The sequence below is a fragment of the Taudactylus pleione genome, unplaced genomic scaffold (assembly GCF_031769625.1).
Source record: "Taudactylus pleione unplaced genomic scaffold, aTauple2 ptg000201l, whole genome shotgun sequence".
In the NCBI taxonomy this organism is placed as follows: Eukaryota; Metazoa; Chordata; class Amphibia; order Anura; family Myobatrachidae; genus Taudactylus; species Taudactylus pleione.
Genome location: NW_028284603.1, coordinates 13,677,372 through 13,738,319, shown reverse-complemented (window position 1 = coordinate 13,738,319; position 60,948 = coordinate 13,677,372). Strand labels below are relative to the sequence as shown.

General features: G+C 45.4%; 1 protein-coding gene across 1 annotated transcript; it reads right to left on the bottom strand.

Moving 5' to 3' along the window:
• Positions 1–4,085: 4,085 nt before the first annotated feature.
• On the bottom strand, positions 4,086–45,868 carry CNRIP1 (cannabinoid receptor interacting protein 1). The gene is made up of 3 exons (XM_088477260.1): positions 45,388–45,868; positions 43,397–43,541; positions 4,086–7,526 (listed from the first exon to the last, which is right to left on the bottom strand). The coding sequence occupies exons 1-3, from the start codon at positions 45,564–45,566 to the stop codon at positions 7,362–7,364; spliced, it is 489 nt and encodes a 162-aa protein (XP_088333386.1). The 5' UTR covers positions 45,567–45,868; the 3' UTR covers positions 4,086–7,361.
• Between the last annotated feature and the right edge of the window lie 15,080 nt (positions 45,869–60,948).

Here is a 60,948-nt window from a genome sequence, read left to right as displayed (position 1 = left end):
ACCAGTGGTACAGTTCATCTTGTATTGCTGTGAGAACATATTCTGGTACTGCTGGTATTCATCGATACTTACCTACACGGTGATAATCAATGGTATCTTCCTGCTTGGCAATATCCTCTTCTCAGTTACTAATAGCTAATATCAAATGTGCACACGGGGTATAGGTGCTGAGTATAGGTAACTCCATTCTATCATTTATCTATCATGAATGCTACCTCAAAGCTGATTGGTTGCTATTGGCAACTTCTACACTGGTTCACCTCCACTCTTTTCACTGCTTTATACATCAACCCCATAATCTTAATGGCATCAATCATTGTTGAGTGAGTAATATACAGTGGACTCGCCTGGAAAGAAGTGGGGGAAGAGAAAGAGGGGAGAAAGGATTTGTTGTTGGAAATGATGTGTGCTAGGTGTTGGTATTGCAGAGTGATGTAGGCACACACAAGCGGATGACTCAAACCATGAACAGCCCAGTTACTTAACCTGTGGTGTTGGTTTATTAAGAGATAGCAGGTACAGCCATACTCACTGTTACAGTACACTGGTAATGTGTTGAGCTTGTGCGGGACGGAGTTCTATACAGCTCACCAGCTGGTGAATGTATACTGCATACGGGTAATGGTGCAGGATGCTGGAACATTGGGTTGGGTACAGGATCACGACGGTCGGGATGCCGGTGGCCATAATACCGACAGCAGCATCCCGACAGTCAGAATCCCGATGGCCAAAGGTAAGTACCCCTATACTAGCCCCTAAACCTCCTCCTTACCCTCCCTTCCCGCAGCCTTACCCTAACCCTTTCCCGAGTGCCTAATCCTAAATTGTAAACCTAACCCTCATACTTACCCGCTGGGATCGCAGGTGCCGGGATGCTGGTGCTGCCATTCTCACCCGTCGTGATTCCGCCGCCGAGATGCTGAGCGCCAGCATTCTGTGCACAAGGATCCCAACTACATCCCGGAACAGCTTCTATAGGCAGGTATTAACCAGATCTCTCATATGAGCTAAGCAGGAGAACACCGTCTCCCACCATGCAACTCTATCACAGTAAAGAAAAGATGGCTGCAGTCACATGTGCAGTAGCATATAAGGTTGTAGGTTGGACCTCCCTGCAGACTCTGGGTCCTAGTGCCCAGCGTATATGTACAGTAAGGAGACAGTATTTTCTAACATTTGTGACAGCCATACTTACTTCCAAATTTTCAGGTAGCCCCCTGCAGCCCTGGAAGTGAATTCTTCACTGGTTCCAGGTATTGCGTCAGAGCTGTACCAGAGTTGCAACTTTTGCAATTTGTACTCATAAGACTGCATAAGACTCTGATTCCTGGCTTGAGTTCTGAGTTCCTATCTACCAGTTCTATACTATTCTGAGTTCCGGGCTCATCCTTATCTCTGGAGTATATTCCTGGTCTTACTGGCCTTCACAGGTCACTAGACAAGGGGTTGCCCAATTCCTCTGACGAAATGACCTAAGGGTGAAGAAACGCGTTAGAAAGGACAATCTGTTACTATTTTTACAGCAGGGATCCAGCAACCATCTACAACATCACAGTAAACCAACCACTATTGCCACTTTATTTACGTGACTGTGAATACAGTCTCTCATCTCTCCTTTGGATAGTTTTAAACTGCAGGCTTGTTTCTCTCTGCACCTGCAGCTTCTCACACGTCAGAGACGCCGGCCTCGCTGTGTGGACACAGGCCCTTATTCAGAGCCGGACGCTCTGACAGAGCGCTCGCTCTGAATCAGGGCCGTCCCTCTGAATTTAAGAGCGACCTCCTGGCCGCTGGCTTAGATGTGGGTGACCACCCACAGCTATAGCGAGCGGCCAAAATGATGGTCATGATGGTCAAGACCATCGCGACCATCGGACTTGCGACGAGACCCTTGCGGTAGGGTCTCGTTGCCGCAAGCCCTGGAGTGCTTTTGACATCACTAGTGATATCAGTGGGGCCGGCCCCAGACGGTAGGCGTTCCCATGGGAACGCCTCCGTATGGGCAGCCACACCCCTGGCACGCCCCCCAAAGGGGGCATGCTGTCAATCACCATCGACAGCACGCCCCCTTTGGTGCGAGACCCATAGCAACGGCTTGGCCGTCGTTATTCGGGTCTCGAGTATGCGCACGACGGAGCCGGCTCCGTCGTGCGCATGCACACTTGGCCAACATCGACCCGCTTGCGAGCGCTCAGCGCTTGCGAGCGGGTCTGATAAAGGCCCACAGTGTGAATGTGGTTACCGCTGCTGGAAGCCGACGGTCTGAGGACCTAATACTGGACATTGCTGGATTTTCTTATTGATCAGCTAGAGGCTGCCAAACCCCCCCTGCACCCGCAGTCTCACACACGGTAGAGAAGTTGGTCTCACTGTGCGGACACAGCGTGAGCGCGGGGTTTGCTGTTGGAAGCCGAGGGTCCGGTGACCTACATCAGACACTGCCATCCAGATAAGGTGCCTTGTCTTTATGTCCCATCAACATTGGCCTACCAAACGAATATACCGGAATTATTGTACAGACATCAAGGTGAGAAACTGTATCTCTTTTTCTAACTTACAAAATGGGCATTGCTACAATTCATCAGCAGACATTTAATTCATTATAAGTTGGAATAAGAGCGGTGTTTTGCAGCAGAGATTTGGATATTTAAAGGCTATATTTTAATATTGCTGTCATTGCAGAATATTTACTTAACTTTTATTATACTGTGCAAAATATTTTATTTGTTTTTGCTGGGTCCCATACAATATGTGTATATTTTAATAAATTATCATTATTTAAATTCGATTGTGTATGGGATGATTTAAATATTCACTATTAGGTAAAGCGCAGTTCCTCTATAAATCTTTTTACGGTTGCCCAGTGGACCTGGGGCCTCATTCAGACCCACTCACAAGCGGGTCGACGGTTGGGCCCTGCGCTCGCGTGGGCGAGCCCTGGAGCGAGTGAGAGATTCACTCGCTCCGGGGCTCGCTACAAAAGGGGCAGTTGTCGATGTTGATCGACAACTCGCCCCATTTTGTAGGCGGGTCGGGGGGGGGGGGGGGGGCTGGCCAAACAGAGGCCGCTTGAGGGCGGCCCTACTGACATCACTCTATTAGAGCAGGAAGCGCACTGGGGCTTGCGGCAGACGAGACCCTACCACAAGGGTCTCGTTGCAAGCCCGATGCTCGCGACCATCGCCTGGCCGCTCGCAAAAGCTGTGGGTGATCACTCACAGCTTAGCGAGCGGCCAGGAGGCAGCCCTTTTTTAAGAAAAGCGGCCGCCCTGATTCAGAGCGAGCGGCTCTGAATCAGGGCCCTGGTCTGTTCACCCTGGTTCCAATCCAGTATCCTTACATATCACAAGTCTGTGATTCCTGCACTGGCACTAGTGTACTTAGCTCCTGTTCATACCCATGAGCCAGAGATTCATAAAGCCACCTCGTTTCCTATGCATGTCGGTCAGACCTAAGGGTCCCGGGCCGGTTCTACCCAATAACCAGACATTGATACAATCTCTACGATGGCTGCCAACGTCTGTTGGATGTTTCTATGTTGATGACAAGTGAAAAGTGCTATACTTTTTACAGCATAAATTGACTATACAAATTATATTTCAGAGTATAATGTAGACCATTCTTCATGGGTACACTTATGGAAAAAGCACTGATGGTATATTTACTAATCTGCAGTTGGACTTGATGATAGTCTATGGCTTTGACTGATAGTTTAGAAGGCAATAGGAATAATCAGTGTCTTTGACAAACTGTGGCATAGTACAGTAAATCTACCCTCTAGTGCAGGGCTGGGCAATAAGAGGCTGCCAACTGTAGTTGAACTACACATCCTAGTATGCCTTGCAACAGTTTTAGCATGGTCAAATTGCAAAACTCAAAGCTGCCGCTTAGTAAGTTTAGCCCTAGATCCTTGGTAGATCCCAACACAATTTACCTACTCATATCAATATAGGAATATTGTAGGAATATATTTTGATGCAGTTGTGCAATTTCCACAGATCATATTACTGAGTTGCTACCGGCCGTAACAGAAAGAAAACACGCCACTGGTATGTGAATACGAAATTATATTCTTTATTCTTTGTGCACAGCATGGTATGTTATTAACCTTAACAAAGTAAACCTTTCACTACACATTTTTTTGTATGTGTTTGCAGAACAGAACGCTTTCTTCACTACACACACTCTCTAGTCCGACCACCCCTAAGAAACATACACAGTGGAAGTAATGAATGAAGTTTACCTACCTGATTATTAACTCCGCCCATTTCCTGATTCACACCTTCTCCACCTGATCGGCAGATGTTTTAGCAAACAAGTAATGTGCCTCGATGTGCAGAGATGCATAAAAGATCTTTAGAGGTCCATCCTCCTACTGTATGCCTTTAGCATAACCCCTTTAAAATCAAATAAACCTTTCACTTTTCTCCTAAGTTAATGCTCAGTTTATCCCCATATATGGCTTATATTGTTATCATGAGTTTGTGGGGTATGGGATTTACTGGACTGCTCAGAATGGAAGTGCGCTTGCCTGAAATGGAACTTAGGTGGTGTCTCTGAAGTGGTGTAAAATTCAGATCCTATTGTTGAGTGGAAATGGTGGTGTGGCCCCCTGTACATCAAGATGTGCCCTCTCTACCCCCTTTATGTCATTTCAATAATTTCACTCAATAAACTAAAGTCTCTGGACCTCTCTAGGAGCACCCATACTAGCCATTTTTTCTTCTCAGGGTGGGTAACGCGCTGCTTCTTCATATAGGCGGCCATCTTGCTCTGTAAACCCATGTGACCTGGAGGAGATCGAGATGAACTTAAACAAATCGAGTTGCTTTTGTTCTGTGAAGCAGCCATTTTGCCCTTCGTCAATATCCTCTGGTGACAATATGTCAGATTGGAGATTTTACAAACTGGCTTGGTTTAAACAGTTGCTTAGGTTTCTGAGCTACCCACCCCCTTGAAGAAAGTCTTGTGCAAATTAATCAGTTTGTTGATTTTCAACCCAGTATGGTCTGCAAGTTTGAAAAGCATATATTAAACTGAGTACTGTATTTCTAATTGCTGTGGATACACTGTATCCATGGCCAACTTTTAGAAATATAATCCTACTTTGGAACCTCGGGAGGAGACACAGGCAGGTGCATGCTCTCTCTATGTATAGTGGATTTTCAGAAGCAATATTTTGCATATATGAAGACTCATTCTAATTAATTTTCTCAATCCTCAGGGAATGAAACTGGCTGTAACAACTGATAATAATGTGAGAGCTTGCAAAAAATTTAGAGCAGCATGACAAACTGTAGCTATGTGTAGGAGCTGACCTAATCCTTCAACAGATAATATCAAATGCCCTAGTAAAGAATACTGCACCTGTATGCAAGACATTCCAAAATAATTTGCCATCATGGAAACACAGCTCTAGCTCATAAAAATTAGAGTAACACTCCAATCACAAAACCACCATTAACCCAGTTGCACTCATATAGGAATACTGCTTGATCTAGTTAAATATGTTGCAAAATGTAACTCACAGTAGTAGCATAAGTTCTTAACGAAGTAGTTATCTCTTTTATTATTTTACATCAGTAGGTGGTAAAGGAAAAATAGAAATATGCTCCTGAAAAGCAACAAATTTCAAGACAAATATTCAACTTAAACTTCCGAAGAGAGACAAAATGGACGTGCTTATTTGTTGCCCCGTGACACCTGCGTTAGACTTGCAGGGTGCCCGATCTGCGCTCTTGCACAATATTACATTATTGTTTCATCCCAGTGTTCAATATCGTCCAAGGAGAATGATTGATTAAATAATTACATTTCATTTTTATATTTTATTTTTTTTACTTTATGATTTAAGATTATTTTTTTTTTTTTGGGGAGGGGACTGTGAAGAAAAATATGTGACTCACGAATTAAATAATTTAGGCTGCGAGACTCTTATGGGTGAATAAAGCATCGGGTGCTGATTACTTTGATGTGTTTGTGCAATGTTAAATGTTACAAAAACAAAATTCACATTTTTAACGGGAAACTATCATTAACAGTTTTGTATTTATTTACCTTGAAACTATGATTGAGCAGTCTACCGTTTGTATAATATTTAATATCTTAGTGTAGATCATTTCAAAATGCTACAGCTTTCATTTTCAGCAGAGAATTCAATGTAAAATTGACAGAAATACAGACAAACTGCAGAACTACAAGAATTTAGAACAAATAGTGAAAAAAATAAAAATAAGAAAAGATATATGTATGAACAAGATTCTCTACACAGACACATACAATATATATATATTTCAACTCTACAAAATGTAAAAGGCACAAAGAAAAACACATTAATGACAGTTTCCCAGTCACTACTTTCTAACAATCTTCTCATTTTACTAAAATTATTTAAATACTAATATTCTAAAGTCAATCAGCAATTACATTATACACACAATATTATTTACAAAAATAATACATATCCAAAAACACTACTGTAAACATAAATAGCAGATATATAGTCAGAAGTAAGAATCATTAATGAAAATTGTAAAACAATGGAAGCAACCATTTGTTGGGCTGACCTTATATTCATGATGAAGCAGCCCTAGCAATCTCAGTGGTGCCTACTGGGTAAAAGGCGGCATTTTCACCAATATTGGTTTGGCCCATAAAATGTCTGTCTCCACTGTGAGTATGTGACAGATTTGCTTTAAGTAAACAGTAACAGAGGGCCTGATTCAGCTTGGATCGCAGTTGCTAATACGCAAGTAATTGGCCGATTGTTGCGTTCTGCGCATGCATCGCTGTGAATGTGCGCAAGTTGGCCACTGCGGTCGGGACTGCGCAGACCCATTACAGAGTGATTGACAGGAAGTGCCATTTGTGGGTGGTGACGGAGGGGTGGTTGGCAAAATGCAGGAGTGCCACTGCGTTTGACCACCGTTGCATGGGCGCGCATAAATTATCCACTTCGATGCCATACGCAGGCTGAGGCCTCATAGCATGTGCTGAAGTTAGTAATTTCTGAGTAAGTTCTGTCCTTGTGCAAGTGTGCGTGAGACTGCGATGGTACTCAATTGTACCGATATTTTCGCAGACTTGGTAAACATTACGGATATGTGTAAGGTAAAGTGGGCGTCCTTATTTAGTGCTGCGGTGGCATAGCGATCGCAATGAATTAGCACACTATCGCAGTTCAACTTTGCGCGTAAATCGCAGCTTTGATCGCAGTAGCGATCCTTGCTGAATCAGGCCCAGAGTCGTCAAGTTTTTTTTCTTCTTAGCATGATATGTTATTTACACTTTGTGGCTTTAATAGGCTCGTTGTGCTGGTCAAGTTGAGTTTCCCATCGGATGATTGTCCAGCTTTGGTGGCTTCAGTGGAACAGCTCCTTGTTGATCCACAGCAGGCTACGTGTCTCATTGGGCTTACACTCATATTCAATGCTGCTGAAGCTGTTTCCCCACTGGCAATGATCTCTTTTATGGTAGTTGTAAAATTTTACTTGCCACACCGTCTCAAAGCTACCGATGTCATCAAACTGTGTGATAAATCAGAAGAAAAATATTCAGTTATTTATTTATTTATTAAACACATATTATGCAGCGCTTTACAGAGAATAGTCCAAATCAGTACCTGCCCCAGTGGAGCTTACAATCTATATTTCCTGTTGCATAGACACACATACACTCTAGGGATAATTTTTTTTTTTTTTTTTGTCAAAAGCCAATTAAACAAATCTGTATGATTTTGGAATGTGGAAGGAAACTGGATCAGCTGGTGGAAACCCAATGCAAACACGGAAAGGACGTACAAAATCTGCAAAGATAGGGCCTTAGTCAGGCAATGAACTTATGAACTTAGGACTGTGAGACAGTACTGCTAACCACTACACCAACCGTGCTTATTTTTTTGTAATTATGATGAATTTGCAAATATGTTCCAGGTTGTCATTATTATGTAGAAGGGAAAAATGGGCCACAATATTGATGTACATTGCAACATTCTGAAATAGAACTTTGGGCTACTAAAAGAGAAAGTAAATACAATCCTCTTCATTTCCCATTGCCACCTTATTACAGAACAGTGGACCTCATTCAGAGTCGGTCGTTGCGGCCGCTCGGTCGTACGCCACCGATGTTCGCTAAACTGCGCATGCGTAAAATTCGCAATGCGCGTGTGCAAACTAGCTATTACGATCAGAAATTGCTCTCTCCTTGAACACAGTCAGGTTCTTAGTTTGAGTGACAGGATGAGGCGTTTGTGGGTGGTAACAGGGGAAGGTGCTTGTGAACGGGGGTGTGGAGATCCGAACGCAGGCGTGCCTGACTATGCAAATGGCGTTTTATGGGAGTGCATAATTAACTAAGTAGTGTCATGGCACATGTGACATGGGAGGTTTTTACACTGACTTGATCGTAGTGCTTAAGAGAGGGCATGGTCAACCTTAAGCTCTACGACCAGCTCCGATGGTTCCCGATGGTCTCGATTAATCCTTATATGCCCGGAGAGGACGTGTAATGCGAACGAGAAGGGGGCGTATTTTTAGTCTTACGGCTCCATCCTCCCCTCGCTCGTCCAGCTAACGATCCCATCTGAACGACGCAACTTGCGAGCGCTTCATTTGCATATCCGGCCCCTTTTACCATACGACCGAGCGGCCGCAACGACCGACTCTGAATGAGGTCCCGTGTGCCCAGGCTCATGGATAACTTCAGTTATACTTGGTGACTGTTATAACTATATAACTATTTTATAAAATGCTTTAATGGAAAATCAATATTCTTAAAATTACATATAAGAAGGAAAATATAATGATTATAATCCAAGTGGTACATATAATTATTATAATCCAAGTGTTTACTGTCTATTCATTTGGGCACTGCCATAAAGAGATACTGTGCTCGCCATGTCCTACAGCTGAACTTTGCTCTGCAGCATATAATTATTTTCCAGTCAAATGCTAGAAACAAATGTTACAATAAGGGACAATAAATTAGTTAAATGTTATTTAAATATAACGTATCCGTGTACCTGTAACATTACAGAATGGTTTCATTAGGATTTTAATTAAATACATCCTATCTACACTAATAATTACGGAAAGAGAAATGTTGTAAAAGCAAGATGGAAGAATGAGCTAGATTTTATAAATAATCAGTCCTGAGTCTGTTTGCCAGGAGCTTCTCATTGCTATTTTGTGTTGTGGGAAAACGGGGCTCCTCCACTCCCTCTCAGTCTGTGGGGTAAATTTACTAAAGTGAGACTTTTTAGAAGTGAGTTTTAAAAGTGATGTTGCCCATAGCAACCAATCGGATTCTAGCTATCATCTTCTAGAAGGTGCTATTTAAATGCTAAGTAGAATCTGATTGGTTGCTATTGGCAACATCACTTTTAAAACTCACTTCTAAAAACTCACTTTAGTTAATTTACCCCTGTGACTTGTCACTTCCCCTCCTCACATTATTACACCGCCTCTGTCCCCGCAGAGGAGAGAAGGAGATCCTGGGGTTCTTCGGTGTCCTAAATTCTTGGAGAGGGGGGAGTCATCTCCAATTATGAAATGAAGGGGAAATACCACACAAAGCTGGGGCAAAGAGCCCCTATATGAAGAAGGAGGCATTGCCCATGAAAAGGGGACATGCGCCAAGTTATGGCGAGAAGTAATGAGTCCCACATCATGAAAAGAGTCAGAGGGGGGGTTCAGTTACTAGGTGGCTATTTTTTTTGGGGCGCCTGACGGAGCAATTCAATTGTTCCTCTGTCTGAGCGTGATAGCCGCGATAAACCCGTGTTTAGGGCACTCTAACCAACACTTTAGATGGGTTTAGCCGTTTCACACGACTAAACCCAGTCTAATAGGGCTTGAAGACGGCGATAATTAATGGGCGCCCAGAACAATTGAATTGCAACACTGGGCACCCATTAATTATCGCCGCCCACACAACAACCAAATCGCCCTCAGTGAGTCTGCACATAAAAAAAGCAGTCAGTAAAGGGGGAGGGGTCACTGCTGAGGGAGCGTGGTGGAACTGAAGCTCCATAATACAAGAAAAGAGGGTGTGAAGCCCTTCCCGGGAAAGTCCAGGCCAAGGTGCAGGGTCATGGCTCTGCTATCCAGTTTGTGGCTCTGCCCCCTGCTGTTCAAATGCACAATTTGTGGTGTTTTACAGTGGGGGTGGGACCTCAAAGATGCAACTCAATGAGAGTCCTACAGTATCATCAAACACCCTGGCTGCCCACTTTACTTGGGAAGTGAGAGGCATGCAGAGACTGACCCAGTTACTCTCCCGGACATTCATTCCAGGAGAGTTGCTGAGTATCGAGTGAAGCCCTAACTGAGTGTCACGCTGAGGCTAAAGCCCGGGCCTCTTCCCCGCACTCCTGGGCTGTGGGTACGGGGGTAATAGTATTGTAAAAATAGTTGACAGATCAACTGGTAGCAGGTAAGTATGTGAGTGAGGTAGGTGAATGTAATAAAGTTGTACTTTAGACGGTGTGTGTATGGTTTTTTAAACTATTTATTTTACAGTGGGGGTATGGGTGCCGGCCGCCTGCTGGCACGTAGTTCCACAAGTGCCAAAGGGCAGGCATGCTGGCACCTGTAGTTCGACTGTAAAATACAATAGTTTCTATATTTTTATACCTTTATTACACCCGTACCCACCGCTCCATGGGTGCGGGGAAGAGCCTCGGGCTTCAGGCTTCAGCCTAAGCCTGGGGATTCGGGAGAGGGTGGACCCCTTCTTGGGGGGGCTTGGGGTATTATTTTTGTTTTATTTGTTTTATTTTGTGTTCAGTGCAGACAAATAGAACACAAATGTGAGCATAAATGATCCTACACAGAAGCATGTGTGCACGTGTGTACTTTTCTGAGTGAAACCTTTGTATGATTTTCTATACATAATATAAAGTAAAGTCCCTGGTAGGCATCTGTCTGTTTGTTTGGGCTAATCTCGAGAACCACTGGACGTATTTTGATGCAGTTTTCACTATTCTATAGGAAGGTTTCGGTGTATGGAACATTAATGTATGACAAACGAGAGCTTAGCAGTGACGATTTTAATGAAGCAAGTCAATGCAAAAATAGCCATCCAAGCACTTTCTTGGCTTACGCTGCCTAAACCATTACAGACACATCACAACACGATTTTTTTATACCTTGTATAGATTGATACATGAATTTTTCTGGAGAAACCGGATAATACGTAAGCCCTGTTTACTTATACATTTTAGTTTTTCGCTTTCTTTACCGTTCCTATTTCATTTGTGTGAAAAACAATGCTTTAATTTCAAACAAGTCCAATTCCCGGTAAGAGTCTGCTTTGGAATGACAATACATAAAGCACAGGGACAGACACTTAACGTGGCTGGAATTGACCTAAGTGGAGAATGTTTTTCTCATCGACCTCTTTACGTGGCACTTTTGCGTGTCACGTCAAAACATGCTGACATCAGGAGGGAAAATGACTGATGTCGTCTACAAGGAAATCTTATAAGACCTTGGTAAAAAACAAAGACTATCGCCATAAATTCATAATTGCTCCAGCGCGAAGCCGGGACGGGTCGCACAGCAGCTGGAAATACAGGAGTGTAACATACACCTATAGCTATACGCAGAAGTGTATTGTGGAGATAGTGATATTGATTATTTTTGACTGCTGTGAAAAAAAATAAAAAATCAGAATTCTACATTTTACATAAGTGAAAACCAGACATGATACTGCCAGTCGGTGCCAAGAACATTGTGTCACACTACATATAATATAAAAAAAAAATACAAGGTACTTCATGCTTTGTTTCCTATAAGTGTAGAGTATACAGTGGTTTCTTACCCAAAGTTGCTTTTCGTTGCATTTTATAAATGTTTTGGTAAAGTTCACTAAAACTACTTGTTCATTAAAGCCCATCAGCCCTCCTCACACACTTACCTCATGCCCTTATTCCACCTCTTCATTTCTTCCCAGTTTATCTCCTAGTTATACCCAGGGTCTTATTAAGACTTTCGGGCGGCCTAGGTTAATAGACTTGTAGCACCCCCTGTAATGCTGATAAACAGAGCACAATGTGCAGGTAACAAAGACTTTGGCTTCTGGGGATTGTTAGGAAGACTCAAAAGCAGGGGCAGAACTATGGGAGACAATGGAGGCGCCTGTCGCCGGGCTCCAGCTCTGAAGGGGCACCTCCTCCATTGTCCACAACATATTCACCCCACTTAGGGCTGTAACTGTGTACCCAGAGTGTACCGTCGTGGCCGCCCAATACATGACACCCTTTCCAAGAGAAGCTACTATACACTAGCGGAGAGCAGAGCACCATGTCAGACCATCAGCTGCTACTTCGTCTATCTATAGCCTGTCTGCAGGCGCATTGCTACATTACAGTGTCAGCGGCTGTGACGAGGGGGGGCACCAAATTATACCTTGCCTCTGGGCGTCTGGGATGAACTTATGCCACTGCTCTAAAGATAATTGTATGCAGCTCTTCGGGCTACCCAGATGGCGTTCTAGCATAGTGATTTTAGCAGTAAGTTAAATGGTCACATATGCGCTTATGCGACCATGTAACTTACTGCTAAAATCACTATGCTATAACGCCATCTGGGTAGCCCGAAGAGCTGCATACAATTATCTTTAGAGTCTTCCTCACAATCCCCAGAAGTCAAAGTCTTTGTTTGTTACCTGCACTTTGTGCTCTGTTTAGCAGCATTACAGTGACCATGTGACCATGTAACACTGCCTTAAAATGGCTGGATAACTAACAAACATCTTTAATTAAGCTGTGCGACCGCCGCCAACATGGAATGAACTAGGCCTTAATTTTATTCCCCCACTGCCAAATGTGTACCCCTTGCCCCTCAGATTCTGGAGCCCTAGGCTGCAGCCTAATGGTTGCTCAGGCACTGGTGATAACCCCCCCCACCACATTTTTTAGGCCGCCCATCTGAGCAATTCAATTGTTGCTTCGTTCGGGCGCGATAGCTGCTGGCTCCAGCATTTCTGCTCGCACCCTCAAGTGAGTGCGATCAAAAATGTGAGATACACCTGTGGTTTGGGCACCCAAACAGCAGTTTGTGCACCCTAATTAGGACTGTAGATGGGTTTAGCTGTTTTACGCTTCTAAACCCGCTCTAATTGGGCGTGAGACCGCAATAATTAATGGGCGCCCAGAACAATTGAATTGCAACACTGGGAGTTTATTAATTATCGCCGCCCACACAACAATTGCATCGCCCCCAGTGTCTTCTTTTCATCTCTTAAACAGGATAGAGAGTTTGGGAATGTGATAGTGTGTGCAGCAAATGCACTGGCATCACTAGGGGGTGCGGGCCACGCTGGGTGACACCAACCCGAAGGGGGCGACACCAGAATAGCAGAGCTGCCCTGTTATTTTGGTGTCACCCTGTCGGATGGTGTCACCTAGCAGCCGCAATGCAGAGAAAAGCAGAGGAGAGGCTGTGGGCTGCCCCCAGCAGCTGACGGAGCGCTAGGTAAGCCCACTGTGTGCCGAGAACGGCACACACTGTGAACCCACGCCCCCTTGTGTGTACGAGGATGATGGCAATGGATATTTCAGAAACCAAAACGCTCACCTTTATACAGTGAGACCAGTGACGGGGTAGTTCTTGTAGGCATACCCTCTTTCCAGATGAACACTTCACAGTGACAAAGCCAACCAATTAGATGTTTGAAAAGTAGTTTTACATTTATCAAAAGTCTTTCAATAAAAAATGTATGTAAGCAGTGATTTGTAAAACATTATTTTCTGAGATGTGTTCATATTTCACCAATACTGGACATCTGCAACTCTGTCTTTCCCCCCAAACACCACTCTCGCTCTCTCTCTCTATATATATATATATATATATATATATATATGTGTATGTATGTATGGATAGATATATATAAATATTGTTTATTTTCCTGTCTGCACCGGGTCAGATTATGTGGGGCTATTTTCAATGGGAGGACTGGAGCTGCGGCTCTCCCCGCCCCATTGTTAATCCGGCCCAGCCTACCTGTGCACTGATCTTCAGAAACAACCCAAGTATTGTCCTATGACTAATGTTTCTGGGACACATTGCAGCTGAGCCGGAACATAATGCAGGCTAAAATCGCAACCATTCTATTGGAATTTAGATCATTACAATCCTGTTCATGTCATGTTTGCTAAATTTAATAATAATGTACTTATAGTTTCAATAGATGTTAATGTCTATAGCCAACAGAATCAGAATACAGGGAAAAAACTATTTATAGAAAAGTAGACATTGTATTTTCCAGGAACAAGTCTTTAAAAATCTGGAGCTGTCCATGGAAATAAGGCAGATGGCACTTACGTATATTTGTCCAATTAAATATATCAGTCTTCTAATACTGAGGTGCAAATCTTGTGGGTCGGGACTACAGTAAAGAGACATTTTCAAATACAGATGTGTCCACATACATCTTACTTCCTTGCGCTTTAAACAGCCCTTCTAGTCGCGCCATGCCATGGCGTAACTCGGTAGCACAGAGCGTCTTTCGTGCATTTTTTTACCCTCAATTGCATCATATTTGCACAGCAACACACAATAAGCTTCTGCTGATTACAATGATATGCGGCATGCCTATATTCTGTGTGTGACTGCGGCTGTATCTGCATGCGAAATGCTACGTTACAGTGCCACAGTCACTGACACTGCAATGTAGCATTTCGTATGCAGATACAGCCGCAGTAGCACACAGAATATAGGCATGCCGCATATCATTGTAATCAGCAGAAGATGCTTGTGCACCCTATTTGCATCCCATTGCTAATGAGATACATTTAAAAGGTAAAAAGTTACATGAATATATGCTCAGTGCTACCGAGTCACACAGCACTCACGCTTATGTTTATAGCGCTCGGAGGTAAGATGTATGTGGACACATCTGTACATTGTACGAAATATACAACTTTCTCTGAAAAAGCCCTGAAGTCTCTTATGTTGCAGGCTCATTATGTGGAGGCTTTAAATTCTCCTATCCACTGCATACAGCAGAAAGTACCATTATCCTCCTGGCTTTATTCATAGACAATTCTGCAACATGCCAATTTACAAACGCAGTGCAGGATTGCTTTCCACAGTTTGGAAATTAGCATTTGAAGGTTACATTGCTGGAATGTTGTACTTCTGCAAAACGGCCTGATTTGTAGCAGATCTAAGTTTAACTAATCTCTAATCGGTCTTTTAAGCTGGGTACACACTGACAGAAATATTGGCCGATTGATTGGCCAATATATCTGGTGCCCGTCGGCTAGTGTGTACCAGCGTATGTCTGTGAATGACGTCGTTCACAGACATATCACGTCAGCTGTGCTGAACAGCTGATGGACAGATATATCTGTCCATCGCCAAGTGCGTACAGGCGATCAGCCGACACCCCGTACACATGCAGTGGCAGCCGTGAGAAGGGGGACGGGCCTGCCCCCCTGGCCAGCGGGCCCCGCGGCTGCCTGGAAGAGGATGATAATTCAGTGTATATGAACGACCATCATCTACAGATATATCTGCTAGGTGTGTACACACCTTAACTGAGGTCCAAGAATCTGTATTTGGCGTCCCCTGATTGTCAGATATACAATACATTATGGGTCTGATTCATAGGTGCACACTATTGCAGCTGTGACTGTGTCTTTATGTTAATGCACCAGCCAATGGGATTCGCCGACCAGCTGCGGCACTAATTTGCTGGTAGGAGCATTAAGACGCACCATGTCAGTCGCACCATTGAACATTGCACAAGCCCTATGGAGGTGCAGAATCTCTGTCTGAACATGGCTGCCAGAATACGTGGAACTGAGGCAAAAGACAAAGTTGTTGACCGTTAAACGCCCGCGTCTGGCTAGCCATCACTGGCGGGTCCAGGGGTGGGACTGCAGCACAGTAAAAAATTGAAATAGGGGAGCCACACCAACTGCCAGTGAGTCCCGACCATATGATGTTTGGCAGCATTTGGGTTGGCAGTTGGTGTGGTTCCCCTATTTGCATTTTGGACTGCGCTGCAGCCCCACCTCTGGCGCCACCAGTGCTAACCACCCTCCTGCTACCACCCGGAAATGCCCACTGAAATGGCCTCTCTCTGCATCCGAAGTCGTTCTGCGCCTCCCAGCAGTAATCATTGGTACACATGTGCAGCGTGGCTCAGATGTGCAGATTGAAAACATAAGCCGCTAGCGTGCGGCATCGACACTGCGTTCACCTCTGAATCAGATCCTATATTGGTTTCCATCTCTTTTAGAGTCTTAGCTAAAAATAATATACATCACAGTTCTGATAGATAGATCTATCTATCTATATACATACATACACTGTATATGTAACAATATCAGTTCTGTGACACTAATGGCCTGGTCCCTTGTAATACTAGGAGCCAAAAAATGACCAAAAATCAGTTATTAACTATAAAATCTGTTGCCTTTAAAATGACTACATCTTGTTAGCACAGAATTTTACTTCAGTGATTTCTTTTTCACATATGGCATATGGAGACTAACAAACCCCACGTTAGTAATAGAATGTCACAGATGGAGAGACACTTTCCAGAATATTGTGTGAAAATGTGTTCCAGTGTTATGATAGTGAATAACATGCAGACACTATTAATAATCGGTTAATATAGAGCTTGCACATATTCAGGTTTATGGAAATGGAATCTTGTTGCTGACATTTGGTCATTTATCATGTTAATTGGAATATATACACATGTATTGGTATATTTATAAAGGAAAAATGAAGTCTTGAAAAAAAATGATAGAAAACCTGCTTTGCAAGTACATGCTTTTAAACCATTAACCCAAACTAAGGTGTCCATTCCCGGACGAACCATATTCCAGTGCGCACTGATGTACAAACAAGAAATGACAGCTCATGGCCCCAACTGTGTAGAGTTTTTATGTTCTCCACATGGTCGTGTGGGTTTCCTCTTGGTACTGCGGTTTTCTCCCAAACTCCAAAAACATACTAGTAAGTTGAATTAATTGGGATCTGACAAAAAATGAACCATGTGTGTGTCTGTATTCAGGGCAGCATGGGCCTGGGGCTGGGGCCTATTGTGAGAAGGGGAGGAGCTGTGATCAGTGCTGTGTGGGTGTAGCCAGTGCCATGTGCCCCTGTACACCCCCTACACTATCAGCCCCAATGTCTCCCTAAACACATAAAAGTTGAAAAATTGCATCCTTCTGTGAAGAAATTAGAAATACTATTGCAATACTGTACAATGCGGTCATGGTGATGGGCCTACTTTTATCTGGAAGCCTGGAGCTGTACCTCCATCTGCCCCATTGTCTCTCATATATATATGTGTGTGTCATAGATTGTAAGCTCCACTAGGGCAGGGACTGATGTAAATGGACAAATATTCTATAAGGCACTGCTGAATATGTGTGCTATATAATTGCCTCTTGGAACTCGCACTATCTTTTGGAGGACATTATACCCCCTGCATCAGAGTACCAAGAAGTTATATAGAAGGTACATAGAGCGCATGGTCTTTACAGAACAGTATGGATCTTGTTGGCACTAGTGGAGCAACTACTCCTAATTGAAAGCCCCAGATGAACTGATGAGTATTATAACTAATTGTGATATACACATTGGTTGATGAGGTGTGGAATGCTTTGATTAATATGTATAATGAGGATTGATTCACTAATCATTCATAAAAGAAAGAGTATTCCCTATATTACAAGAATATACATACACTACACATTTTTTATAAATGTTTTATTTTGAGATTGTTATAGATAAATGTTGATTTCATTTTAATGAGAAGCCTCCTTGCATTTTATGACACAAAGCAGATATATAATTATATTGTTGATTTGCTCTTATTTACCAGCACAGATTTACTTCTCACTTTTCTATAAAAAAACAGAACAGCTCTCATTTGCCTGTTCGTTTATCAAAAGGTCAATACCCTAAGGCAACTTGTGAAAAATTAAGAAGCCAGAGTCAGATCAAGCCAGTAAGGGCGGGATGTACGAAGCATCGCGATACGATGCATTCCGGTGCTTAGTACATTTGCGGAAATCGGTAAAACCCCCGATAATGGCATTTTCGGGGGTTTTACTGCATTTTCACGTTTAGTACATGCCGCCCTAAGACATAAGGGACCCATGTACTAATACTCCACTTACAGTGGAGAAAAAGACGTTCCTGCTTTGTCTGTTATCGCTGCGATGCAGGAGGCAGCTACAGCGATGTGTACTAAAAATAGCCCCATCGATAGAGTGAACGTAAAGTCACCCCCTTGGCGGTTACAACAGGGACTCATTGCGGGTCCGTATTCACTTCTGCACAAGTGCAAAACCCGTCCTCCAATGAAAGCTTTTTTTTTTTTTTTTTTTATAAAGAAAACTTTATTAAACAAACAAAACAGCACAGAGGACATCCATCTAGAATTCAACTCTTTTCTTTGCCTGAGGCAGATAACGGCATTTAGAGGTGACAAAGCTGGCGGTGAAGACAGCTGACGGTAAGTGACCTCTCTTCTTAGTAATAGCTGGGTCACCTAGTGCTGCCATAGATGCCTATGGCAGAGATAATATTCTAGCCTGCTATTAGTGCTAGCAGGCAGAAGAGAAATACCTTTAGTATATATCGAGAAGCAATATGTACAGGAATTTTTTTCTTTTTCCGCTTGGCCCCTATATCTCCCCTTAGCACATGGACCCTTATATAAGGTGCAAGTTCACCTCTGCCAATGCATAGTTAAATGACCACTAAACATTAGATGAATAATTTTATATTGAAACAACCCATCCTACTTTACTCACCCCAGCCTGCTGCCCAGAGTATGAGAGATCTCAGAGTCCGTAGGCTCAGAGTCCTAGAAAGGAGAGGATTTACTTCACCATAAGACAACCAGGGCCGTAGCTAGGGTAGTGCGGCCGATGCCATCGCACAGGGCACCACAGGTCAGGGGGCGCTGGTTCGGCCTGTCAAATTTCTGTTTATTATCATTCTCACTTGTAGCTTCCTCAAATTTCATCCCCAGCATCTCCTGGCCTCCCCTATCTCTTCCCTGGCCCTTCCCCATGAGTACATTCCCCTTTTTTGGGTGCATTATGTCCCTTAGAAAAATGAGGGGGGCGCTAATGCTCTTTCTGGCACAGGGCACCAAAAAGTCTAGCTACGGCTCTGAAGACAACCATGTAGCTTAGCCCAGAAGGCACAACAAGAACCAGAATACAGATGTGGAAGGAGGCAGAGCAGAGGGCACGAAGCATAGGTTAAATGATATAAAACAAGTCAGTCAAGGACAATCAGTTGGTAACGCCGGTATGCATGGCGATCACCGCAAAGTACCGCTCTCTCGGTAAGAACGGCCCTTTGCGATGGAGGTACTTTCTGGGTGGGGGTTGCTGGGAGGGATCCGATTGGATCCCTCTCACAGCACTATGTGGAAAGAAGTCCATAGGCTTCTATGGGTATCGCCATTAGGAAGATGGCGTTACCCACCGCAACCAAGCCTCGAAGTGCATCGCATTCCGTGGCTTGGTGCATATGAGAAATGCGGTCAAACCCACATTTTCAGGGTTTGACCTCATTTCTCACCTTGCTGCATTCCATCCCAGGTCAGAAATAGGAGATCAAAGCATCTACATAGATTAGCACACAATAGCCACAATAAGCTACTGCTTGGGTACTGTGGGCGTCTAACAGAATGAAAGCACACCCAACACTGGGAGCAGATGTTTAGGGCCACTGTTCTTAATAGAATCCCCCAGATTCAGAGCCGCTCGCTATTTGCGAGCGCTCGCTCTGGATCAGGGCGGGCAGTTTTTTTTAACCTCGGCCTCCAGGCCGCTCGCTAAACTGTGGGTGACCACCCACAGCTTTAGCGAGGGGCCTGGCGATGGTCGCGATTATCGCGACCATCGAGCTTGCGACGAGACCCTTGTGGTAGGGTCTCATCCATCGCAAGCCCCAGTGAATGTCCTGCTCTAATAGAGCAGGAAGTTCACTACTGACATCACGTGTGATGTCAGTAGGGCCGCCCACAAACGGCAGGCGTTCCTTCAGGAACAGTAGAAAAAGAGATAGACTGTGCTACTGTAACTGGATACTGACATGTGCTTGATTGATAAGAAAATCACATTAGCCTCTCTGAATCAAAAAATATCCAACAACATTTATTAAACATACAATAAAATAATATATAAATAAATTCATAAAATGTAACTCTTAAATAAGAGTATATATATCACAGTAAGGGATATTTCTTTGTTGTGAGAAAAAGAAATATCCCTTATTGGGTAAAGATCTATTAAACGGATACTTTTTAAATGGCCATATGAGTTGTTGCAACAACTGCATTACTGTGATATATATACTCTTATTTAAGAGTTACATTTTATGAATTTATTTATATATTATTTTATTGTATGTTTAATAAATGTTGTTGGATATTTTTTGATTCAGAGAGGCTAATGTGATTTTCTTATCAATCAAGCACATGTCAGTAACCAGTCACAGTAGCGCAGTCTCTTTTTCTATGGTTGTGGTTGTTTAATGTCAGATTAGCAACTGACATTTAGGCTCTGCAGCACTGTGAACTGAGGGCCTGATTCAGAGCCGGACGCTCTGACCAGAGCGCTCGCTCTGAATCAGTGCCCTCCTACCTAAAAATGGAGCGGCCTCCTGGCCGCTCGCATAGCCGTGGGTGACCACCCACAGCATATGTGAGCGGCCAAAAAGATGGTCGCGATGGGTCTTGGTGACCGCAAGCCCTGGAGTGCTTTTGGCTCTATCCCGCCCAAAGGGGGCGTGCTGTCAGTCACCATCGACAGCACGCCCCCTTTGGTGCGAGACCCGGAGCGACAGCTTGGCTGTCGTTGTCCGGGTCTGGCGCATGTGCACGACGGAGCTCCCTACGTCGTGCGCATGCGCATTGGGGTAACATCAACCCACTTGCGAGCGTCCTGCACTCGCGAGCGGGTCTGAATGACCCCCTGAGTTAAATATATAAAATTTTCTAGATATACAATATATTTAATGAAACTATTATAAAATTTGTTCTCTTGAGCGCCGGGTGTTGGCTGGGGTCATCTGTTTTTTGGATTGACCTCAGGTGACACAGTTTGTTCTAGTTCCTTCAGGAACACCTCCATTTGTCCTGCCACCCCACCCCCGACCCGCCTACAAAACGGGGCGAGCTGTCGATCAACATCAACATCTGCCCCGTCTTGTAGCGACCCCCCGGAGCGAGTGATTTCTCGCTCGTTCCGGGGCTCGCACACTCGCAGTGCACACTGCCCGGCCATCGACCCGTTTGCGAACGGGTCCGAATTATGCCCAGTGTTTTGTGACACCCAGCTGGAGTAACAACATTCCACAACTAAAGGGAAGTCCATCGTTTATTGGTCAGCTCAAAGCATATCTTCTCTATGTTTTTCCATCTACAACAGGGGTGGGGAACCTTTTTTTCTGCCGAGGGCCATTTTGATATATATAACATTATAGTGGGCCCGGTGCAGGCCACGTCCCCTCCGTGTGATGTCACACGGAGACGGGGCCACAATCGCCGGTGATTACAGCAATGCCCGGAGCATCCTGAGGATGCCCACCAACCATTTTAGAAGTTGGAGGGCAATAAGGATACTTGTCTAAAAAACAAAAAAAAAAATTACAGATAAAAATAAACATTCATTAATGCTAAATTAACAGGAGTTTTAATTAAACATATCCATTTAAAATGTGCAATAACCGAACAGAGGGCCTGATTCAGACCCGCTCGCGAGCGCTATGCGCTCACAAGTGGGTCGTTGGTAGCCCAGTGCGCATGCACACGACGGAGCCAGCTCCATCGTGCGCATGTGTGAGACCTGGATAGCGACGGGCAAACCGTCGCTCCAGGTCTCGTACCAAAGGGGGCGTGCTGTCGATGTTGAGTAACAGCACGCCCCCTTTGGTGGGTGGGCCGGGGGAGTGGCTGCCCAAACGGAGGCGTTCCCATGTGAACGCCTCAGTTTGGGGGCGGCCCACTGACATCACGAGTGAAGTCAGTGGGAGAGATATCGGCTCTGTGAGGGGTCTCGTCTCGTCGCAAGCCCGATGGTCTTGACCATCGCGACCATCTTCCTGGCCGCTCGCTATAGCTGTGGGTGGTCACCCACAGCTTTGCGAGCGGCCAGGAGGCCACTCTAAAAAACAAGAAGGCCGGCCCTGATTCAGAGCGAGCGCTCTGTCAGAGCGTCCGGCTCTGAATCAGGTCCAGAATTTGATTGCTTTATAGTTTGTGTTGTGTCCTAGGGTTGTATGGCTCAACTTGCAGCAAAATCAGTTATCCAGTAGCAAAAGAATCCTGGGAAAAAATTTTACTGGTAACAATTATATGTTAAAAGGATCTGACATACAACCCAGTTTTTTCCTGGTGGCCTAATGTTCCCCGAACTGGCAGGAGATACATTTTGGTAAATAAAGTAAGTGACATTTCAGTCAATTTAGTGGCTGTTTTGAAAACAAATTAAACAATAGACATGTTTTTAGTTGAAAGAATGGACAAATGACAGCACACAATTACAGCTATTGTTCAGGTGACAAAGAAGGTGCCTTTTATTATTACAGAATTGCCATCATTTATGGATTGAAGGAGTTTAATTGTTTGTTTGTGACTGAAAATGTTCTCGTTAGATCTTGCAGTGTTACCTGCAATGGTGCTACCTCAATCTGCCAGGATCTTTCCAAATCAAGAAATGGAGGTCACTGCCAAGAGCTGTATTTACTAAGGCATATTCCTAATGAAATCAAACTCTTACTATCACTAGTCGCTCTAATCAGTTGTAAGGAGCCTAATTGTACGATTAAGCTTCAGCTGCCAGATCAATACTGAGATCTTTAGCCTAAGCTCAAGACATCTTTGGATAGAGTTTGAAGGTCGAGGACATGTTTGAGGATTACTTTAAATGTGAGGGCTTTTCTTCCTTTTTTAATGAATGAGATCAGTGTTGGGGAGTTTATTTTCATTAATAATATTTGACAGCCTGTGCATGTGTTTTATATCACTATACTCTATTATAATGGGCAGAGGGTCACATGGACATATCTTAATTAAACAGGGACCGTGGGAATGGCATTAGAGATCACCATTGGGGTCTCCCAGCTGCAGTAGAACTGCCCATGGAATACATTTTACATGGACCTTCTATTGTCTTGCTGCTTGTAATGTAGTATTGCAGCAGGACACAGAACATACACATGCCAGATATCAGCAAAGTCTGCTTGTGCGTGTTATTCACATTGCATTGCGAATAAGACACACAGCGAAGCCGAGCCACATGGGAGCTGGCAGGTCTCAAGCGCCCTATGTAATGCGACTTATATCACAGTGAGGATAGATGAGGGAAGACACATCTGTATACACTTACCAATCCTTCCCGCCTACATGCCAGGCCACAGGAATGGGAAGTGACGTCACTGTCGGCAGTTTGTGCGGCTAACGAGTCACTCGTATACACATGCAAATGTACCGATATATCGGCATCGGCTGTGCTGCTGGGCCAACCTGATATACTGTAAACTACGTACACACCCGCCGATGCACTATAGGTATATCGTTTGTCGATCGGACTAACAATATATGGACAAGTGTGTACCCAGCTTTAGTCACCCAGTATTTCATTAAGGAGTGTAGATCTAGGGATGTTACAGTAGTACTCTCATCAGGCATATCCGTAGGCCCTGTCTTCCCTCATCTTCATCTGTAAAATTTCTAATAGCTATTGGTATATCAGCTACTATTAGAATCACTGGAATCATAAGGATTTACTGTTAATAAATGACTAAATAAAAGGAACAAAAAGAGATATGGTAAGAACTCACCTTTGTTATCTCTGTTTCTACGAAGTCCATAGGGTCCACAGGGTTGACCTTGGGGTATAGCTGGATCTGGATCCACAGGCACCACGCAGTTAAAGCTTTTACTGCTACCAGGATGCACTGGGTCCATCCTCCTCTATACCCCACCCCCGAGTCACAGGCACTTCAGTTAGTAAGTAGCCAAGGCCGGAGGAGGAAAAACAAACAAAAAAAAAAAACAGACAGAAGGAAGACTGGAACACACAAGAACCATACTCACAGAAAGGGAGACGGAAAACCAGTGACCAATCAGATAGCCCATATGAAGCATCAGGACGGGCGCCCTGTGGACCCAGTGCATCCTGGTAGCAGTAAAAGCTTTAACTGCGTGGTGCCCGTGGATCCAGATCCAGCTATACCCCAAGGTCAACCCTGTGGACCCTATGGACTTTGTAGAAACAGAGATAACAAAGGTAAGTTCTTACCATATCTCTTGTTTTCTACTTCAGGGTCCATAGGGGGTCCACAGAGTTGACCTTGGGGATGTCCCAAAGCAGTTCAACTAAGGGCGGGGCTGCTTCTGTGCTGAAAGGAGAATCCGGCGCCCGAAGAATGCATCCTGAGAGGCGAAGGTGTCAAACACATAGAACCTCAGAAAGGTCTGGATGGAAGACCACGTGGCCGCCTTACATAGCTGAACAGGCGAGGCGCCACGGGCAGCAGCCCACGAGGGACCCACAGACCGAGTAGAATGAGCCTTAACAGAGGCCGGAACAGGCAAACCTTTCGGTGCATAAGCCTCACAAATAACCATATGAAGCAAACGGGCTAAAGTTTGTTTGTTGGCAGGCCAACCCCTCTTGTAAAAACCAAAGAGGACGAACAAGGATATACATAGGTAACCACGTATATGGACTAACAGTCTGAGACCCAGGGGGAGACTGCAACAGATGCGGTATACCCTGAGAATGGGGGATGGCTGGTTGGGGCAACCCCCTATGGGGGAGAGCAGTCGGGACCGCCAGACGGTCTGCGATGGAAGCCAGCACCTTAGAAAACACCGCCCAAGGAGGGTACTGCGAAATTGGGGGGTTAGAGGGACCAGGTAACTGCTAGCACCGCACACACAGCCCATCCTGTGATAAATCCTCATCTACTCCTGCGACGCAGCGTCTGCAGGAGAACAAAGTAGGAGCTGCGGAGCGCTCAACTTCCTCATCAGACATGACAAAATATATATTATACAAATATATATAACACAATAGGGAAGTTCAGTGTTTGACTCCTGCGCACCCATAAGTATGCAGCACACAAGCCCACAGATATGGCACCGTGTAGCACACAACTGTATGTGACTGACCTCTCAATTACGTGAATTTATATAAGTGAGGTCAGAGAAAAGCCCTTCCCCCACACACCAGCAGGACCGTAGGAGAAGGAAAGGGATAGTTATAGACTGACAGTAAGTAGAAAAAAGCACAGACAGTCAGCACTAGCAAAAGTCACATACAATGCAGAAAGTTAATACTCGCTGCACCTTGTCACTACAATCAACCTGCCCAGATTCAGTGTCTGAGAGGGCTATAGTGCTGTGGGCCTGATTCAGAGCCGCTCGTAAGCGGCCGCTCGTTCGCTCCGAGCGATGTTCGCACAACTGCGCATGCGTATGGGTCGTAATGCGCATGCGCCAACCAGTCAGTGCGGTTGGAAATCGAGCGCTCGCAAAATAGCGAGTGCCTGCTAATTTGAGTGACAGAATGAGGCGTTTGTGGGTGGTAACAGGGGAAGGTGCTTGAAAACGGGGAGTGGAGATCCGAACGCAGGTGTGCCAAACGGTCAAAACGGGCGTTTTAAGGGTGTGCATAATTAACAAAGCAGCGTCATCGGCCAACCACAAGCACTGCGAGCAGTTCAGACGCCTTTCTATGTACTCGATTAATCTAATAAATAGCGTAGATGACGTAGGATGCGAGCGGCCAGGGGGCGTCTTTACAAAATAGCTCACTCAGACATAGAGGCGTCAACAGACCGCAAAGAGCGAGCGCTCAATTTAAATATCCGGCCCCTTTTTCTGAACGAGCGAGCGCAAATAGCGTACGGCTCTGAATCAGGCCCTGTGTACGCCGTCCTACCAGGGGAGAGGTACACAGGGGGACCAGTCCACGCGCGGCCTGGGAGATCTGCGATGCTGCCAGGGAAGATGGCTGCCGGAGACCTCAGAGGAGAAGTGGCCGCAGGAGGAAGCAGCTCTGCGTGGCCATACCCGAGTGGAAAGGCGCGCTGAGCTGAGGAGCCGCTAGAAAGGCTAGCAATTAACCCCTGGGACGCTGGCTCCCGCTGCCGGCATTATTCCCTGGCGGTCTAGTGTCGCGGGGATTTCTCCGGAGAGGGGGAGCCCGCCACCACCACTAGCACCACCGGTTTGTCCCCAGAGACCGGAGGCACGCGGCTTACCTGATCCCCGGCAGCAGTCGTGGGAGTCCCCAGAGACCGGAGGCACGCGGCTTACCTGATCCCCGGCAGCAGTAGCGGGAGTCCCCAGGGACCAGCTAGTACAGACTCTGGGGACCCGCCGCGATCCTCAGATCTGTACTGGCGTCTTGGCGCCAGCGGGGTGTAGGAGCGGCAGCTTGGACATCCAATGGACAGTCTGATGCCTGCGCTCTGAAGAGTCAGTTAAAAATAAAAAATTTTAATAAAAAAAAAAAAAAATCTAAAAATAAGCTTAGGGGCTGCTAAGCAGCCCCTCTGTGCTAAGGGTGACCCGACTCTGGCCGGGAACCAACTAAAACTGAGGTGCTTGTGGCTCAGGGGCAGGGTATAGAGGAGGATGGACCCTGTTCATCCTGGGAGCAGCATGAGCTTTAACTGCGTGGTGCCCATGGATCCAGATCCAGCTATACCCCCAAGGTCAACCCTGTGGACCCCCTATGGACCCTGAAGTAGAAATTTACATTACCTTTTAGGGTACACAAGTATCAGTATTCCTGTACTTCAATACTGGGGGTATATTTTTCACCCTGGACACATACATACACATATATGTTGCAAAAGAGGAAAGTGGCTGGTGGCGAAGTAAATCCTAATAGTCATGTTTAAGTTCTGGATAAAATTAATGTACCTGATAAGAAGAATAAACCAGCTAACACACTTTACATTGTGTATAGCCTGATACTTCCTAGAATCTATTCCTCTCTATGAGTGTAAAGGGAAATGACCACTTCTCTCTCTCGGTTTGCTCCAATTATATTTGATTGCCAAATGCCTTAGTTCCTCTTTTAGGGAATAAGGTGACCAAATAATGAAATGAATAGCTAATCTGTAAATTCCCAGGAATACTTACGAGGGGAGCTGCCCTCTGGGTTGCATAGGAGAAAGTCTGAGAAGACGGCAGGCAGGCTTCCCTTTGGTGTTCGATCAAAGTGGGTGTAGATGACGTTTTCCCTATATGGACTTACGCGTTTCACCTCAAGCACTCTGGCTCTGTTCCAAAACACATTAGGGCCTGTTCCTGTGGTCAGAAGATGACCGCACACAGATGTTCTTGACCACATTTCTCAATATGCAGGATAGCTATCATCATATCTGTTTTAATCTATATAATAATCTAATTAGGTCTGCCCAGTCTCCAACATGCGCGTAGGGAGCCAGGGCACATCCCTCAGACTCCTGACACAGTAACGGACAGGCCACCTGTTCTCTCAGCGGGATGCCTCTTGTATCTTCCGGTTGTAGTTTTAAGGAGTGCATTTTTAGCAGCGTTAAATTCAAAATAGAAAAAACTATTCAAACGCACAAGAAGTGACACACATATATATATATATATTATATATATAGTATAGTGATGTTCCCGCACTCCCATGATCATAGACATGAAGAAAGCTGAACAAAAAAGTATTAAAAGAAAATGGAGGTTTTTAAATTAATTAATGAAGGTAGTGCTCCTAAACTGATAGTTGATACGATTTTTTAACTATGGACCTGATTCAGACCTGCTCGCTAGGATGCGTTCGCTCATAGCTGGCCGATTTTCACATTGTGAGCATGCGTATGCATTGCAGTGCGTGTGCGTGAACCAGTGTGAGAGATCGGGAAGCGTTCGCTCGCTGTGCATAGACTGCCCAGCAGAGAGAGTGACAGGAGAAGCCGATTGTGGGTGGTGACAGGGGACCGCTGCTACAAACTGGGGAGTGGAGGTGTGAACGCAGGTGTGCCTGAGCGTCTCAACGCCATTTCAGAGGAGTGCATAATTTAGAAGCAGCGTCATAGTACACGTCACCTGGCTGGATTTTGAAGTGCTCGCAGTGCTTGCGGTAGGGTATGGTCAGCCACAAGCGCTGCAATCACATCCGATGGTCCTCGATGTACCGTTGGTTGCATACATTTCCTGGAGATGACGTGCGCAAGTGGGCGTCTTAAGACAGGCTGGTGGGTGTCTGCATAGACAAAGCGATCACTCGTCAAGACATAGTGGGCATGCTAATGCCTTGTCGTGCGATCTTCTGCCTTCCCAAATTTGCATACGCATCGAGCGAGCGAAAGCATCTAGCGAGCGGGTCTGAATCAGGTCCTATGTGCATTACAAGTCTGACCCACAATCTTCATGAACAAAGGCTAAAAGAACATTAGGAAAACCAAGCTGAAAGCTCCTATTGTTTATGCATAATCTAAAAAACTAAATCTGGCACTGCACCCCCCAAGTGGAAGTGTAGGGGAATTATCTGACTGCCGCCTTGAATACAGATGTGGGAAATACTGTATATCAACCCACAAAAGAGACTAAAGCAATAGAAATAAATGTAATTCAAGGCGCTGTCAGATTAATTAAATTGAATCTCAAAATAGATAAGAAATCCTAAATAAACAGCAAATAAAATACAATATAATACATACAATAAAACACTGGACCATATGTCCACTAAAAGAACCTGGATCCAAACTCAAGACATGTGTTTGTCATAATCAATAGAAGACACTTTGCATTTCAACTGTGATTCATAATAATTGTATTGTGTCAGCGATTCCTATCAAGTGGAGACTGATTGTTTTTTGCACTTTTAATAGATCAACTTAGAGACGATCTCTGTGAACTTCACTGGATGGCTATTTGGACTTATATCTTTATACACTGGGGAACGATGGTGGGGTTTGGAAACCTTAAGTGGGACGACTGACAGCCTTCATTTATTGCTCTTTGGATGCTAAAGGACTGTGTCAATTCATCTATGTCCACAATATGGTAACTCCTTTGCTGCTCAATTTTTAATCACGCTCCTGGATACAGTGGAAAAGAGTCCTATGTCCGGTTTGAACACAGATACTCAGTTGTTTATTTTTACTTAATTGATTTTTATGTTGACTGTCTATAACATTCCTTGCCAATTTGCAGTATTTTGCACAGGATATATAATTATCTAATAAATGTATTTTTATTAATCATCTAAACCGTCCATCTGTTTAATTTGCAGCACTGGTATTTCTACTTTTTAAATAACCAATAAGGGGTAAATTTACTAAGAATCAAGATAGGTTGAGATGACCGTCTCGGGTGATTTATTCATTTTTTTCCTGCTTGCAAATTTACTAAAGGTAAAGTTTGGTGAGTTAGAGAGAGATTTCTCTAATCTCACTCGTAAAACTCGGGTAAGATAGCAATCTCGAATCAAATCACCATCGGGCCAAATCGGAAGTACTTTCCACCTAACACATACATCTCTCAAATTTACCAAGTATCGGGATGACAAGCTCGGGAGAGATAGGAGCAAACTCTCTGTCAAAATCACTTTTCAAACTCTCAACCCCCCGAGCTGAGAGATAGTCAGAAACACACACAAATAATTGTGAATTGTGTATGTTTCTTTGTGTAAATGGTTAAAATACGGTTAAAAACGTGAGGTTCCCCCCAAAACACTAACCAGCCCTGGACTTGGCAGCTAGTCCTGGTTCTTAACATTACAGGGAACAAAATGTGTAGAGTTCCACTGTAATTTAAGAACCAGCACCAGGCACAGAGCTGGTTTTAAATATACGGAAAAAAAAATTGATGTAAGGTTCCCCCGTATATTTAAAACCAGCCCTGGATCTTTTCTAAAGGGGGACTGATGCCACAGCCAGGGGTGCCATTTCACTGGGCCCCCCAGCCGCAGCATCAGCCCTGACCGTTCGTCAGCCCAGGCCAGGGATCCCTGGGGAGTTGGGAACCCCCCAATAAAGGGGTCACCCTCTCCAAGGCACCCCTGGCCTAGGCTGCTAGCCCGAGGCTATCCCCGCCACCCCTGGGTGGTGGGTTGACAGTGTTAGGTGTAGTGTATAAATTAGAATTCATTATCTTTACAGTGGAACTACAGGTTCCAGCAAGCCTCCCCCGCATGCTGGTACTTAGAGAACCACAAGTACCAGCATGCAGGGCATTAAGGGCCCACTGGTACCTGTGGTTCATCTGTAAAGAAATGGATAATAAAACACACAAAACACCTTGAAAATAAAGCTTTAATGCATCCATAAACACACTTACTCACCTGTTTCCAGATGTTCCCGTCCCCTTGTCAACGTAAAGTATCCCAACGAATTACCTGTTAAAAAAGATCCAATACTCACCTTTATTTCCCTCGATGTTCAGCTTTCAAATCCGAACATAGCCGAGTAGAACCGAACCCGCACATCTCTACTTTTTATTAGCACACCATGCCTTTTTTCTGCAATGTGCTATGCGTGAATTGCACAATTACCTTGCAAACATGTTTCAAATATAAAACAAAGACTCTGATTTTATATTGGAGACAATTTTTTGCTGGTGGATACAGATTAATGACTGTGTTGTTATTCCTTGGATACAATTATTACGAATCACAGTTGAAATGCAGAGTATCTTCTATTGATTATGATAAACACGTCTTGAATTTGGATCCAGAGTCTTTTAGCGGGGATATGGTCTAATGTTTTATTGTATGTATTATATTGTATTTTATTTGCTGTCTATTAAGGATTTCTTATCTATTTTGAGATTAAATTTAATTTGACAGCGCCTTGAATTACTTTTACCGTATATACTCGAGTATAAGCCGAGTTTTTCAGCACATTTTTTGTGAAAAAAAAGAGGTGCAAGATGGAATTGTCCTTGGGCCCTCCCACCCACCATTATGTTGTATAAACAGGACATGCACACTTTAACAAACCAATCATTTCAGCGCCAGGGTCTGCCACACGACTGTGGCTGAAATGATTGGTTCGTTTGGGCCCCCACAAAACAAGCTGGCAATTAATCTGTCCCTGCACAAACTGGCTCTACGGAGGCAAGATGTCATCCTCATCTTCAGTGTGTACATCCTCATCCTCACAGAGTATTAATTCATCCCCGCTGGAACCACAGGTCCCTCTGTACGTTCTGGAGGCTGGTCTCCCTGGAAGAGTTGATAATTCATTTTATGAACATCATCTTCTCCACATTTTGTGGAAGCAACCTCCTACGCCTTTCGCTGACAAGGTTCCCGGCTGCACTAAACACTCTTTCGGAGTACACACTGGAGGGGGGGCAACTCAGGTAAAATAGAGCCAGTTTGTACAGGGACCTCCAAATTGCTTCTTTTTCCTGCCAGTACAGGTACGGACTGTCTGACATGCCTACTTGGATGCTGTCACCGATGTAATCCTTTAACAGACAGACGCATGCTTGTCGCTGCTGCTTTGAGGATGCAAGTGCGGCTACAGCCCACGCAATTCACAAAGACAGAAAAAAAAAAAGAACAATATTTTAATTGTTTGTGTAGCACACTTTGAGGGTGTCACCACCCTTTAACAGACAGACGCACGCTTGTCGCTGCTGCTTTAAGGATGCAGGTGCGGCTACAGCCCACACATTTCACAAAGACAGAAAAAAAAAGAACAATATTTTAATTGTTTGTGTAGCACACTTTGAGGGTGTCACCACCGTTTAACGGACAGATGCACGCTTGTCGCTGCTGCTTTAAGGATGCAGGTGGAATCTAGACGGGATTTGGAACCGGGGACACACTACCTCCATCAATTGTCTAAATCCCACTGCACTAATGGCGGATACCGGACGCACGTCTAACACCAACATAGCAGTCAAGGCCTCAGTTATACGTTTTGCTTCAGGATGACTGCTGTCGTACTTCATCCTCATCACTAGGGACTGTTGGAGGGTCAATTGTTTAGTAAAAGTAGTGATGTTCCTACTTCCTCTCTGGGATGATGAACAACTCCCAGCAGCAGCAGCAATAGCACTAGGAGGAAGTGGTTCTTGATCTTTCCCTATTTTATTTTTATCGGAGAAAGTTTGGTCCTCCATTTATGTTATATTGATATATACGTGCGGCTAAAGCGCACACAAACACAGAAAATATTTTTTTATTTTTGCTGGAGAGTAGTGCACTTTGTGGGTTACACCACCCTTTAAGAAATGAGCCAGCCGGCTCTTTACTTATGGGACACAGGCGCACGCTTGGCGCTGCTCCTTTGTTGATGCACGTGCAGCCACAGTGCACACAAGTCATAAACACAGAAAATAATTTTTTTTTTGGTTTGGACTGGAGTGTACTTTGGGGGTTACAGCACCCTTTAACGGTCAAGCCAGCCGGCCCTTTACTTATGACACAGGCGCACGCTTGGCACTACTTTTTTGATGCACGTGCGGCTACTGCGCACACAATTCACAAACACAGAAAATATATTATTTTTTTAGCACTTGGGGGGAGCACCCCTGATGGACAGAGCACCCCCTGGACAACACTACAGCACCCCTTTAGGACTGGGACACTGCACAGGACTTTGGAGTGGACACAGCCCCTATGGAGAACTGACTGCACAACACAGTCCAGCCAGCCCCTGTGGACTTTGAAGTAGTGGACACAGCCCCTATTAACAACAGCAGCACAGCACAACACAGCCAGCCCCTATGGACTTTGAAGTAGTGGACAACAGCAGCACTACACTACACTACACTACACAGCCCAGCCAGCCCTAACTCCCACCCTCCCTCTTCACTGTCCACAGCCGAGTGAGAAAATGGCGCCGACGCGGGTACCTTATATAGGATCCAAAACCCGCGAGACTCGGAAGGCGGGATAATGACGTTTTGCCTCGATTTCAGATCCGAGTCAGGCGGGAAAAGTCGAGCCTGACTCGGATCGGACTCGGATCGGGGGGTTCGGATTTCAGAAATCCGAACCCGCTCACCCCTAATATATATATACACACATATATATATTATATATATATATATATAAATAAATTAGTGTTAGTATAGGCAGTTGTTAAATAGACATGCATCGCTAGCTTCTACCTGCACAACTCAACCCACCACCAGGTCATATGATGCCCATATAATTTAAAACCTTAACACATCCTCATATCAGCTCCCACATAACATTGCTACACCTCTTCTTCCCAGATAACACTAAAATCGTACCCTCCCTGGGTATTTAGCTACTGTTGGAGGAGGAACTCTGGTCTCAAGAAACTGGCAGAAATTGGGTGGAGGGGTAAAGAAGGGGCAGACTGGGGTCCAGTGGTGGCACAGTGGGTCATCACTTCAAAATTTCCTCCTCCTTTTATTCAAACAGTCATGTAAATATGCGCCAATGGTAACTTACATCAAAGAGACACATGCAGAGGTAGTAATGTCGTACAACAACAATATGTGCCTTCAGGTGGTAGGTGTATATTATATGGATGCAGGTCACACAATATTTACTGCTTTCTTTTTATTAAGAGAAGCTCACTCAGTGTAAGAAGCTCTGCCATATCCATGGGAGAGGACTAGGAAGGAGCATGGACGGTGGGAGGGGGTTAAAGACATGAATGCAGAGCATTGGTGGCTGGACATGAGGGAGGGACCAGCCACCAGGAAGCAAGGCACTAGTGGGGCCAGCCCAGGGCCGGCTCCTGACACGTCCTGTCAGTGCGGCCGCACAGGGGCGCCGGGTCCGGCCGGAGATAATCCACGCCTTCCACCCATCTATCATAGGTATTATTATAAGGTGAGGGGGAGGACATATGGAAGGAGCGGGCGGAGGGGAAACACGGAATGGCGCTGGGCGCAAAGACACCTAGTGCCGGCACTGGGCCAGCCAGTCTCAGGAATCACAACGCGGCACAGCAATGTCATCTCCCGCCTCTGAGGGTTGGCTTAGGCAGTATGTGAGATATGAGCTGCTGCATTTGCAGGATGTACTGCCACTGGGTGGGATGCACTATGGCGGTTTTTGCAGTCAAACCTCAGAAAATTACGTATTTGGAAGCTTGGCCGCTTAGCGCATATGCACCAAGCCCTGGAATGCAATACATTCTGGGGTTTGGATGCAGTGGGCAACGTCATCTTTAGATGGAGGTGCTCAATAACATACCTCCCAACTTTTATGTTTCAAAATGCGGGACATCTCGTACGCCGTAGACTTCCCCTATGGCTCCCCCTACACTGTGAATAGATGCCGTGCTATTCAATAGAAGCCTATGGGCTTCTACTTGTGACTCCCCCTGAGAGGGACATAATCCCCAAAGACCCTCTTACAGGGAGAGCTATCCTTTGTGATTTTATCCATGCATACCGGCGTTATTTAACCCAGTATGCATGCTATGAGTGGCATCCCGCCCAAGTCTCTTATTATATATACACAGAACAAGAATGACCAGTGGCACTCGGAGTCTTTAAACATATGACTTGTATTTACATGAGGTAAATCAACGATTCGGGGATCACATTTGTCAAGGTGCTCTAACACTAGAGTCTCTGTGGAAGAGCTGCTTTGAGTCTTGAAAAAACATTAGTCTCTCTTTGCTGTAATCCCAGACAGACCATGAAAGTGCAGGTCCATGATGCTCTTTATGCTCAAGGAACAATCAAGTGTCCAGAGTGATAACATAAGTGAACGGGATATGTGGTCTGAGCTCGGTTGCTTCAAACTAATGCTGGGCATACACTATGCAATTCTCTATCAGATATCTGTCCAATCTGGCTGGTTGGAATGAAAACCTGGTAATGCATGGGAGCAAATAACAATAGAAATTTGCTCCCAAACACTAGAAAATGGACCAGATTTTCCTTCCCACCAGACAGATAATTGTATAGTGTATGCCCAGCATTACTAATATTTAATTGTTCATTATGATCACTACATGTCTGGAGAGACTACCAGGAGTATAGGAGAGGCTTCTGGATCCCAAATCAGTTTCATATGAAGTCCTCTAGAAGAATAAACCCATCATGCTGGCACCCCTCTGCTCAAATATCATCATGGTAATCGGACTTGTCCCTTTGACTTTTCCTTTGTGATCTCTTGAAGAGGAGATTCAAAATGTAGGCAGGTATGACTGACCATGATTATCAGCATGACAGAACAATGCTGCAGGGATTTAAATGTATCCCTTTTTCCTGCTTGCGTTTCAAACAGACAAAGAAGAATTTTAAGAGTAGGGGCATTGACAACACGCTACTGTATCTGTATGAAGACAAAAATCAGCACAGAGACTATCTCTGGAATCCTACAGACATTATTATCATCATCATCATTTTATTTATATGGCGCCACAAGTGTTCCGTAGCGCCTTACAAAATACATAAACAAATAGGTGACCAGTGACTTACAGTACAATACAATACAGAACAAGGATAATATACATTGCTACATTAGCGACCATAACACCCAGATAAGCAACAGAGCATAAATAACCAAGTGTTAGGTGCCCTAGTGGGGAGTAAGAAGTAGATGTAAGTAAAGTAAGGAGAAGCACAAGAGGGTAGAGGGCCCTGCTCATATGAGCTTACATTCTAAAGGGGAGGGGCAGACAAACAGGTGTGACACAGATGGGGTAGACAGGGGAGGAAGGAGCATGTAGCAGCAAGTTAAGATGAGAGCTGGGAGGCTTTGATGAAGTAGTGGGTCTTGTGAGCCCGTTTGAAGGATTGTATAGAGGTGGAGAGTCTGATAGGGAGAGGGAAAGATTCAAAGGTGGGGAGCAGTAGAGGCGGGAGTGGGAGGAAGTAATCAATTGTCATAAGAGGCGGCGTGCATTAGCTGAATGAAGAGAACAGACAGGAGAGTGAAGGGAGATAAGGTCAGAGATGTAAATGGGAGAGGAATGGTTGAGGGCTTTGTAAGCGAGTGTGAGAACCTTGAATTGAGTTCTGAAAGGGAAGGGGAGTCAGTGGAGGGCTTGTAGAAGAGGGGAGGCAGATGTAGAGCGTTTGGAGAGGAAGATGAGCCGAGCAGCAGCATTGAGGACAGACTGGAGAGGGGAGAGAAGGGAGTTGGGGAGGCCAGATAGGAAGAGGTTACTGATTCTGTCCCTGTAACACCACTGGCCACGTTCCTGTGTATTTTACTGACCCTGTGACACCACTGGCCACGTTCCTGTGTATTTTACTGATCCTGTCCCTGTGACACCACTGGCCACGTTCCTGTGTATTTTACTGACCCTGTCCCTGTGACACCACTGACCACGTTCCTGTGTATTTTACTGATCCTGTCCCTGTGACACCACTGACCACGTTCCTGTGTATTTTACTGATCCTGTCCCTGTGACACCACTGGCCACGTTCCTGTGTATTTTACTGATCCTGTCCCTGTGACACCACTGGCCACGTTCCTGTGTATTTACTGATCCTGTCCCTGTGACACCACTGGCCACGTTCCTGTGTATTTACTGATCCTGTCCCTGTGACATTATTGGTTCCATGCCACTGACACCACTGGCCACGTTCCGGTGTATAAATTATCCAGCCCATAGATTTCTGCAGGTTTATAAACCTGTCAATTAACCCGTCTTCTCTGTAAGTGCTGCAATTATGTCATGTATATTAGTAAGCTCAGCAATAAACCATGATATATATTATTGCCAAATAATGGTTTCACTGTTGATTAACTGGGACACAGGCAAACCTGGCAAGTAGTTTTTCTCTGTCCTGTATTGAACAATATTATGTGTAATGTATTATTTTTTTTATACAGTACAGTTTATTTTTGTACTGCAGTACTCCCCATTACAAACATTAACAACTAATTTCGCAGTAATGGTGCAAATTATTTGAGACCATCATGAACATCTAGATTTCCTCAAGGCGAGGGCCAGCTCCAGGACTATCTGCACCCTTTGCAGGCAGGGACTCCGATGCCCCTTAACCCAGCACGTGCCCAAAAATTAGTGTGGCCTAATTACCATATGACACACCCCTAAATGACACTATTTGGGTTGTGACCGTATGGCACACCTCCCATTTAACGTCAGGCTGGGGGCGAGACCAGCACTCCTTCAGTACCTGGGCTGCCCCCATCTTTCTCCCTGCACTGAATGGATGCATTTATATGGCGCCACAAGTGTTCCGTAGAGCCTTACAAAATACATAAAACAAATAGGTTGGCCAGTGAATTACAGTACAATACAATACAGGACAAGGACAATATACATTGCTACATTAGCGACCATAACACCCAGATAAGCAACAGAGCATAAATAACCAAGTGTTAGGTGCCCTAGTGGGGAGTAAGAAGTAGATGTAAGTAAAGTAAGGAGAAGCACAAGAGGGTAGAGGGCCCTGCTCATATGAGCTTACATTCTAAAGGGGAGGGGCAGACAAACAGGTGTGACACAGATGGGGTAGACAGGGGAGGAAGGAGCATGTAGCAGCAAGTTAAGATGAGAGCTGGAAGGCTTTGATGAAGTAGTGGGTCTTGTGAGCCCGTTTGAAGGATTGTATAGAGGTGGAGAGTCTGATAGGGAGAGGGAAAGATTCAAAGGTGGGGAGCAGTAGAGGCGGGAGTGGGAGGAAGTAATCAATTGTCATAAGAGGCGGCGTGCATTAGCTGAATGAAGAGAACAGACAGGAGAGTGAAGGGAGATAAGGTCAGAGATGTAAATGGGAGAGGAATGGTTGAGGGCTTTGTAAGCGAGTGTGAGAACCTTGAATTGAGTTCTGAAAGGGAAGGGGAGTCAGTGGAGGGCTTGTAGAAGAGGGGAGGCAGATGTAGAGCGTTTGGAGAGGAAGATGAGCCGAGCAGCAGCATTGAGGACAGACTGGAGAGGGGAGAGAAGGGAGTTGGGGAGGCCAGATAGGAAGAGGTTACTGATTCTGTCCCTGTAACACCACTGGCCACGTTCCTGTGTATTTTACTGACCCTGTGACACCACTGGCCACGTTCCTGTGTATTTTACTGATCCTGTCCCTGTGACACCACTGGCCACGTTCCTGTGTATTTTACTGACCCTGTCCCTGTGACACCACTGACCACGTTCCTGTGTATTTTACTGATCCTGTCCCTGTGACACCACTGACCACGTTCCTGTGTATTTTACTGATCCTGTCCCTGTGACACCACTGGCCACGTTCCTGTGTATTTACTGATCCTGTCCCTGTGACACCACTGGCCACGTTCCTGTGTATTTACTGATCCTGTCCCTGTGATACCACTGGCCACGTTCCTGTGTATTTTACTGACCCTGTCCCTGTGACACCACTGACCACGTTCCTGTGTATTTTACTGATCCTGTCCCTGTGACACCACTGACCACGTTCCTGTGTATTTTACTGATCCTGTCCCTGTGACACCACTGGCCACGTTCCTGTGTATTTTACTGATCCTGTCCCTGTGACACCACTGGCCACGTTCCTGTGTATTTACTGATCCTGTCCCTGTGACACCACTGGCCACGTTCCTGTGTATTTACTGATCCTGTCCCTGTGACATTATTGGTTCCATGCCACTGACACCACTGGCCACGTTCCGGTGTATAAATTATCCAGCCCATAGATTTCTGCAGGTTTATAAACCTGTCAATTAACCCGTCTTCTCTGTAAGTGCTGCAATTATGTCATGTATATTAGTAAGCTCAGCAATAAACCATGATATATATTATTGCCAAATAATGGTTTCACTGTTGATTAACTGGGACACAGGCAAACCTGGCAAGTAGTTTTTCTCTGTCCTGTATTGAACAATATTATGTGTAATGTATTATTTTTTTTATACAGTACAGTTTATTTTTGTACTGCAGTACTCCCCATTACAAACATTAACAACTAATTTCGCAGTAATGGTGCAAATTATTTGAGACCATCATGAACATCTAGATTTCCTCAAGGCGAGGGCCAGCTCCAGGACTATCTGCATCCTTTGCAGGCAGGGACTCCGATGCCCCTTAACCCAGCACGTGCCCAAAAATTAGTGTGGCCTAATTACCATATGACACACCCCTAAATGACACTATTTGGGTTGTGACCGTATGGCACACCTCCCATTTAACGTCAGGCTGGGGGCGAGACCAGCACTCCTTCAGTACCTGGGCTGCCCCCATCTTTCTCCCTGCACTGAATGGATGCATTTATATGGCGCCACAAGTGTTCCGTAGAGCCTTACAAAATACATAAAACAAATAGGTTGGCCAGTGAATTACAGTACAATACAATACAGGACAAGGACAATATACATTGCTACATTAGCGACCATAACACCCAGATAAGCAACAGAGCATAAATAACCAAGTGTTAGGTGCCCTAGTGGGGAGTAAGAAGTAGATGTAAGTAAAGTAAGGAGAAGCACAAGAGGGTAGAGGGCCCTGCTCATATGAGCTTACATTCTAAAGGGGAGGGGCAGACAAACAGGTGTGACACAGATGGGGTAGACAGGGGAGGAAGGAGCATGTAGCAGCAAGTTAAGATGAGAGCTGGAAGGCTTTGATGAAGTAGTGGGTCTTGTGAGCCCGTTTGAAGGATTGTATAGAGGTGGAGAGTCTGATAGGGAGAGGGAAAGATTCAAAGGTGGGGAGCAGTAGAGGCGGGAGTGGGAGGAAGTAATCAATTGTCATAAGAGGCGGCGTGCATTAGCTGAATGAAGAGAACAGACAGGAGAGTGAAGGGAGATAAGGTCAGAGATGTAAATGGGAGAGGAATGGTTGAGGGCTTTGTAAGCGAGTGTGAGAACCTTGAATTGAGTTCTGAAAGGGAAGGGGAGTCAGTGGAGGGCTTGTAGAAGAGGGGAGGCAGATGTAGAGCGTTTGGAGAGGAAGATGAGCCGAGCAGCAGCATTGAGGACAGACTGGAGAGGGGAGAGAAGGGAGTTGGGGAGGCCAGATAGGAAGAGGTTACTGATTCTGTCCCTGTAACACCACTGGCCACGTTCCTGTGTATTTTACTGACCCTGTGACACCACTGGCCACGTTCCTGTGTATTTTACTGATCCTGTCCCTGTGACACCACTGGCCACGTTCCTGTGTATTTTACTGACCCTGTCCCTGTGACACCACTGACCACGTTCCTGTGTATTTTACTGATCCTGTCCCTGTGACACCACTGACCACGTTCCTGTGTATTTTACTGATCCTGTCCCTGTGACACCACTGACCACGTTCCTGTGTATTTTACTGATCCTGTCCCTGTGACACCACTGACCACGTTCCTGTGTATTTTACTGATCCTGTCCCTGTGACACCACTGGCCACGTTCCTGTGTATTTACTGATCCTGTCCCTGTGACACCACTGGCCACGTTCCTGTGTATTTACTGATCCTGTCCCTGTGATACCACTAGCCACGTTCCTGTGTATTTTACTGACCCTGTCCCTGTGACACCACTGACCACGTTCCTGTGTATTTTACTGATCCTGTCCCTGTGACACCACTGACCACGTTCCTGTGTATTTTACTGATCCTGTCCCTGTGACACCACTGGCCACGTTCCTGTGTATTTTACTGATCCTGTCCCTGTGACACCACTTGCCACGTTCCTGTGTATTTACTGATCCTGTCCCTGTGACACCACTGGCCACGTTCCTGTGTATTTACTGATCCTGTCCCTGTGACATTATTGGTTCCATGCCACTGACACTACTGGCCACGTTCCGGTGTATAAATTATCCAGCCCATAGATTTCTGCAGGTTTATAAACCTGTCAATTAACCCATCTTCTCTGTAAGTGCTGCAATTATGTCATGTATATTAGTAAGCTCAGCAATAAACCATGATATATATTATTGCCAAATAATGGTTTCACTGTTGATTAACTGGGACACAGGCAAACCTGGCAAGTAGTTTTTCTCTGTCCTGTATTGAACAATATTATGTGTAATGTATTATTTTTTTTATACAGTACAGTTTATTTTTGTACTGCAGTACTCCCCATTACAAACATTAACAACTAATTTCGCAGTAATGGTGCAAATTATTTGAGACCATCATGAACATCTAGATTTCCTCAAGGCGAGGGCCAGCTCCAGGACTATCTGCACCCTTTGCAGGCAGGGACTCCGATGCCCCTTAACCCAGCACGTGCCCAAAAATTAGTGTGGCCTAATTACCATATGACACACCCCTAAATGACACTATTTGGGTTGTGACCGTATGGCACACCTCCCATTTAACGTCAGGCTGGGGGCGAGACCAGCACTCCTTCAGTACCTGGGCTGCCCCCATCTTTCTCCCTGCACTGAATGGATGCATTTATATGGCGCCACAAGTGTTCCGTAGAGCCTTACAAAATACATAAAACAAATAGGTTGGCCAGTGAATTACAGTACAATACAATACAGGACAAGGACAATATACATTGCTACATTAGCGACCATAACACCCAGATAAGCAACAGAGCATAAACAACCAAATGTTAGGTGCCCTAGTAGGGAGTAAGAAGTAGATTCAAGTAAAGTAAGGAGAAGCACAAGAGGGTAGAGGGCCCTGCTCATGTGAGCTTACATTCTAAATGGGAGGGGCAGACAAACAGGTGTGACACAGATGGGGTAGACATGAAAGAGCATGTTGCAGCAAGTTAAGATGAGAGCTGGAAGGCTTTGATGAAGTAGTGGGTCTTGAGAGCCCGTTTGAAGGATTGTAGAGAGGTGGAGAGTCTGATAGGGAGAGGGAGAGATTCAAAGGTGGGGAGCAGTAGAGGCGGGAGTGGGAGGAAGTAATCAGTTGGCATAAGAGGCGGCGTGCATTAGTTGAATGAAGAGGACAGACAGGAGAATGAAGGGAGATAAGGTCAGAGATGTAAATGGGAGAGGAACGGGTGAGGGCTTTGTAAGTGAGTTTGAGAACCTTGAATTGAGTTCTGGAAGGGGAGTCAGTGTAGGGCTTGTGGAAGAGGGGAGGCAGATGTAGAGCGTTTGGAGAGGAAGATGAGCCGAGCAGCAGCATTGAGGACAGACTGGAGAGGAGAGAGATGGGTTGGGGAGGCCAGATAGGAAGAGGTTACTGATCCTGTCCCTGTGACACCACTGGGAACGTTCCTGTGTATTTTACTGACCCTGTCCCTGTGACACTACTGGCCACGTTCCTGTGTATTTTACTGACCCTGTGACACCACTGACCACGTTCCTGTGTATTTTACTGATCTTGTCCCCAAGGCCAAGGCCGGCTCCAGGAGTATCTGCACCCTGTGCAGACAGGGACTCCGATGCCCCTTAACCCCGCGTGTGCCCAAAAATGAGTGTGGCCTAATTACCATATGACACACCCCTATATGACATTATTTGGGGCGTGACCGTATGGCACACCTCCCATTTAACGTCAGACTGGGGGCGAGCCCAGCACTCCTTCAGTACCTGGGCTGCCCCCAGCCCTCTCCCTGCACTGAATGGATGCATTTATATGGTGCCACAAGTGTTCCGTAGAGCCTTACAAAATACATAAAACAAATAGGTTGGCCAGTGAATTACAGTACAATACAATACAATACAGGACAAGGATAATATACATTGCTACATTAGCGACCATAACACCCAGATAAGCAACAGAGTATAAGCAACCAAGTGTTAGGTGTCCTAGTTGCGGCGGTGGGGGTGCCCAACCTCCCTACCACCGATGGGACACTTCAGCCCGCAGGTGGAACAGCGGGGGCAGTGCCCGAAAAACGGGACTGTCCCGCTGAAATCGGGATGGTTGGAAGGGTGCGCCCTCTATTGGGTGGCGCCCCTGTTCGACCGCACTGGCCGAACGTGCCTCGAGCCGACCCTGCCCATGGCTATAACACACATTCACAGTATATTCTGAAGTCAGCAAAGACATAGAATACAACTCCCGCCCCTAAAACCACCCCCACCCAATGGCAGTTGAGGATGCGGTGAGCGGGACACTACACCAGCAGTTCCGGGATTGTGAAAAAGTGCCTGACTGTGACAGCTTCCTAAAATCATGACTGTCCCACCTAAACCAGTGCAGTTAAAGGTATAATCAAGGCTGATGTCAGATATACACCTAACATTGACATTAGCCTGCTGCCAACGTTACACATCTTCTAACATTAACAATAACCTACTATAATGAATTATAGTGTAACTCATTTCCCCTAACACCACCCTCCCACATCCAACACCAAAGTCCCTCCCTTGTTATGAATTCCCAACCACCCTCCTATGCATATAATTTTCCCCACCACCAACAAAAACCTGTCATTCATTTATCCCCAACAGCTCTTTACTGATTACCCCCATGCTGTAATTCATTCTATCCCCTCTGTAATTAATTACCCTTAACAGAGCAGATCATTGCTCTGTGCCCTGGAAACAGAACCCGCTTCTGCCCCGGCGCACCCTACCACTCCATGGCATTGAGCCCATCTCATAGTGCGACAACCACTGTTTTAGTACCTGGATAATGACTTGGAGTGGTTGCCTCTCCCCGCTTTTGGTGTGGGTCACTCCCTCTGTGTCATAAAATGCTGTGTAACAGGCAACCTGAGGGTCTCTGGATTTCTCTTCCAGGGGAATGATCATTCCTCCTAAATTCAAAGTCCTGAAACGGATGACATGATACAGTTTAATAAATAACTACATGCAGAAATACTCAGTGTAGCGTTGTCTGGACATTACAAATCACAAGAATTCACACTTTATTCCTGTATTGATGGTGATGGTGCGTTTTTAGTGAGTGCTGATATAAAAGAATCAGTGACAATATTCATAGTGGGTTTATTATACACTGGCTCATAAAGAGACACTCTGGGCCTAATTGAGATCTGGACAGCTCTCCCGGTAAGAGCCGTCCTTTGTGTTAGAGGGACTTATGGGTTTATGACCCAGAAGTCCCTCTGGCATATTTCTGCGCATGCAGAGTAAGGCGCGCGCACTGTGGGCGGAGCTGGGTGGGATCATACTGGAACCCACTCAGGGGGCATCCTGAAAAAAAGGTCATAGGCTTCTATTGGCACCGGGATGAAGTACCGGAATACATTGCATCCCTCCCTAATATACAACATTGCGTGATATTGAAAAGAAGTATTTAAGTATATGGAAAATAATAACACTATTCAAATGTACAGAAAGTTGTTTATTTTTGTACATTCAATTTTATTTATCGAACTTTAAGAGCAGCGATAAGGTATGATAATTGGCCCCATCACATTTTTTTAATAGCTAGGCCCCTTAGATTTGCTAGCAAATTGTTATCAATTATTATTAGAAGTAGTAGAAGGCCAGATCTGCAAAAGAAGAATTTTGCGGTTATAATCATGTACAACATAGACACAGATTTCTTTGTCCACCATTCCTTGAAAGTAGCATAATTCCTCTTTGGAATGATTTGCTTCTTCTATGAAATTGCAATCAACACGGATTAATGAGGATTCTCCATACACATAGTAAACAGTTCCTCCCAGCGATACCCTTACAATAGGATCAATAGTCTTGAATTAGACATTGCTTTTAAATGACTTTTGCATAAAAATATGTCACTATAATTACTAATATAGTAACTGATTTTTTTTCATTACTTTATTCTTATATTGCAAAGCAGAAACATAGCAAACAGTATATTCTGTATTAAAATGAATTGCCAATAAACATTGTTACAAGGTCTTGTCACACATCAATTTGCATAGCATGTTCCGTGATCCATCCTTATTACCTAGTTATAAGATGGTTCATACAGTATGTACAGTGCCTATACATCATGCTGTGATTATCTCCCATTTTCTCTCTGCAAATCCCAAAACATCTGTTTACAAAAATGGTGCTTGGTCATTCTGCCGGGGCATTACCTATGCATGGTTTCTATTTTTAATGCACAAACCTTAAATCACATATATAAGTATTACACTGAGACAATTGTATAGCACATTATTAGTGCAGCAGTAATTTAACCTCAGATCTCACGGGATTCATGTTTATAGATCTTGGATCTGCATTTCATGCATCCTGATCGCCTCTGCAGATGACAGTTGCCATAAAGGACACACAGGCCTTACTGCCCCTCACTGTATGCTGTACAGCTATAAGGATGCTATGACTAGACTGTGTACATGCTGTGCTATATAATCCCATGCAGCCTGGCACAGGGGAAAGTGATGTTTGTGTATTATCATCGCTGTACAGTATTTGTGCTGATGAGAGCTCAGTGCAGGAGGAAGGAAGGAGAGACCCTTGACCGGCAAGAAGGGAGTGAATAGCATTCAGAGGGATTAACCATTGCGGTGCTCACATTAGATATATTCCGGTGACTGCAGAATATCCATGTATCATGCATATAACATGCAGGTAGCATAATGCTGCAATAGTTCACATGCATACATATATACATACATACATACATACATGTATACTTACATGTATACATACATACATGACAGATCGCCTGCACTTACTTCGCTTTGATCGCTCCCGGTTTCAGAACCACCTCGATTTTATATTTGGCTCCCGTTAGTAATTTGATTGTCCGGTTCTGGCCGAACCTCTGCCCATCCACCTTAAAATACACCGGGCCGTCATTAGGCTGGATTTTAAGGGAGACCGCGATTTTAACCAGATTAGGGATCTCCCCCATGTTCTGCAGTCGGGAAGGATAATGACAGCTGTAGGAGGGATCAGGTGCTCCCTACGGGATCTGCAAGACAGGGAAGGGAGGGAACGGTGACCTGAGCCATTCAATGGCAGCAGGCGCAATCCACTGGTTTTCTGACTGCACTTTAATCCATTATAATCCAAACTCAAAGGAGGGGGAAGGGGAGGGTGTGCTGTATCTCCTCCCTGCAAATAATATACAGACTGAGATAAGGAGGAGGAGGAGGAGAACCGCTGCACATGGTGCTTACAGATATCAGGGTTCTATTATATATCTCACTTGTCCCTGCTCCGCCATGTATCAATGTAATATTCAGATGAGTTTATCCTGCATCACTAAACATCAGTCTGATTCCTACTGTGGCTGCATTCATCAACCTGCTGGCTACCTCACAATGCAGAATTTCAGACCTTCCCAACCACGGTCCTCAAGGCACATTTCCAGGTTTTGAGGATAGCCATACTGGAGCACAGGTGACTTAATTAGTACCTCAGTTATTTTGATTTAACCATCTGTGCTCAAGCCTGGATATCACCAAAACCAGGATTGTTGGTGTGCCTTGAGGACCGAGGTTGGGAATCACTGTTTTAACCCTATAACTGCAATAATATATATTTTTTTCTTGCAAATTCTGAAAATGTGTACCCATAAATGTATAGTTTTTGAAAGCGTGTAGAGATAAATATGGGGTGTCTGGAATTGTGCACCAATGCGTAGTGCAACCGTAATAGTTGTTTTTTTTGAATCTCCATTCCTAGAGCGGTTTGGCATATGAATGGATATGGTGCAATTACATGTATGAAACAAACTGGATTTAGGCTAAAGGGTAAAATTCTTATTAATGGTACATAATCCATTTAGTACTCACTAAAGGGGTTATGTCATGCTTTCAATATTTAACATACAGCGGTAATGTAAGATTAAGATTTGTCACTGCATTGATCTTCCATCTTTATATGGCGAGAGCCATGTGCTCCCCAATTGGCTTTGTTGGCAATGGGGATCCGGGGGAGCAGCCTGTCCAGCTTCAGCAAAGCCTTCCAGGACCTGCCGGGTCCCCACCAGGTTAAATAGTCATGCAGATGCGCTGACTGACCGTCGTGACTCGCACATGACATAGAAGTGCGTCGCTGGCAACGATAGGCTGCTAACAGCTGAGCGGAAGAGCCCGTAGGTGAGGTAATGATGAATACCAGTGGCATGTTTGTTTGTATCACTGCGATACTAAACGATATATGCCGCTGGTATTTAGGTTTGTTAATAAATGGGGCCACAAATATTAAAAGCGAAATCTGCCAGTAGTGTCTGACTGGATTTCTACCCTGTGTGGGTGCTTTAACAGGGAAACTCTAATTTATATGAAATTCTTTGTTAATTACAAAAAAAGAAAAAGATAATGTCAGACGAACATTACAGCAATCTACTGTATGGGTCTGGGCCTTGTGTGTCACCCCATGCAGATACCGCTCAAATGTTCAAATTTAGAGAGTGTCCTGCCATCACTAGGATGTTTGTCCTGACTCCAGGGAATGTAGGAAGTCATGTCCTGCTCACTGCCATTCCGTACAGTAATATAAGGATGGGACATCAACATCGATGTTTGGAGGTTGATGTTTGATGATTTATTTTTTGAGCCATGGACTGTGCTGGTCAATGGGCTTGATTCAGAGGTGGACGATGTTTTCAGTCTGCGTTATAGTCGATCTGCGAATGTGATGCGATGGTCTTGCAAAGGCTGTCGTAGTGTGGATTAGGACGCAGAGTGATTGACACAGTGACAATTTGGGGGCAGTAATGAAGTAGTGACGACTAATACGCAGACGTGTTGCGACCATTTGGAGGTGTATTGCCGCCAGTGACTGTGATTTCGTACGCAGTGGTTAAGGCTCCAGCATCTTACTTGTGGTGCACATTCTGAGCAACCATAGGGTTTCTCAGAAGTCGATGGCACGTCTTAGTATGCAAGCGGCAGACCTGAGTTGCTGCTTCTGGGCGTCTCAATTCAAATCCTATCAGCTGCAAAATTTGCATATTTTCTCACAACTGCTGCGTGCAGAATCGCATCTGTGACAGGACCTGAATCAGGCTCAATATTTTTCCTACATTAATGTTTAATCATATTCAACTTCCTGTCTCCTGCTGCGTTCCGATTGGTGGTAGAATGAAGCTAAGTGTTGGTGAGCCACTGAATCTGTGCTGTGAGGATGGGATCCTCCCAAACAAGTTCTCTGCTTCCCAGAGGATACAGCCCAGGTGGAGCTGTGGCAGCCTAGGCCAGTGGAAGGACATACCTGCTAGAAGCAGGGAGGACTCTGTGACCTTGCATGAGGTTGTGTGCAGATTAGCTGCCGATGTTGTAAATCTGCGCATGCATCTGAATCGCACAGCGCATGCATCCTGCTTGTTACCGCTCTAGACGCAGTACAGAATCGGACACAGGGTCTGTGGATATTGGTGGGCGTACATGGGAGGTAAAAGGGTTGGCTAAGCAGACCTGGGTGTGTCACTGAAAGCGGCCTCGTCCAAAGATGCTGAACTGCTCACACAGACGGCCATACTTGATTGGAGAAACTGCATCTGCCATAAGGCTGGTGTAAGTGCCGATGGTTCGTCTAAAGATACTCGGAGACTGAAATGCACCATCTCAGGTGCTGCAAATGGGCTTCTCAGTTCGCAGAAAATCAGCCGTAGCATTTGAGACAAGACTGCAGCAAAATACACAGTTATGGCCGCTTCTGCGTCCGACTCAGTATCAGCCTCAATATGGGCAAATTCAGGATTTCTAGAGCAGTGTTTCCAAATGCTTCATTTTAGTGTGGTCAGCCCATGAAGGGGGCATAATTAGCATAACAAGCTATAGTCCGTCTCATATATGATGCAGTGTAAGACATGCACAGGGCTAGCAATCACAGGGCCTGATTCAGAGATGGACTCATTTTGTTGGGGGTCCGGACTTCCCAAGGGATTCCAGCCCTGGGCTGACCATTTAGAGTCTGGTTATCTTTATGGTAGGGGGACACCACACTGTATGTCTCCTTGCTATATCTCTTGCTATATCACCCTGGCTGGTGCTGGTTAATGGAAAATAGGGGAACTCCATACTGTTTCCCCCCCCACACACACTATTTTACAATAACAGACCTGGCTCAGAGGTCCAGGGCTGGTTATTGAGTCTGGGGGGGGACCCCACACGTTTATTTTATTATGTAATAATTTTTAGCCTTTCTCTTTCATATACTAGGAGACACTGGAGGTGCTTACGCTGGGGTATAGAGGCGTGGATAACTGGAGCCGGCACTTTAAATAATTTAGAAGTGTGAAGCTCCTCCCCCACTATGCCCCATCAGCCCTCAGTTTAGAAAATGTGTCTCATGGAGCTGGTCACATTATGCTGTGCTCCAGCAAATACATTTATTTTATTTAATTTTATTTTAAGACATCTTTTACACACCTATAGGTACCCTTCGCCACCTATCTAAAAGGTGGGGTCCGGGTACCTGACGCCCTGGTGTTTTAGCAAACACCAGGAAGGAGTGCACAGGGCTCATTACAAGAGCTCCTGACAGCTCCTTACCGCCACAGCAAGTCTTCACAACAAGAAGAGAAGACTCTGCTGACTGCCGAGAGAAGCCTCTCCGGGGACACGCAGTGAGTAACAGGCTGCTCTGCCCCCGCTGCCCGGCGCTGACACAGCATACTGCGCTGTGTGGCTGTGTGCATAGCGCTGCTAGACAGCGCTACAAGGTCCCGATGTCAGCGCTGCCCTGCGCTGTGTTAGAGAATACACAGCGCTACACGCTGCTCCCTGCTTCTCCCCTCTCCCCGCTGATACACGCGGGTAGCGCGGAGGGGAGGGGGGGATGGACATAGCAGCCATATTGGACCCTTAGCGCATGAAGAAGGGGGCGGGGCCTAATTAACGTGGGCTCTCTCTATATTCGGCAAGCGGCTGTAGATAACAGCGTGGCTGCCGTTTATTAACTCTTAACTGCCTGCATCTCCCCTTTATACAGGAGAAGTGCAGCAGAACTGAAGGCTGGATTCTTTGGCTCCCTATTCCTGGCTACAGCAGCTACAAGTTAAGCAGAGGTGTGCATAATACACTGGGGGTGCAGGGAATCTGATCTGTGGGAAGGGAGTGGGGTGTGCTCCTCCTCTGTGTCCCAAACCAGCCTTCTGTTTTTTTCTTTACCTCTGTATATACTCTGTCCCTCTGTGTGTGGTGACTGTGTGTATCCATGTCAAACAGAACAAAAGCGTCTCAAAAGATGTTTGTTTGTTCTAGGTGTATCAACAAACTATCCAAGCCGCATGCGGCTGGGTCCACGTTATGTGATGACTGCCTCACCTGCGCCTACATGGGCCGCTGACATGGTAGGAGTAATGACGGACTTAACGTCTGAGTTAGCTGAGGCATGTAAGTCTCAGCCTCTCTGGGTTCCTGGGCTAACCAAGTCTCTAGACACCCTGGTACAGGAAATGGGTACAGCTGTGTCCGCTCCCTCCACTTCCTTACAAGGACCGACACAAAAGCTTCCTTTATCGGCTATTCTCCAGTCAGAAGAGTCTGACGAGGAATTCCTCACTACGGAGGATACTGAGGAAGGGGAATTGGAGGAAGCATTACAGGACGATATCCCTCTAGAGTTAGAGTCCACTTCTCCCGGGGTAGAATCTTTAATTTTGGCGGTCAGAAAAATCCTTAACTTACCTGAGGATATTATTCCTGCACCCCAGGAGTGTGAATTATTTCATGAACAACCAAAGAGTTCGGCGGTTTTTCCGTTCTCACTGCATCTTCAACAGCAGCTCTCAGTGGCCTGGAAGCAACCGGATAAATTGTTCCAAATTCCGCGCCGGTTTCCTTCTAGCTACCCTTTTCCATCATCCACGATGGAGAAGTGGGAAACACCCCCTCCAGTAGATGCGTCCGTCTCCCGTCTTTCTAAAAAAACAGCACTCCCAGTACCGGGAGCTACAGTACTAAAAGATCCTTCGGATCGTAAATTGGAGACAACGCTAAGATCTATTTATACCGCAGTGGGTGCTCAACTTAGGCCCACCCTTGTTACTGCTTGGGTTAACAAAGCGGTGGTTTGCTGGGCTGACCAGTTGATTACAGGTTTGGACTCTGGTACTTCTAGAGCAGAGTTACGCTTACTAGCTGAACACATCCGCGAGTCTGCAGTTTTCCTGGGAGAAGCGTCAAAAGATATCAGTCAGATTAGTGCTCGCATATCTGCTTCTGCTATTTCCAGCCACATAGCCCTCTGGTTGCGCGCCTAGCATGCGGACGCAGAATCCAAGTGTGCGGTGGAGGGTTTACCATTCAATGGCGACATGCTGTTTGGCCCGGAATTAGACAAATGGATATCCCAGGCCACGGGGGGTAAGTCTTCCTTCCTCCCGTCTACTGCACCGGCTCCCAGACGATCTTATACTGGACCTTCCTTTCATTCCTTTTGTGTGCCACATTCCTTTCGTGGTAGAGCCAGAGGTGCTCCCTCCCAAGCAAGAGGCGGCAGAGGTAGAGGTCGCCCACACTCGGTTGCACGTATACAGGAGCCTAAGCCAGCTGAAAAACAGGTGGCATGACGGTCTTCCGTCCCACCTGGGACCACCTACAGTGGGAGTTTGGAACCAGACATCTTCAGAGCCGTGGATCCGCAGACTAATTTCCCTGGGGTACCGAATAGAGTTCGAGGCCCCCCTCCACCTCGGTTCATCACTACAAGTCTGCCCATACATGCAGACAAGGCCAGGGTTCTACAGGAGGCTTTCCAGTCTCTAGTAGTATCATCTGTGCTAGTCCCAGTTCCAGAACATCAACGTGGTATGGGGTTTTACTCAAACCTGTTTGTAGTACCCAAACCGGATGGATCGGTCAGGCCCATCTTGAACCTCAAGTCATTGAACCTGTATCTGAAGATGTATCTGTTCAAAATGGAGTCTCTGCAGTCCGTTATTGCGAGCTTGGAACCAGGAGAGTTCCTATTCATGGATATCAAGGATGCTTATCTCCACGTTCTCATTTGGGAACCAGACCAAGCCTTTCGGCGTTTCGCTATATTGAAGGATCATTATCAGTTTCGGGCATTGCCGTTTGGGTTATCCTCGGCTCCCCGCATCTTCACCAAACTCATGTTAGTCATGATTGCTCTCCTTCGGTCATTGGGAGTGAACATAATCCCTTATTTGGACGACCTGTTACTCATGGCGCAGTCGGCATCTCTTCTTACAAGTCATGCCTTACTGACATATCAGACTCTAATCCAACACGGTTGGATAATAAACTTCAAGAAATCAAATCTCAATCCGTCCCAGAAGCTCATGTTTCTGGGCATGATCTTAGATACGGCATCAGAGAGGATCTTCCTTCCAGTAGACAAGGCCCGGGATATCCGGTTGTTAGTTCAGCTGGTCCTCAGACCAAAGAGGGTGTCCCTCCTTCTTTGTCTGTGTCTCCTGGGGAAGATGGTAGCAGCCTTCGAGGCAATACAGTTCGGACGGTTCCACTCCAGGGTGTTTCAGCTGGACCTACTAACACAGTGGTCAGGGTCTCATCTGCTCCTACATCGCCAGATCCGTCTGAGCCCAGCTGCCAGAGTGGCCCTTCTCTGGTGGACACAATCCAACAATCTTCTTGCGGGCCGGAGATTCGGAGTGTGGAACTGGATCATCGTAACAACGGATGCCAGCCTTCGATGGGTCGATGGTCCCCTCTAGAACAAAAGTGGCCCATCAGAGCGATCTACAATGCTCTGATAGACGCAACAGAGTTTCTAAGAACTCGTCCGGTAAGAGTTCAGTCCGACAACGCGACAGCCGTCGCATACATCAACCGGCAAGGAGGGACTCGGAGTCGCATGGCCATGCGAGAAGTAACTCAGATTCTCAGGTGGGCCGAGAGCCAGTCAGTAATCCTGTCGGCGGTATTCATCCCGGGTGTGGACAACTGGGAAGCAGATTACCTAAGCCGACAGGATATCCACCCCGGGGAATGAATGCTTCATCCAGACGTGTTCAACGCGCTGATACGTCGATGGGGATGTCCTCAGGTGGACCTCATGGCGTCACGATTGAATCGTCAGCTCCCGGTATACGTGTCAAGAACTCGAGATCCGCAGGCAGTGGCAGTAGACGCTCTGACAGTTCCATGGAACTACGACTTGGTTTACCTCTTTCCTCCGATTCCACTTCATCCTCGACTGCTAAAAAGGATAAAACACTAGTCAGCCTCTGTCATTCTCGTGGCTCCGAACTGGCCTCGGAGGAGTTGGTTCGCGGACCTTCGGTCCCTATTGTCAGACGATCCGTGGCCCATTCCTCTGCACCCGGATCTGCTACAGCAAGGTCCTTTAGTACACCCCAACCTAGCGCAACTGCGTTTAACGGTGTGGCTCTTGAAACAGATATCTTAAGATGCAGAGGAATCCCAGACTCTGTCATTCCCACCATGCTACGCGCCAGGAAACCAGTTTCGGCTGCGCATTATCATCACATCAGGCGTTCTTATATCTCGTGGTGTTCCAGTCAGGATCTTCCATCTAGGACTTTTCGGTTGTCCCGGTTTCTGCTTTTTCTTCAGACGGGTCTGGATTCTGGCCTTCGGCTTGGAACTTTAAAGGTGCAGGTTTCTGCCCTTTCCATTTTCTTTCAACGGAAATTGGCCCTCATTCCTGAGGTGCAGACGTTTCTTCAGGGGGTTTTGCGGGTGCAGCCTCCTTTTGTACCTCCGATTGCTCCCTGGGACTTGAATTTAGTGCTTTTGTTTCTTCAGTCGTCCAGGTTTGAACCTTTTGGAAGAGGTTGATATTAAGTACTTATCTTGGAAGACTGTCCTTCTCTTGGCTCTAGCTTCGGCTCGTAGAGTTTCTTGCAAACTGTATGTTAATTGGTGCATCTCACAGTGACCCATAGCCATTTACTATCTATTCTAAAAGTGTCTAATATACATGGGAGTCCCTGTGTAGACTGCACTCGCAATACCCTATGTACAACAAGTGTACATGATCAGGAAAATTTACTTATGGCAAAGGTCTACAATACATGATCTTTTTATAAACAACACTGTAATTGGACATATCAATTGAGTTTAGGAACATAGGCCCTCATTCAGAGCCGCACGTTAACAACAGTACGCTCGTTGCGTTCCGATGTTGACTAACCGCGCATGCGTCGGTGTTACACTGCGCATGTGCGTACGGCAGATTGCGAGTTTTTTTTCTCTCGTTCCTAAACTAGCGTACAGGAAGTGACATGTCAAATGTGATTGACAGAACAGGGCGTTTTTGGGTGTTGACGGGGGTGGAGATGAAAAAACGCAGGCGTGGCGAGGCGTTTTTGGGGCGTACATACATTAGCAGATGCGAACGTCAAATGTGTTCGGACCGTCTCATACGTCACTGGAACATCCGCTTTCCCTTCAAAATGCTCGCACAGCTTAGGGTCAGGATTACTCGACCACATTGGCGATGGCCTTCTCCTCCGTCCCGGGACTCAACGATGGTGCTGCGATTAATCGCGGCTGGTCAGTAAAGTAATTAGTGTTGGATTGAAAACCGGCTTGGTATGTGTTTGGAAAGCAGTTTATTGGGATAGCACAAAAGTGTACGCAGGTGGAAATCAGAGCTGCTAATGTCATGATTACACAATCAATTAGCGTACATTTTTGGTGTTTTATTTTGGCCACAATTTGTTGGTTATGGCCTATTGTAACAATAATGTCATCATGTTTTAATTAGCTCCCCTTTTTTTTGGTTTACTGTGGAATTTGCATCGCTATGTGATTTTTTAAACGTTCCTTAAAGAGGCCTTTTTTTTTTTTTAAGAGGGTCAGTTTTTGCCTTTAGGGCCAGGATTAAATGTAACCCATTTGTACAATAATGTCACAATACAATCTAATTTTTTTGTTTTAAATTTATTGTTTAAACACAAACAAATTGGCCTAATATTTTGTTGCCTTTTTTTGTGGCAAAGATATTTGTTAAAAAAAAAAAAAAAACCATAACTGCTAACATAAGCGTAAATACAAAATTTAAAAACATTTCACAAGAAAGGAGAGGGAAGTTTTGACCAGAAAGGAATATGAGCCAAGCACAGAAGGAGTGTGGGAAAAGTCGCCATTGCTGTCACCGTTTTCTCGCCCGTTTGGCTGGGTGAGGGTGGGCGCCAGACCGGGTCCGGGATGCCATCGGGCTGGCCTGTCCAGAGGCAGATGTTGTGGCCTCTGGACTAGGCACAGGGCTAGGCACATTTGGAGGATTGGCTGATGTTGTGCCAGAGGTGTAGGATCCGGATGTTCCGGCAGGAAGGGAGGTCGGCTCCACCATGTGCTGGCGAACGAGCTGCTCCAGGGCATCGGCGATGCGGATGTTGGCCCTGGTATTTTCCGCCAGGGCCTGACCAATGGTCACGTTGGCCGCAGCATTTTGCTCCAGGGCCTCAGCCACCCGTATCAGACTGGCGTCCATCCTCTGCAGAATCTCCGTATGGCAATCCGATTTAAAATTGAGTTCTGTGAGGAGGCCCACTGCCTGCGAGGGGGCACGCCCTGGACTGGCTTCTGCAGGGTCCTCAGCCGGATGTACTGGTTCCTCCCCTGCAGAGCCAGCAGAAATTCTGCGGCCAAGGCTCCCCTCTGGAGCAGACTCATCCGCCTCTGTCTCTGTTAGGAAAATTGCGAAAAGACTCACATTAGAATCTACATATTGGCACAATAGCATTTCAGAGTTGGTGACATCACAAGACTTACCTTGGCCAACATGAGGAGCCGCAAAGTCTGGCATGTCCGTATCCATGTTGGACACGCCAAACACCTCCACAGCCTGCACACACCCCTGTGCCAGCTCTTCTAAGTCTGTCAACTCCAATGACACAGGGGTGGGACCCCCACCTGTCCCCCTTGCATGCCTAGCCCTGTCGGCAAGTTTTTGCTTGAGACGATATTTGAAGTCTGCCCATCTGTGGAATGAAATTGGACCCATTATCCTTTTTTTTACAATGGGGTTTGTTTATAGGATGGGAAAGTGTTTACTTACCGCCGTTTGACATCCCGGGCTAGACGGACATAATCACCCACCCTATTGACAGCAACGGCGACCTCCTCCCACATTCTCCACTTCTGGCTTTGGCTCATATTCCTGGCTGCCTGGGGCAGGATGTCAACGCACTTCTGGATCAAAACCTCCATCTCCTTGCTTGTGAAATGTGGCTGCCTTTTTTTTTTGGCAGCTTTGGCGGGTTGACTGGGGCCAGCAGTCTCTTCCATGTCATCCTCCTCACCTATTTGGGTAAATATGCAGATTTAGCCACTTCACAACTTGACCAATATATTTGTTTTAAAATAATCATTGAGACAAAATGCATGAAGGCCTTACCGCCGGATTTTTGGCCATTGTTTCCCTGGTCTGAAGCCATGTCTCTGCTTCCAGAATGAAATCAACCAGAAATTCAATGTGATTTTGTGACGTATTTATACATGCGTCCTTTGTTTGCGGCCGCATCATTGATTGTGCGTCCCTATGATTCATCCTTAATTTGTGCGGGAAAATAAACACTATTTATGGCTTGGTGTGTGTGGAGTCGAGGTTGGGTTGTTGGATTGTTGGCGGTTAAGTTGTTTGGATTTGGTTGTTTGCGGTTGGAGGATTTGGCAGAGTTGGTTTTTTGTTTGGTTTTGCTACAGTTGTTTTGGTTTTCCGTTCGCATTTTTTTGCTTTTTTCCACATCCTTTCCTGATTTGGTAAGTTTTGTGCAGTCTAATTTGTGGCCAATTGGTGTCTACTTCTGTTTTTTGGTTAGCTATTTTTTTTTAACACTAATTTCATCTTTTTTAGTTTGTTTTGGCTTTCGGACCCAAAGACCTTTTTTTTGGAAATCTTATATATTCGAGTTGGGTAAGTCCATTTTTTTTCTTGCATTTGCGAACTAATTAACGCATTTTTGACTGTTGGTGTAGTGACTTGCATTTGCGAACTAATTAACGCATTTTTGACTGTTGGTGTAGTGACTTGCATTTGCGAACTAATTAACGCATTTTTGACTGTTGGTGTAGTGACTTGCATTTGCGAACTAATTACCGCATTTTTGACTGTTGGTGTAGTGACTTGCATTTGCGAATTAATTACCGCATTTTTGACTGTTGGTGTAGTGACTTGCATTTGCGAATTAATTACCGCATTTTTGACTGTTGGTGTAGTGACTTGCATTTGCGAACTAATTAACGCATTTTTGACTGTTGGTGTAGTGACTTGCATTTGCGAACTAATTAACGCATTTTTGGCGGCTTATTCATCATGTAAACCAGTTTTGCTTTTCCCTTTTCCATTTTTGGGGTCCATTTGAACCCTATTTGACGTACGGTGTGCAATGTCGTTTTCATCGATGGCCAAATGTGTGTTTCGCCTATTTTATGTGTTGGCTTGCAACAATTTGAAAAACAAAAATTCACCCTCTAAATTTTTGATGTCTCATTTTTGGCTTTTTTACAGTTTATACGTATCATGACAATACCCCGGCATGTAAGCAGCTATGGATGGTATCAGAAAGCTAAGTTGTTTTTTGTTACTTTTGGGGTGGCTCAAAAGCCTTACATTGTAAACTTTGAATTTCAGGTAGATCTGGGGCGAATTGTTCTGGCCCTGCTCCCGGAAGACGACCAACCTCAAACTCGTCCCAGGCGTAGGCATCGTAGGCATGCAAGGCCCCAGATATTTCGAACACGTGTCACCCTTTTTGGAATGCCCGATGATGAGGTTTTAAGACGCTACCGTCTACCTCCCAAAATCATCATAGACACTCTCTCATTAATAGAAAGTGATCTTGAGCGGCAAATTGACAGTCCAACAGCAATACCACCACTGACGCAATTTATGGCGGTGTTACATTTCTGTGCCTCAGGATCGTTTCAAACAACGGTGGGAATAGTGGCGGGCATCTCCCAATCCTCCTTTTCCCGGATCCTGAGGGCAGTGATGGAGGCACTTTTCAAGCACCTCCATCATTTTATTAAAATGCCTTTGGATATGGGTGCCCTTAGTGTGGCCAAGGCCAATTTTTACCAAATAGCTGGCTTCCCACACATCATAGGGGTTGTGGATGGTACTCACATACCACTTCAGCCTCCAGCACGGCTGGAGGCAATATTTAGAAACAGGAAACACTATCACTCCCTGAATGTAATGGTGGTATGTGATGCCTCCCTCCAGATCCTGTCCCTGAATGCTAAATTACCCGGAAGTGCTCATGACTCCTTCGTCATCCGGCAATCAGGGATATGGCAGAAATTAACCAACCTACAAGCTGGTGATGCGTGGCTTCTGGGTAAGTGGAGACCTTTAGTACATAACAATGTTAAGCTTGATACACAGTGTTCCTGATGTGGTCTATTTTTGTTCACAGGAGACAGTGGATACCCTTGCATGTCCTGGCTGCTCACTCCTTATTTGGCTCCCACAGCAGGGCCACAAAGTGCGTATAATTCCGCACTTACAGCCACCAGGCAAGTGGTGGAGCGCTGTATCGGCCTTTTAAAAGGCCGATTCAGATGCCTCCACCGCTCTGGTGGCGAGCTCATGTATGTGCCGGATATGGTGTCTAAAATTGTGGTCCTGTGTGGGATATCTCACAACATTGCCATAAGGAGTGGTGTCCCAATGCAGCCAGAGGATGCCTTACCTGAGGATGGCCCCCCCGAGGTTGGTCGAAGGTCAGTATGTGGGGGGGCCATACGCGATGATGTGGTGGCCAGATTTTTTAGGTAAGTTTGAACAAAACTCCAGTGTTTATACCTAATGTGTTTGTGTTTGTTTGCGAACATCTAATTTTTTTTTTTTTTTCTCACCATCTTCTGTTTGTTCACATAATCTTTGGCACTCCAGCGCTCACTACTTCCTGCTACCCTTACCAAACCTGGATCTGGTCCTTTTGGGCATATATTCTGGAACCCATATCGCAACGCCATGTTTGTGGAATCATGTTGGCATGGTCCTTCGTCAACCAGTTCTTGATTTTTTGTTTTTATTTAATTATTTCTTGGTATGTGTTGTATTTGAATTTATCACTGTGTTCTTTTTTTGGGAGTGACCACTTTGTTTTCTCTGTTATGTTGTGAATAAATGTTTGGAGAGTGAAATGGTCTTCCTTTTTTGGGACGTTAACAGCAAGTGTAACCAGGTTAACACAAGTTACATTTGACTAAGGGGTAAACCAGTACTGACGCCAGTTGAGCTAAACTGAAATATGTTTTCAGCTTCCCAATCCACACCAAAAGGAAGCCTGGCCCAACCTTGGGATTTGTAAGATTGGCCTAAGCAGCTTGCGCACGAAGTAGGAACCTGGAAAATGTAGAAATATGTAATTGACACTACACCCAAAAAGGGAAATGACATTGTTACTGTTATGTGTTTCTTGTGTCTGTTTGACATACAAAGACAAAACACAATCTAACTTTTAAAAAAGGGAAATCCTTGCAGGAACAGTCTACTTATGTCATGCTAAACTATCTTGGTTTTGGTTTTTAAAAATGAGCCACAACGTATATTTGTCTTAATAAATTTAATTTGAAAATATAACAAAAATAAAAAAACTACTGCCGAAGGAGGCCAGACAGCCGGTCGAGGGCCACCAGAATGCCGATGACATGTTGGCGCATCTGCCCCACACAATCCGCCACCTCTTGCCGACGCCTCTGTTCCTCTGTGGGTGAGAAAAGTGTGTGGGTTAATACAACAATAGGGAATCCACATTAAAAAAAAAAAACACAACCAAATCACTCCTAAACCCAAACCAAAAAAAAAAAAGGGGGGGCTGGCAAAAATACAAGGCCTAGGTACAAATTCCCACAGGTATGATATGTGTATGTTTAAATCACCAGGAAGAGGTAAAGGCAAACCTTCACAATCACCAAAAGTCAAGCCACAAAAACACGAAGAAAGGCACGACACATGATTACATACAAACAGTTTGTGCTTTAAAAAAAAAAAAAAAACATACCGGGAGACAAAACGGGAGCTCCGGAAATACCTCCATGATCCTCCTCGGAGGATCCGTCATTACCCAAAGAATGGGGAGGAGTTATGATGGACTCCGGGGAGGGGGTAATTGGAAGAGGGGTGGGTGGAGGAGAGGGGGAAGTGGGACGGAGGGGAAGGAGGCCCGACATTTCCGGGAGAGGGTCTGGGAAGGATGGGGAGGAGTGGGGAATAGGGGAAAGATTTGGGGTGGAGTGTTGGCTGGGGGTTGGGGATAGTGGCCGGGAACGCCGTCTGGACGGACGGTGACGGCGGAGTCTTGGCTGTCCCCCTAAAATATGTCAAAGAAATTGCGGTTAGTTTATGGACAAATCCGGGCAACCAAACTAAAAAAAAAAAAAAAAAAAACAACAAATAAGCCAAATAGCAGTAGAATGAATAAATCAGAAATAGAGGGGAAACATGCACACGCAGATATGAGTACAAATAATAAATAGAACAGACAGGAAAACATGCACACGCAGATATGAGTACAAATAATAAATAGAACAGATAGGAAAACATGCACACGCAGATATGAGTACAAATAATAAATAGAACAGACAGGAAAACATGCATACGCAGATATGAGTACAAATAATAAATAGAACAGACAGGAAAACATGCACACGCAGATATGAGTACAAATAATAAATAGAACAGACAGGAAAACATGCACACGCAGTTTGCCCCACAAACACAAACATTAAAACCACAATACATAACACTTACTTGCCAGGATCTGCATGCGAAAGCATGCCAGCAAGCGGGGCGTTCGCCGTTGCAGGTCGGACCACCTGCGCTCCAGCTGCCCGATGTTGCGGCGTGAGCCGAAGGACCGCAGGCGGGACCGTGCCTCCGCATACGCGGAGCGCTTCTGCCGGTTGGTCATGGGTTGAGGTTGGCTGGTGATCCGGCGATCCATGACCTCCGTAAGCACCAGCAGCTCGCGCCTGGTGAATGCGGAGGCTCTCATGATGGCAATGGTGTTTTTCTTAAAAATCATTTTTGATAAAGTGTGTAAAAATTTTCTGATTGGCTAATGTATTTTGGAAATTAACAGGAGCAATTTTATTGGTTAGTGTATGAGTCATGTGTTCGACAGGGCCAGAAATCTCTGGAGAGCTATGATAGGCTTGATGCAGTGACATGCGTAAGCAAATTTAAATAAAGAAATGAACCCAGGGAAATATGCGGGGATCCACAGCAATAGTACAATTGTTTAATTGTGGTTCACATGTTTTTTGAACAATAAAAGCGAATGTTTCATCCGTACGTATTCTGCGGGTAAACACAAACACGGACAAGAGTAAAGTTTCTTGCATTGTGTTGAAAAAAACAAACAATTAAGC

Coding starts and splice junctions, on each gene's coding strand:
- CNRIP1 (XM_088477260.1), bottom strand. CDS start 45,566: ATGGGGGAGATCCCTAATCTGGTTAAAATCGCGGTCTCCCTTAAAATC. Junction 43,542..45,387: donor CCGGGAGCGATCAAAGCGAA/GTAAGTGCAGGC, acceptor CATCCGTTTCAG/GACTTTGAATTTAGGAGGAA. Junction 7,527..43,396: donor CACTCCAAGTCATTATCCAG/GTACTAAAACAG, acceptor TTTATCACACAG/TTTGATGACATCGGTAGCTT.